Source organism: Dermochelys coriacea, chromosome 2, assembly GCF_009764565.3.
Source record: "Dermochelys coriacea isolate rDerCor1 chromosome 2, rDerCor1.pri.v4, whole genome shotgun sequence".
NCBI lineage: Eukaryota > Metazoa > Chordata > Testudines > Dermochelyidae > Dermochelys > Dermochelys coriacea.
The window spans coordinates 238,028,732-238,100,820 of NC_050069.1; the positions used below are offsets into that span (position 1 = coordinate 238,028,732).

The following is a 72,089-nucleotide window of genomic DNA, read 5'->3' on the forward strand; positions in this document are numbered from 1 at the left end:
ATGAAGGGGTAGCCATAGCATTTATGCAGGCAGCTGGAGCAGCCACCACAAGTCACACACCCTTATTTCCACCACCTAGACATTCCCTACACAGGGAAACTGAGGCACACACAGCATTCATGCAAAACAGTAAGGCTCACGTACAACATAATGAGGGAAAATCCGCACTACGTCATGCTTGCGCAGGGAGCAAAGGAGGGGAGCAGCTCCATTCTATCCCACAAAACTAGAGAAATGTTTTCAAGACTTGGGCAAAGTAGCCTTCTGCTTGATGGTCTAGAGTTACAATGCCTGCACGTTACCCTGGAAACTTGGCAGATGCTTCAGCAATGCCTGTTGGCCAGGCCAGTGGGATCCAGAAGGGAAACAGTATATAGTTGGCTCTGCAGTCTCCAGGACCATATTAGCTATGTGGTCAGCTGTAATCTCCTAAATTTAAGGTAAAGGAGGCAGTGGTGCTACTAGGTTTGCCACCTCTTTTTCCAGACCTTCTTGGGGATCTGCACAGAGTCCCATTTAACTTTAGGGGACTTTTAAACTTCTGAGCACCTTTAACTTTAGGATCATGAGTAGTCCCACTGATTTCGATTAAACTACTGATGAGAGTAAAGTACATGCATAAGTATTTGCAGGATCAGGGCCCAGAGTGGCAGGATGTTTGCTGACCCTGAGAGCACCTGCTGGGGCCCTAGTGCGATGGATCAGTAGAGTGATGTGGTGACTGGAGATAGGTGGGTGGGGGCTGCACTTTGATTTTCCTATTCCATATTAGTTAGAAGAAAAGCAGTACTTGGTGGCACCTTAGAGACTAACAAATTTATTAGAGCATAAGCTTTCGTGAGCTACAGCTCACGAAAGCTTATGCTCTAATAAATTTGTTAGTCTCTAAGGTGCCACAGGTACTCCTTTTTCTTTTTGCGAATACAGACTAACACGGCTGCTACTCTGAAACCTGTCATATTAGTTAGGTTCTGCAAAAAGCAGGGGCTGCTCAAAAGGAGGCCCGTTTTATCTGCACCCCGGCTCTCTGTTTCCGAAATGACGACCTCGGCCTGCGACCAGCTGGACACAGCAGCTGATGCACGCAACTCACACAGCTGCACCCCCGCCCCGGAAATGGTTCGGCCCTATGCCCTCCCCCGTCAGGCGGAAGGAATGGTTTGCTCCCGTGCGGAAGAGCGTAGTAGGAAGCGGCTGGCGTGCGCGCATGACACACATTGGTTGCTAAGGTGTCCGGTTGTCGAGGGGGCGGAAGGGGAGGTGGCCGGACAGGCAGGGAGTATGACCCGGAAGCGGTATGCTGCCCCCTCCGTTTCCGGCACAGTTGTAGTTGGCCTAGTCGTTGCCGGCCGGAGGAGGCGGCCATTTTCCATGGGAGTGGAGCAGCTGAACGCTGCTTCTCCCGGCGGCCGTGGACAGAGGGAGTGAGAGGCGAAGACCGCGGGGCGTGTAGATCGCCGCTCCCGGCGCGGGAGAAGGGGGAGTCGCCGCCGCCGCCCTCATAGAGGGGAGGATGTTTTCCTTCTCTACCACCGTGCAGCCCCAGGTGAGAGTGGTGGCGCGCGGGTGAGACTCGGGATACGGGGGAGTAGGGGGGCGGCCCCCTCTCCTCCCCTCCCCTCCCCTCCTCTCCCGCGGTACTACTGAGAGGGAATGGGTCGGCTGGACAGCTCCCGCCCGTTGTGTCGGAGCCGTCGCGCTGAGACTCCGCCCCAGAAAGTCGCCGGGGGTCGGGTTGCAACTTGCCAGAGAGGCCAGTCTGGGGTAGGGGGCGGGCGAGAGGGCGATTGCTGCTGCTTCAGGGAGGGATTCTGAGAAGCTGGCGGGTTGGCTCCCAAAGGTGAGATCTGGCCACTGACGTTGTCTCCTGACAGACACCTGCACGGGGGAAGTTAGCAGGAAATACTCCGATACCCCGACCCGGTCCTGAGTGGAGAGCGGGTTCCCCATCTTCTTTTCCGAGTCCCCCCTTCCCCTCCCGTGCCTCGGCTAGGGAGTTTCTCGCTCTCCTTTCTGAGCTGACAAAGGAGATTGTGACACTTCCTGGGCTTTGTCACTTCATGTGTCAACGGTGGGAGGAAGGAGGTGTGTAATACAATAGACTAGCACAGTGGTTAGAGTGCTAGCCTGGGAAACTTCGGGTCAAATCCCTGCTTGGTCACAGACTTTTGAGCAACCTTGAAAAGTCAGGTTTCAGAGTAGCAGCTGTGTTAGTCTGTATTCGCAAAAAGAAAAGGAGTACTTGTGGCACCTTAGAGACTAACGAATTTATTAGAGCATAAGCTTTCGTGAGCTACAGCTCACTTCATCGGATGCATTTGGTGGAAAAAACAGAGGGGATATTGATATACACACACAGAGAACATGAAACAATGGGTTTATCATACACACTGTAAGGAGAGTGATCACTTAAGATAAGCCATCACCAGCAGCGGGGCAGGAAAGGAGGAAAACCTTTCATGGTGACAAGCAAGGTAGGCTATTTCCAGCAGTTAACAAGAATATCTGAGGAACAGTGGGGGGTGGGGTGGGGGAGAGAAATAACATGGGGAAATAGGTTTCAGAGTAGCAGCCGTGTTAGTCTGTATTCGCAAAAAGAAAAAGAGTACTTGTGGCACCTTACAGACTAACAAATTTATTAGAGCATAAGCTTTCATCGGATGCATCCGATGAAATGAGCTGTAGCTCACGAAAGCTTATGCTCTAATAAATTTGTTAGTCTCTAAGGTGCCACAAGTACTCCTTTTCTTTTTATGGGGAAATAGTTTTACTTTGTGTAATGACTCATCCATTCCCAGTCTCTATTCAAGCCTCAGTTAATTGTATACAGTTTGCAAATTAATTCCAATTCAGCAGTCTCTCGTTGGAGTCTGTTTTTGAAGCTTTTTTGTTGAAGGATAGCCACTCTTAGGTCTGTAATCGAGTGACCAGAGAAATTGAAGTGTCCTCCAACTGGTTTTTGAATATCCAAAATTGAATTTGAAATGTGAAGATCCATTAGTGATCTTCCTAAAAACACCATCCTAGCCACTATGGATGTAGAAGCCCTCTACACCAACATTCCACACAAAGATGGACTACAAGCCGTCAGGAACAGTATCCCCGATAATGTCACGGCTAACCTGGTGGCTGAACTTTCTGATTTTGTCCTCACCCATAACTATTTCACATTTGGGGACAATGTATACCTTCAAATAAGCGGCACTGCGATGGGTATCCGCATGGCCCCACAGTATGCCAACATTTTTATGGCTGACTTAGAACAACGCTTCCTCAGCTCTCGTCCCCTAATGCCCCTACTCTACTTGCGCTACATTGATGACATCTTTATCATCTGGACCCATGGAAAAGAAGCCCTTGAGGAATTCCACCATGATTTCAACAATTTCCATCCCACCATCAACCTCAGCCTGGACCAGTCCACACAAGAGATCCACTTCCTGGACACTACGGTGCTAATAAGCGATGGTCACATAAACACCACCCTATATCAGAAACCTACTGAGTGTTATTCCTACCTACATGCCTCTAGCTTTCATCCAGATCATACCACATGATCCATTGTCTACAGCCAAGCTCTACGATATAACCGCATTTGCTCCAACCCCTCAGACAAACACCTACAAGATCTCTATCATGCATTCCTACAATACCCACTTGCTGAAGTGAAGAAACAGATTGACAGAGCCAGAAGAGTACCCAGAAGTCACCTATTACAGGACAGGCCCAACAAAGAAAATAACAGAACGCCACTAGCCATCACCTTCAGCCCCCAACTAAAACCTCTCCAACGTATCATCAAGGATCTACAACCTATCCTGAAGGACGACCCATCACTCTCACAGATCTTGGGAGACAGGCCAGTCCTTGCTTACAGACAGCCCCCCAATCTGAAGCAAATACTCACCAGCAACCACACAACAGAACCAGTAACCCAGGAACCTATCCTTGCAACAAAGCCCGTTGCCAACTCTGTCCACATATCTATTCAGGGGATACCATCATAGGGCCTAATCTCATCAGCCACACTATCAGAGGCTCGTTCACCTGTGCATCTACCAATGTGATATATGCCATCATGTGCCAGCAATGCCCCTCTGCCATGTACATTGGCCAAACTGGACAGTCTCTACGTAAAAGAATGAATGGACACAAATCAGACGTCAAGAATTGTAACATTCAAAAACCATTTGGAGGACACTTCAATCTCTCTGGTCACTCGATTACAGACCTAAGAGTGGCTATCCTTCAACAAAAAAGCTTCAAAAACAGACTCCAACGAGAGACTGCTGAATTGGAATTAATTTGCAAACTGTATACAATTAACTGAGGCTTGAATAGAGACTGGGAATGGATAAGTCATTACACAAAGTAAAACTATTTCCCCATGTTATTTCTCCCCCCACCCCACCCCACCCCCCACTGTTCCTCAGATATTCTTGTTAACTGCTGGAAATAGCCTACCTTGCTTGTCACCATGAAAGGTTTTCCTCCTTTTCCCCCCCCCCTGCTGCTGGTGATTGCTTATCTTAAGTGATCACTCTCCTTACAAAAAGAAAAAGCAGTACTTGTGGCACCTTAGAGACTAACAAATTTATTAGAGCATAAGCTTTCGTGAGCTACAGCTCACTTCATCGGATGCATCCGATGAAGTGAGCTGTAGCTCACGAAAGCTTATGCTCTAATAAATTTGTTAGTCTCTAAGGTGCCATAAGTACTGCTTTTCTTTTTGCGAATACAGACTAACACGGCTGCTACTCTGAAACACTCTCCTTACAATGTGTGTGATAAACCCATTGTTTCATGTTCTCTGTGTGTGTATATAAATCTCCCCTCTGTTTTTTCCACCAAATGCATCCGATGAAGTGAGCTGTAGCTCACGAAAGCTTATGCTCTAATAAATTTGTTAGTCTCTAAGGTGCCACAAGTACTCCTTTTCTTCTTGAAAAGTCAGTTTCTCTGTGCCTGATTTTGGCATTTGCAAAATGGGGACATTAGCACAGCCTTGCCTACATGGGTGTTGTGTTGTATATTAAAAATTGTGGGGTGCTTGTATGCCACAGAAATCGGAGGCCATATAAATACACAGTCATCCTTGATTGGATCTCAGCTTCTGACAACGCCTAAGCTTCTGATAAATGTGCAGCTTACTGCCTTTTACATTCTAGACTCTGATACAGTATAATAGAGTCTACACATGTCTTGTCCCTTAGCATTCCTTATTCCCTTCCCAGTTAGGCCCAGTTCCCTGCCCTGGTTAAATGCATGGGTGTTGCACTATTAATTTTTTCTTGCTTGGGCTACAATATGGCTTACTAACGTAGTTATAACACTTTCCCAGTTTACGTAGAGAAGAAGTACTTTTGTAACAAATGTTTGTAGCCAATAATACTGACATGATTATTTGTCCTATTCACACAGAATGTAAGAGTAGAGATTTTAAGATTAAACCAAACAGAAAATGTCAGTTGTGTTGGAAGTACAATGTGTAAGGCTCTCTAAAAACTCTCAGGCTTGGGTCTGCCCTCAGCTTTTGTTTGTGTGACTTTTTAAATATCCCATCCCTGGTTCAGTTGAGCTAGTACTAGATTGTACATCATACTGGCACTTCTCTAGTGGCCTCTTTGGTTTCTTCAGGATTAAAACTTTTTCTCCCCAAGGGTGTTGTTTAGCTGGCCTCAGCTTTTCCCGGGATCCTCTCCCTCATCCTTTACTTTGCTGATTTTAGGTATACTCGTTCCCAGTTTTAGCAAGCCTGGGAGCTACCAAAGCATCACTTGGCTGGTCTCAGCTCGGTGGGAAAACAATTGACTAATAAGACTAGCGCAGTGCATTATAAAGAAATAAAAATTTACGTTTAAAATATGTCAACTACATCTGTAAAACGTTGAACATGCAGCATTCTGGCCAAATTTCTGGTCCAGCAAGAGAAGCAAATAGGGAGAGAATCATTATTATATAGATTACCAGTTTACAAATTAATACTTTTGTTTAAACCAGTCAGTTGATGCACATATACTTTGTATTGCTCAGACTTAGCCCACTTATAAGCAAGCTACCTAAGCAGGATCTCCTGGACAATTAAGTTCTGAAAGAGAAAATGGAAGGTAGAACACCAGTGAAATCTAAAACTGTAGCGAAATTTCAGATAAATGCACATATTTATTAGGCAAAGTTGAACTCTTTCTCTAAGCAAATAAAGTATCTAGATTATCCTTTTGTGGCACTCTAGTCTCCTCACTATTTGTGTCCTCCATACATTCCATTAGACAAGCATTACACTTTTACCATATAATACATAGTTGGAAACTGGTTGTGCTGTGGGATTCTGTTTGAGAAATCAGCTTCTTCCAAATCCTGGTTTAGCGGACACCTGCTCTAGCGTGATAGAAACCACACTGATCCTGTTTACAAGATGAACCAATGCATTGTGGAGCCTGGACAACCGCAGCTAAATGAATAAATCTCTTAAATATTTAAATGGACACTTAACTTGAAATCTAGTCCTTTTTAAAATAGGTTCATTTATTTCTCTTGTCTCTAGGTTCCTTTGCTTTTTTTTTATGGTTCTGTAATCACATTTACTTTTCAAATGTCTTTGCTCTGCTGCATGTGAAAGACTCTCTCAAACAGGAGAATGTATAAAGTAAATTTCATTCTGTCCTCAGTCAAAGTGCTGTTTAATGAAACCAAAGAATATTTTTTCTCTGATTTTTTTCAATTACACTAATCTTTGAAGATATAATAATACTGGGGAAAAAATCGGAAGTATAATTTTTTTTAACCTGGCAGTTGCTTTCTCTTCTGACAACTTACTGTGAACTACTTATTTCCTGGGGCACTGCCACCTAGATATGGCAGTACTTGTCATATTCTCTCCCAGCTCTCTTGCCTATCCTCTTCCATCATGCTTACCTATACTTTTGTGAAGGCACAGCATGGATCCTCAGGCAAGGCAGGACCAATTAATGGCTTAGGCCACTGGGACTAGTATAGCTTAGCAGCAGGTGTACCTACATGCATATTAGTCCCAGTGATATATGCCATTAATTGGTCACGTCCTGCCTAGGTATCTGTGTATGTATGCTGGTGGGCTATGCACTGATACAGTTATAAGAAACCACATAACAATTTTGAACAGCGAAGTTGGTAGTATGGATACTTCAAACATTGAATAAACAAACTATCAAACTTGGCTGAACTCTGTGACCATAACGTGGTGTGGTGTGATCGTGTAGATTGGTCCAAAGGGTTAGGGAAGTTAAGTAACTTAACAACATAGCTTAAACTACAATAGGACTTCAGAGAAACTGATTTGTGCAGTTGGAAACCACAGAAGCATTGCAATTGCTCTCACTTAATTTTGGGCAGAATTAGGGAGAATCCTGCAGAAATGGATGTTTAGGAGAGGGCATTGTGTTCTTTACTAGGAGACCATTTCACTTTCCTATATCATCTTTGTGGTGTTGTCTAAATCCAAGACTTCTAAATATATAAGTAGATTTAAAGTGGGTTTAGAAAACAAACACTTGTAAATTATCTAAAAAAGTATTAATAGTAGCAAAAGTTACACCAGCATGTTTTAACAAATATTTCTTCTAAAGAGAGACCCACACTAATTGTAGAAACTTTTCAGAAAGGATAAACTCCAAGATATAAGTAGAGTTGCAAAAATGCATCAGAGGTCAACATTTTTCTTAAAAAGGCCTCTTTAATGTCTTCTAAGTGCGCTTCAATAATACCTAGGCAATTCTCTCCCAGGTGAGGTTGCAATGGCATCTCACGCTATATATTGATCACTAACACAACAAACAAATGACAGGATCATAATGAAAGTGGCAAAACATGATTCATTTTGCAATAGTTAGTTTCTTTATCTGCTATTGTTAAGAAATTTATAAAAAGATAAATTTTGTGAGAATTGAATTTTTAGTTAACAGAAGGCTAATGGGTAGCTTAAGTGCAAATTGAGGCTGTCCATTCTTTGCTTAAAAGTTGACTTTTTCCCCCCATCTCTTGTGTTTGAGTATCTAACATGTTGTTTTGTACGTCAGTGCGACCTGGGTTCTGTTTTCTACTTTGGTAGACTACCTGTGTGACTTAATCTGTCTTGTTTGCTTACTGTCTGATGATCGTTAACTCTTTGTGTCTCCATCTGTAAAATGGAGATATCTACCCTTTGTACCTTAGAGGCAAAGTTCAAAAAGCATGTTGAGAACTTCACTTAGAAGGCACTGTATAATATCATCATTTGATACAGTATCTGAGATGGGGATGTATTTAGGTATTTAAATACTGAAAAGAAAATTCATGTATGTCATTATATTCTGTTAGTGTGATTGATTACATTAATCTTTATTTTCTACCAGGTTACAGTTCCTCTGAGTCACCTCATCAATGCCTTCCATTCACCAAAAACCTCAGTTACTTCTGTTAGCACAGCATCTATTCAATCTCTACAGAGGGATACAGCCCCAGAACATGATGCTCAAAGCAGTGAGGTAATAAGAATTTCAGAGAGACGGGATTATATTTACATTTAAATGAGGTCTGAAGATTTTTCACTTTTTTTTTAAATTGTCAAATTTACATACAATTTGCTATCTTACAGCTAGTGTAGTATGTTTGATATAACGGGGGAGATGGATGGGTCGGGGGTTTTGAAGGGGCCAGTCGGGGTAGGGGCCAGGCTGTTTGCAGAGGCACAGCCTTCCCTACCCAGCCCACCATACCGTTTCGCAACCCCGATGTTGCCCTCAGGCCAAAAAGTTTGCCCACCACTGCTGTAGAGTATGGAAGTTTTGTGTGAGCTACATGAGTTCATCATATAGGATGTATGTTTGACAGCCTTGATCAAGAATCCAGCTTTGCCAAGTAGAACATCATGGGTTTTGAGCTGATGCTAGTGTAAGATCTGTTATGCAATTCCAGTTTTGTCATATTAACTGGCTTATGCATAATTAATAAGAAAACAAGTGAAACATTTTACTCATACAAAAGGGTAAATATTTTGATTGATAGGATAAGGTTTCTCTCCTCCCCCCTCCCAAATAGGCACAAATGAGGCAAAGAGCCAAATTCTAGTTTGTAATATGTACGTTGACTGCCAACACTGGCATGACTCCTTGTGGTTGAGCCATGAATACAAAATCCCTTTCCCTTCGGTGTGATTATACAAAACTGGGATCAGAGCTTGTTTATCTGGGTTTCTACAATTTTACAGTTGCTGTAATTTTTTAAAACCACTGTGAAATATCCAATATCCACATTTCCTCAATTTCTCACCCACCACTCCCCCCCTTCCCCCCCAAAAAAGAAGACTGGCAAAAAAGCCAGAAATGGCAGAAGATTCTGCGCCTCAGTCATTTTAACTAGTGGATAGCTGCTGTTGCACATTCTTGGGGGATTTTTCTTCTCTCTGACAGAATAGCAACATCTCAAAGATGAGAAAGATGCTGGATGATGAGAGGGGCAGGAAAATAATGCATCTGTCTACTCAAACCAGAACAATAGTACAAAACATGAATAAAAATAGATATTTTTGTAAAAATCATAAAAATCAGATTTTTTAATTTATATTGAATCTTTGTTTTTAAATGTAAAGTTATTTAACATTAAATTTGAAATTATGACAATCTACGTTAGCTGAATTTACTATAATATATTAAAAAATTTTTAGATTAAAAAAAAAGCAAGCAGTACATGTGGTTACCAAAGTTTTAAAGTCAGACTACTGAACTGATGGGAAATCACTGGTAAGCACCTGGAGCCAGAGTTTGAAGTGCTAAACCAGCTTTTGACAGCAATAGCCTCTTTTGTGATTGCAGAGAAAATATTTTCGTGCACGTTTTATTCAAGAAGTTCAGTTCAATGACTAATTCATTGAAAGTTAAGAAAATAATTGGGAGTTGAAAAAGCAGGAAAGCTTGTTTTACTCTTCCAATCTATAAATAAAAACTATGCATGAGAGGATGAGATCTACTAATTATAAAATCTTGAAGGACATGGTGACCAGAAACAATCAGTTCACTAATTACAGCTAATACTTTGTTTAATAAACCAGTCAATTTTAAATGCAAAACATGTTTTGATAAACTTTGTTCCTATATATTCAGCATATCTAAGGTAGTTGTTTTTAACTAATAAAACAACTTTGAAATATTATTTGTGTGCATTTAATTGAATACCGGTTTCCATCCAAATAAAGCTTGAAACAAATCGCAAGATAACAATCATCCAATAAATTAGAAATGCGGCATTCACCATTTTTTTAACATAACATTAACATTATTCACATTCTTAATTTTTATGTTAAGCTATATAATTGCTTACCTAAAGGTGTACAGATGTGTATCGTCCTGGTAGCAAAAAGTATCACCCAATTTAGTGTTAAGGCTGTAGCTGGTTGCCGTTTAACATGTTTTAATGATTACCGACTAATAAGAATTAACTTTTCTTTATGAAAATGAGAAGTACAAATACAAAACAAGATTTAAAATTGACAATTTAAATCAAGGTTTCTTGACTGCTGACTTAAATCATGACTAAAATTGATGATTTAATTCACTTTGACTTAAATCAATCTATTCTGCTTTCAAATATGAAGAGAATATTCTTAACATGGACTAAGCAGACAAATGGCTATATATTAGCAAACAAGCACACTCTATGATTAATACACACAGGATGGCATATTACAGAAGCTTATTTTATATCAATAACTGGTTTAATTTTTCTCTTAGTTTAATTAAGTCTTCCTATTTTTCTCCATCTAAAATGTTTTTCATTTTAAAATTCTTTCTTTAAAAATCTGATAGCTGAAGCTGTATCAATAATTCTGTGAAAATATCCCTTCTTAGCACTTTTTTTTTTAATGAGGTGACCTGATGTTATTAAATATTTGAATACTACTCTTATTGCTTTACAGCCTATTCTGAATCTGAGAGACCTGGGACTGTCCGACTTGAAAGTTAGCCAGCTCGATGAACTAGTGAACAGGTTGCTTCCTGGCCATTGTACAGAAAACAAAATCTCTTCCCAGTGGAATACATCCTATATCTCTGCACAGTCCTTCTTTGAAAATAAACATGGTATGTTCAACAGAAATAAAAATGGGACCAGTGAAAGCTGTCACACTTAAATTTTTCAAGCTGAAACCATTGTAAATCAAGCCATAGGTCATTATTTTATACAATTACTTGGTTTGTTTTAAACCACAATCTACTGGAGCTGTCCATAGGAAAAAACAGAATACCAGTGTCATTTGCTATACAGATAATTTGTAGAGTTTTCCTCTGAGTTTTTGAATACCTTGTAGTGTGTTTCCAGTCATGCTCAGTGTTTTAGTCAGATTGTGAGACTTAGTTATTTTAGAGTTCAGTTTTTTCTTCAGTCTGATATTCAGCTCAGCTGTAGTAGCTAATTTTATCAACTTATCATTGATGCAAATGCAACCCTCTTATCTCATGGCAGGACTGAGCTGCTAGTTTCAGTTACCAGTTAGGGCTTGTCTACACTACAGCCTGGCATCAGGGCTGCGGCGATTGATTCAATTTAGCAGGTTTAGTGAAGACCCACTAAATTGACCGCCAATCGCTCGGATGTCGGCTCCGATACTCCACCAGATCGAGAAGAGTAAGGGAAGTCGGTGAGAGAGCATCTCATAGTGACTCAGCATAGTGTGCATCCTGTGGTAAGTGGATCTAAGCTATGTCAATTTGAGTTACGCTATTCAAGTAACTCAAACTGCGTGGCTTAGATTGACTTTCCCTTTTAGCGCAGACAAAGCCTTAAACTCAGTGAATGGAAGGAGAAACTGAGTGTATCTGCATATGATGTGTCAGTCAAGATAAAATCCTTCCCCTTTTCTCTGAAGGATTTTTATAGCTTTTAAAATATAGAAATGTTGATGTGAGTTGAAAAGGAATTCAGATTGGCTTCACTGTTAGTATGTGTTGCTAACTGTTTCAATACAGAAAATAATATAAGAACTTGGGAATTTTTATGGTCAGTTTTATGCAGGAGTTCACACTAGATGATCTTAGTGGTACCTTCTGGCTCTAGAATCTGTCTTTTAAACCCCCCCACCCCCATTTTTTTTTTTGATGATGGCCTTATCATTTGACTCTTCTGCCAAATTCAAAAGAAATGTTGCTGCAGAAGCAAGGTCTTGGTAGAAGTGCCCTGATTGCACTAGCAGAGGAAGCAATTAACTGGTCTCTAAATTGCTGCCTCCACAGCATAGCAGTTGGGAGAATAGGAAGAGGGAAATCAGCTTGAGGCTAGCCTCAGAACAGAAGTACTAAAGGAACTGCATCCTGAGTGGGTATAAATATGAGAAATAACTTGCAGAGACAAGTCCCCGGTTGAAAGGGGAGAATTACAAAAGTTTTTGGGAGTCTTCAGAGCTGTGAAAGTCCAGTTCATAAGATTGATCTTTTAACTTAGGGTGACAGAGGCCTAGTCTTGCACTACAGCATTAGGTCGATGTAAGGCAGCTTACATCAACCTAATTATGTCAGTGTACATACTACAGCCTTGCTCCTGCCGATGTAAGTGCTCTAGTATGCTGACATGGTACCTCCACCTCCACAAGAGGCGTAGAGCTTACGTTGGTGTAGTTAGGGTGATGCAGTGTCCCTATAGACGCTGTATTACTTACATCTATTGGCAGTCATTGTCAGTTTCAAGGCTCTGCTTGAGCTGTGAAATTGACAAGAAAGCCGGCTCCCAGCTCCCCAGCTGGGCTGCTGCCCAGTCTGCTCCAACCCAGGGTGCCACCCAGGCTTCCAGCTTAGGCTGCTGCCCAGGCTCCCCACAGGGAGCCCTGCGGTCCTGGCTCCCCACACCCTGCTGGGCTACTGCCCAGGTGCATAGCTCCATGCTCACATCTGGGCTGCCCCCTGGGCTTTTGACTCCCTGCTGCCCACTGGGAGCGTGGCTGCAGCGCAGTGCAGCTGCCTGGCTCCCAGCAGGAAGCTGAGAAGCCCAGTGTGGCTTCCCCATTTCCAGCAGGGGTAGGGAGGAGCTGGGCTCCTGGCAGGGAGCTGTGTGCGGAGGTGAGAGCCCTGGCTCTCACCTCCTCACATTGCTCCTCTTAAGTTGGTGGAAGTGCTCCAGGACATGCACCACTGACAGAAGGGCAGTGTGGACATGAACCACTGCAGTTGCGGTGGCTGTAAGTTTATTTAACAAAGGTCAACTTAAGTTTATAGTGTAGACGTGCCCTGGGTAGAGCTATTGGTGGGAGAGGAGCCCTGCCACAGGTTGAAGAGCTGCTAAAACTCCAGTGTAGGGGAAAGAAATCTTAGAATGGTAGAAACTGCTTCAGTCCTGAACCAAGCTCATTGTAACAGCTAAAAGCAGAATATATTTTTTTTATTTTATTTTCTTGTAGAAGTTCTGTTTAACAGCATGTTCTTATGTCATTGAAATAAACCACCAATATTCAAGATGAAATATTTTACTATCTTATGTAGAAGTTTAGTTAGCTTTTTAGTGATTTATCCTTACTTATTTCTTAAACTTTAAGGCTAAGATTTGTAAAGTTGCCTAAGGGTTTTGGATACCAAAATTGAGAATTAGATGGAATCAGCATAAGTATTACAAAACTTTTCCTGAGTTTTAGATGTAATTTCTTTACCAGAGTGTGTGTTTAATTTAGCTGTGTTAATGAAGCACTGCTGACAACGAGCTTTGAAAGTTCCACAATTGTAAACACTTATGCAGGATGCCAGTTACTTTTTGCCGTTACTCTTACATCTTATTACAACTTCATTTATACTTTTTGGTATAACTTATACTGTTGGATATTATGGAGGAACATTAGGCTGATACTCCAAAAAGATCTAGCAATACATCTGTATATAAAGATGTGGGAAATGGTTTATTATTTGAAGAATATGTGCTCATAATTAAAGATTGTATAGTAATACATGCATACATACAAGGGTGCACAATTAAGGTTGTACATTTAACTCTAACTTTTGCGTTTCCAGGCTTTTGAGCATTTAAAATGTTACCTTAATGTTTCATTAATGTAAGTGTTTTTTGAATTTAATATACCCTTTAGTTACATTTAAGAAGATGGCCCAGAATAAGCCTTAGATTTAACCAATTTATATAAATATCTTCTTTGAACATGTGCTTACAAATTATATATGGTCCCCTGAATCATCATTTTGTGGCCCATATCTGTGCCACCTTTGAAGCCTGCCTAATGGAGATGTTGAAATCAGTTTCTTAGCAGTACAATGCATTTCAATGACACTAAACCCACGATACTCAGATCTCAGTGGTTCAGAAGCAATTAGTGTTCAGCGCTACCGCAAAGAGCCACAGTAGTGTGAATTCATTGTTTTATTTACTATATATTTTTATATATATGTAAAATTCTCACAGCAAAATGACTGACCAAGTATTATTTTATTGGTTAATAATATAGTAAAAACATCCTGATTGGTTAATAATTAAATCACACATTGTTTTAAAGTCATGTGTTGAAAAGAGTGGCAGAAAACACATTAGTCACTTGTGGCTCGTGAACCTCAATCTGAGTAGCGCTATTTTGAACAATGGATATATGGCATACTTGTGGTATGCTATCTATTCACAATAGCTAACATTTTTGAAATGGTATTTGCTGACGCGTTTCCTGCTGTGTTGTCCCTTTTCCTCTTCTTGTTGCCTCTGTGCTATATTGCAACTATTAAACAAATCAAATGTACCTTAATGTCATCTTAAAATCTCTTAGTGCTTTGTACATACCTTATTTTTAAATCCGTTCATGAAATGAGTCTCAATACAGAAATCCTGTGAGAGTCCAGTTAACTGGGATTTTCATATGCAGTTTCAGGATCCCAAGTCTTAGCTGGAATATTTGTTTTCACCTGGAAATTCTAATTAAAAGGATTCTAGCGTAGTGAGAGTGTGTCCAAAATGAGGAAATTCAATAATTCCCACTATATGTTGTTAGTAATGGTTTCTTTATTATTCTGTGCTGGAACTTCAAGTGACCAGATATAAATAAAGTAGATATTTGGATTCAACATAATTAAGAATAACTTAGTCTAAGTAAAATGTCTAGTGTAAAATATCATGTACCTAAAATGGAAATCATGCTTATGTTGTTGAATCTTTTTTTTCTAGGTTTCATGGATGTCTTTAGAACTTTACGCACATCTTACTTATACGGACAGCATCCTAGTCCCCTCCAGAGTGTGTGTTCAGACCTTCAGCACTGGCCAGGTATGAAGCAAGAAACTACCTCATGTGATCAGTTAATTTGTTTTTAACTTGCATCATGGTTTTTTTTTTTTTTTTCCCCCCCCTGGGAAATTCTACTTAGTTTGAGTAACAAGGGGCATTCAGCAAATATTGGCAAACTTACTTGATTTTGGTACTTTACTTTTTTAAAAAGTCATGTTAAGGGCCTTCTATTCTTACGAGTTTTTGGGCTGTTAAATCAGAAGAGATCTTTAGAAACATGGTTTCTTGGTAAAGTCAATAAATATGGCATAATTAATAGACCTTGCTTTAAGGTGTGAAATTCTTAAGACATAGAATCATAGAATATCAGGGTTGGAAGGGACCTCAGGAGATCATCTAGTCCAACCCCCTGCTCAAAGCAGGGCCAATCCCCAATTTTTGCCCAGATCCCTAAATGGCCCCCTTGAGGATTGAACTTACAACCCTCGGTTTAACAGGCCAATGCTCAAACCATTGAGCTATCCCTCCCCCCCATGTTAGAAGAGGACCTATACCTCCTCATCTTTTAAGTCAAATAAGTAAATTCAATCTGACATTAGTGCGAGTGAACTTTCTTAAGATTTAACTTGTCGCTCTCCTTTGGTTTTGTATTAGGATTGCAGTTCATTTCATTAAGTATGCTGAGGGATTCAGAACGATTTTAGTATTAATTGGGGAACTTGTGTTGCAAGAAGCTTTTTGGAGTGACTGAAGCCATTCCAAGGCTCAGATAAAACTTTAAGACGAATTGAAATGACTAGTGATTTATTCTTTTTATTATTTATGCAATAAATATATAAGCGACTATACTAAAGGTGCTAGGTCACAAGGAGTATCATTTGTAAGAGGCTTTGGAGAAATAAGACAGAGGAAGAACCTACAAATATAGTATAACCTTGATTTGTTTGACAAACCTTATTCCTCCTCTGCTTAAAGAGGAAGTATGATGTTAAAGGAAAGTGTTTTTGTTTAAGTTTTCATACAGTCTCGGGGTTTTAAGACTTTGAAATCAAGAGCAAGACGTCTGCAGTCGACATCTGAACGATTTGCAGAAACAGAAAATGTATCCCCTTCATTTGTAAAGGCAAGTACAAAGAACTACATTTTTGAGATCATGACTACTGTGAAGAAATTGAAGACTTAAGTCATGACATTTCATTACTGATTGATTGAAAGGAAAATCTTCCTAGATCTTATAACTTGAATGAATTGGAAGGATTCCATTTCCACCTCCTTAATCCTGCACCCAGGACTTGCTTTACTATTGCTGATATAAGGATCCCCAAATCCATTAATTCTTGTAATGACAGCAGGTTGAAAACCTAGAAGAGTACATTTTTAATTCCAAAATAAAATATTTTGCTTCTGACTTTATTTTTAAAATAAATTACAAAATATTCTTGGAGACCAGTGAAGCACTCCTAACTGTAGAAGTTCAGTGAGTGGTTTCACTTATAAATGGTGCTTTTTTTGTACTATAGCAGTTGTAACTTGGCTACTGCTTTAAGAATAGCTACTTTGGTGGCTGATGTCTTTTTCTCGTTATAGCGTGCTTACCTGAACAGGAGGTGTCTTCCTGAGTTAAAGCTAACTTGCAGAAATCTAATGCGGTAAACCCAGTGACACAGATCTTGGAGTAGCCAGTAAATTTTGTTGTTGGAATAGCTGCTCTGTCATGGATGCCCAGTATAGTAGAACCTCAGATTTACAAACACCAGAGTTATGAACTGACCAGTCAACTGCACACCTCATTTGGAACCAGAAGTATGCAAGCAGGCAGCAGAGACACAAAAACGAAAACAAAAACAAAACCTCCCAAATACAGTATTGTGTTAAATGCAAACTACTAAAAAAAAGAGGGGGGGGGGGAAGATTTAAAAAAAAAAAATTTGACAAGGTAAGGAACCTGTTTCTGTGCTTGTTTCAAGATGGTTAAAAGCAGTATTTTTCTTCTGCATAGTAAAGTTTCAAAGCTGTATTAAGTCAATGTTCAGTTGTAAACTTTTGAAAGAAGAACCATAACATTTTTATTCCAAGTTACAAACGTTTCAGAGTTACAAACAACCTCCATTCCTAAGGTGTTTGTAACTCTGAGGTTCTACTGTATAACATTTGTTAACTGAAAACAAATGAATATTGCTAATGTCTCAGTTCCTCATTGAAAAACGTACACGTCAAGAAGCCAGTTCATTATCGTTTTTGCTCTGCATGAAAACTGGCTCTCTATCAAAATGAATACAAAGTAATATTAGTATGCAATGTATGTTTAGGGACTCCTTTTGAGAGACCGAGGATCTGATGTTGAAAGCTTAGACAAGTTAGTGAAAACAAAAAATGTACCTGAAGCTCATCAAGATGCATTTAAAACTGGTTTTGCTGAGGGCTTTTTGAAAGCACAGGCACTGACGCAAAGAACAAATGGTAAGCTAATTTAACGTAATACCATCACATTCTGTTTTTTGGAAAGTAGTTTATTTCATCCTATTTAAAAAAAAATTTTTTTTTCTTTTACAGATTCCTTAAGACGAACACGTCTTTTTCTCCTTGTTTTGTTACTGCTTGGTATTTATGGCTTGTCAAAAACCCCATTTTTATCTGGTAAAGGCTCCTTTTCTGATACTGGTTTGTTAACTTTTCATTCCTTTAACCTTTCACTTTACTCAGTTTCTTTGTGTTCAGGTTGAACACTAAGTAAAATGTGTATTGTACTTTGTATTGTGATTATTTATTGTGATTGGTTTCAAAATACCAAAGGAATTTAAGCAATATTTATTGCTTTTGCATTCAGCACTTCAAAAGATAACTACAAATGTGTAAAGTAATTTTTTTTTACTCTGATACTCTGTCAATTCTTGACTTTCTTGATAAAACTCTTGTAAATGAGGGTGGAGGGAGTTGAATAAGTAATGCGACCCAGAATTTAGGTCGATCTGTTCTCATTCAGGTCTGTAGTGAGAAAAAGACTTCTTGCCATTTGGTGGCTCTCATGTGATCTCGCCTAGCTTCTAGTGAACAGGTGCTTATATTGCCAAAAGCACCATCATAAATTTATGCTTGTTCACTATCTCATCTGAATGGCCAAAGGCTGAATGTGTCAATATTGGACTACAGTTCCATACTTAGGGGTGATCGCTTTGGAACAGAGGTGAGATTCATTGTTGAGGCGTTGTGGGGGAAGCTTGTACAACTACCCATGTATATTTTTTTTGTGGAGACAGGACTTCTTCCTGAGCTATGGAGGAATGATCTCTAAAATGAACCAAAAAGCAGTTGGTTAATCTCTCTCATAACCACTGAATTCAGTTCATATAACTATTAAATATATGTGGAAAAAATTTAAACCTTAATTGTTCTGCAAAATGAAGCAATTAAAATATTTATTCTAGCTGGATACTTGTAAATGGAAACATTACTCTCAAAAAAAGATATGGATGGCATAACGCAGGCAGATTAACTGTGCATATCCATTAAAAATATAATATATATATGTAGTCTTGGAATTAAATGGCATCTTGTATACTGAAACATCCCCCCTTCTGGTTTGCCTGCAGTACGCTTTCGGACAACATCTGGGCTTGATGCAGCAGTTGATCCCATTCAGATGAAAAATGTCACCTTTGAACATGTTAAAGGGGTAAGTTAAAAAATTAGCTTTGCGTGGATCACTTGTTGCCAAACCGGGAACCTGATAAATTATGGGTTCTTGCAGGTAGTTCTAAAAGTGGTGGCCCATGGCTAAAAGTCTTGTTTTTATAGGACTGGTTATAGAATGATAGAATTAGGTTTGCACTGTGGATGAATCATAAACCTAGACAAGCAAGGAAGTGAAGACCAGCATGGCATTTCCAAATTGTTCTATAGTTGGTAGAGAGGCAACAAGGTTTTAGAGTCCAGGTAAGTAGCTGCCAACTGATTTTTGTTTTCTGTAGGCAGTATGGGTGAGGGGATTAGAGAAAACTTTGGCATTAACTTCAGTAATACTCCACTTTGTCATAGAATTTGGTTGTTTTTATTTTTTGTATCGTGAGGACAATATAAAATATTATTCTTTCTTTTTGAAGCATTAAGGACTACACTGCATTAATGCATTTTCCCAGTCCATTGTTTTGCTTCATTTTTGTGTGAGCAATTGCTACAATCTGAACATATCTGCTCATGTTCCTAGCATGAACTACTTCCACAACTTTTGTCCACAATTATTTGTAACTATATCAAAATAGCTGCAATCTTTTATAACTACTTTGTCACATTTCCTGGCATATTTTAATGTTTAGGTGGAAGAAGCAAAGCAGGAATTACAGGAAGTTGTAGAATTCTTGAAAAATCCACAGAAATTTACTGTCCTGGGAGGTAAACTTCCAAAAGGTAAGAATGTTGTCTAATTTATATAATAAGATTCCTGAAATGTCACGTTGAAACCTTGAATGTCTGAGTCAGTGTGAAGCAATGGATACAACTACCAGAATGGTTGCAAACTTTGTTTAGAATATTACTAGATTCAATCATCACTGGGCTTTGCTGTCTATCATCATCCAGATATTAAGTTCTCAGCCATTTTGACTTTTCAAACTACACCACTGTGTTGTACAGCTACAGTGCAGCATGGATCATTTATACCATGCCAAGAGTGATATGAGAGGTAACTTAGTTTTTTTTTAAGTAGTAAAAATTGGTATTGTGTATGGTAGATGTGTTTTGTCTTTGTCACTTGTAACTCTGCGTGAACAAAATTTTGATCGTATCAAAAGCATGTGCGCTCATTGAGCGTTAAATCTGCGGTATGTTTATACCTTAAAATCACCTGAGTTAACACTAGAATCTTAATATGTTTAAAAAAGAAGCAATATTTATGCTCTAACTTTAAAAGAGCTCAGACACTTTTGCTGAAACTGCCCCAGAACTCTTGTGTTGTCTCAGCCCAAATGTGAGAAACGAGAATCTTGAGCAAAAAAATGGAAGGCTGAGTTTAAAAAAAAAAAAAAAAAATTAAGAAATTAGTGGGCTAGAATGGAATGGTTCTTTTCATCCTAAAAGTTAGTCTTGTTAGGAAATTGAACAGTCGTTGACAATGGCTTGCTGCTCCTCATTGCCATGAACTGGTATAGAAAATGGTGTAGACTGGACACAATGGTTACCACCATTTCAGCAAGTATAACCTAATACTTGCTGGAACTTGTCTTGAGTTTGACCACCACCAAATCTCAGAGGTGTGAAATGGGCTTGCCACATCTGTGCTGCCACTTGAACTGTTTTCAGTAACAGTTTAGAAGCACTCATAATTGAAACCCATTTTCAGCAATGTCTCAATTGTCTAATATACACTGGCTTTAAGTTTATGGCATTTATGGCAGTTGATTGCTCACTTACACAGGGGAAAAGGGAATTTGTACTCTGTTTAGGTCAAATTATTTTCATCTACATTTGAAATAAGGTTATAATTATGTTTGAAATGGTTGTCTGTTTTTTTCCTCTTTAACTCATATAGACAGGCTTTGAATCTTCTATAAAGTTTAAATGAGTCTCATTGACCCACCCTACTTTATAGAGATCATACTGTTGATCATATTTGAAATTTAACAAGTCTGAGGACCATGACTCAACATACATAGTAGATTGCGTTTTTAAATGGGGAAAATTCTCAAGTGTAAGAAAGGGCAACACTGTTGAGGAAGTCTAACAGAACTCCAATTTTTCCTAAATATAGTTATCAAAAAGTTGACGTGGTAGAATTTCAGTAATGATAGTATTGTATACTATTGTAGCTAGATTTCTGATTTTATTTGGCAGTATGCTTCTTTTTAAATTCACAGATCAGCTGTTTCCATGTTTCAAATGTGGATCAAAGTATAAATAGATCAACTGTAAATCTTAAGTCCTGCTGTGCTGCAACCATGTTGAAATCTTGGTACAGCAATATTTGAAATTAAATATTAAGATATAATTGAAGCCAGTTGTAAGGTTTTTTTAAAGGCTTGGAAGGTATGAGAGCGCTACTGTATAACAGTTTGTTTTTGATGGTATAAATTTTTCTTCAGGGATTTTGTTAGTTGGACCACCAGGTACAGGCAAAACCCTTCTTGCACGAGCTGTGGCTGGTGAAGCTGATGTTCCATTCTACTACGCATCTGGGTCAGAGTTTGATGAGATGTTCGTTGGTGTTGGAGCCAGTCGTATCCGAAATCTGTTTAGTAAGTTCATTTTTCAGTTCAGTTGTTTTTTATTCCTTTAACACTTGAAGTTGGGTGTTTGCTGATGCTATTTAAACATGTCAGGAGTACATATGTTAATTGCAGAAAGTCTTTGCTACTTTTCAGCAGCCATGTCTCATGGCAAAACATACACTTCCACTCTGGGCCATTTTCCATTGAAATGAATGAGACTAACTGGACTCATGAGTGGTCATTAACTGCAGAAACCTACTATTTTTAACTATCAACATTAATTTAAACTATTTCCAACACATGTAGAAATATGTCTTGGTAAGTTATTTAATACGTCAGTCTTTCATAGACAAAGGGACACTATTCACTTAAAATAATAATTCTGTCTGAAATATTATTTAGCTGCTGTTGTCACAAGTAGGTCCCAACATTACTAAATGTAATGAGTAGGGCTTCGTGTCTGTCAAGCAAGTTAAGAATTCTGTGAGTTTCTGCAACCTCTGTGACTTGTGTGGTGGCCAGTGTGAGTCACCCCAGGGCCGCCGAATCAGTTGGCCCCCGGGGCTCCCTTCCCCCAGCAGCAACCCCCTGGCTAATCCCCCACAGCGGTGGTTCTCTCCCCCCCCCCCCCCCCCCCCCAGGATTTAGTCAAGTATTTATAGTACAAGCCAAGGGCAATAAACAAAAATTCATGGCCTGTGACTTGTACTATAAATACCCGTGAGTAAATCGTATCCTTAGTAATGAGTAAGGAAGAACTTTTTTTTGTTTTAATATAAATAAAACAAAATATAAACAAAATGTAACAAACAAGATGTCAGTCTTCACCTTGACACTTTTCTTGTGTTGCCTGCCTTTATCCTTTGTTTTTTTTCTTTCTAAAATGGAAGTGCATGTTGTAGGATATGTCTTTCTCAATGTGTGTACAGTGCTAAGCACATTGTGGATGCTACTGTGCTATAATAAACAATATTTTGACAAGACTTAGTGTGTAGCCAATTTCATTTGTTTCCACAGTATAGTAATTTTTTCCTTTTTGTAACTTTCACACAGCAAGAGGAAAAAAAACATTTTTTAAGTGGGGGGAAATGGTAAAACTACAAACTACTAGGTGACTTAGGCACAGGGATAGTACCTGAAACTCACTTTTTACTTTAAGCTTTGTCTCCTTAAAAAAGTAAGTAAAATGTGCCTAGTGGAGGGAGCGCTAGACTGGGGCTCAGGGGCTCTGAAAAGCTGGTTTCTTTTCCTGACTCTGTCACTGACTTGCTGAGTGACCTTGGGTGAGTCACTTCACCTCTGTAACCCAGTTTCCAAGTCTGTACAACTGGGAGAATACCTCCCTCCCTTGTAAAGTGCATTGAAATTTTTTGATGAAAAGTGCTGTGTAAATTAGGTTTTGTTTATTTACATTGAGTAGATATCCAGTTGACTCTGTCCCTCTCAGTTCAAAATAGAATTGGGTTTAACTTTTATTTTTTTAAACCATTTAATATCGGATTAATCAGTTTAATTAGTCTTGTTTAGAATATTTTTGTCTATTGTGAGAGTGGGCTAATTTTGGGCCAAAACTGAAGTTGTGATAACACAAGGTTTTATAAAATCTAAGTTTAATAGAATTGTTCCTCTGTGATGCTTGCCTCAAAGATACTGAAAAGCAAGAATTGACTTAAGGTGTGCCCGTTTTTTTCATCTCCATATGTCTGAAGAATTGGAGAAAATATTTTGTGATAGGAAATATATTAAGGGATTATTCACTTCTCCCTCTCCTCATCAAATTAAGGCCAATACAGTTGCTAACATCTCAATATCCCTTTCTTATTCCAATCAACAGCCTCTGAGTGTGAGCTTTAAAGAGGCACTATGAAAACTGGTATGGCCAAATACTGACTTTTTGCCTTGACACTTGTCATTTTGCTCAAGTCACCTTCCCATATATGTAGATGCAAGTTTTCCTGAACAGATGGTATTTAGAAGGAAAATAAAGCTAACCTGTGATGCTTAGTATGTATACATACATTTGTGGTCTGAATGTTAGATTATTGGGGAGTTTTCTAAGGCCACCACTATCACTTTTGAGCGTTAATTAATACCTGTAATTCTGAAGATGAAACCTTTGCTGTGAGATAGCTGATAAGGTACAATACAATGGATCAACTTAAAGTTCCTCAAACTTAGCAATGTCTTCTGTTTTAATGAGTCACAATTTTACATCTACTTACACTAAAAAACAGTTTTTGTGAGCATATGATCTAAAATATGAATTTCTTAATCTTTGGTGACTTTTTCCCAAATACGTTAGGTCATTGACTGAAATAAGTGCAATTCTGGTGACAGTTGGCAAAAAGAAAAAAAAAATGGAGTCCTAAAATAATAGACTAGAAATAATAGAATCCTAAAATAATAGGGAAAATTGGATTTAGTTTCAATATGTGAAATACTTTGATTTCAAATGTTCTTAAACTATTTTCTTTGTTAGGGGAAGCAAAAGCAAATGCTCCTTGTGTTATATTTATTGATGAGTTGGATTCTGTGGGCGGGAAGAGAATTGAGTCTCCAATGCATCCTTACTCGAGACAGACCATCAATCAGCTTCTTGCCGAAATGGATGGGTACATATTTTTTTGTTCTTTTGTAGTGAGCCAACCTTTGTCTATATTGATATTTTTAAAACACCTGAATGAGATTTTCCCTCTCAAAGTTAAGGTTAAGAATCTCTTCAAAATTGAGATTTGATTAAAGGTTATACAATTTAAATAATACCATAACCAACTTCATCACCACTTTATGCCAGCAAGACCAGTAGAGCCAGGGATTCTGGTGACGGAAAGTATATGAGAGGGCCAGGTTGAAGTGGCAAAGCAGATGAATTGGCGGGGAGGGGAGTGGGCTTGATGGAGGTGCAAGGTTTTTAAAAAAAAAAAAAAAGAGAGAAAAAGACGGGAAAGATGAAGTGGGGGAATGAGAAATCTGAGTTGGAGCATTAGCTGGTTTAGTGCTTATAGAGCCCCAGCAGGAATTATAGCTACCAGTGAAAGGGGAAGTAGTGATGGAAATGTTGCTTTCCCTTTGCAGGATTGAATAATCCTTTCCCCTCTAGCCCCGGGGCAATGGCTTAGTAAGAGCCAGAAGGGCTATGTGCACCAGCTTTGCTTAACTTTGTCTTTTTCCTCTGATTCAAATAGATGCATTTGGCAGGTGTTCTCACTCACAAACCTTGAGAACTAGGAACAGTGTTTCAAGAGTTTAAACCAAATAAAATCTAAATTCACCCCCCCCCCCCCATAGAAGTATTAAGCTGAAAAGTGCTTACTACCTGCATGTTGTCCTGAAGGATAAGCTAAAAAAACTGTGTCCCTACTTGGCCTAGGGAGCTTGGCTGCATCTTGCCACTTTGACAAGCAGTACAGGTTTGGAATGTTCCTTCATCTATCTTTATGCAATAGTGCTTAACTCAGGGTCTTGGACAAAAACGCACCTGATGTTTCACATCAACTCATTCAAGCCAGAAGCCTAACAAAGCTATTTTTGTTACTGATTAAGCCTAAAATACTTTAATTTTCAAAACAGAGGTTTGATTTTGGGGGGTGAAAAATACCCCTTTTTCTATTATTTAGACCAAACTTTAAGCTCCATTTTAGGAAATAGACACTTTGTCCCTATTAATGATAATCTATCAATTGATTGCCTCCAAAGCTGTGTCTTCTGGAATGGATGGGCAGGTAGAGGGGACAATCATGGGTTGATATGGCTATGTTTGTATGCCAGAAGCTGGGAATGAGCAACTGGGGATGGAACGCTTTATGATTTCCTGTTCTGTTCATTCCCTCTGGGGCACCTGGCACTGGCCACTGTCAGAAGACAGGATACTGGGCTAGATGTACCTTTGGCCTGACCCAGTAGGGACATTCTTTATGTTGTTTGTGGCTCATACCTCGTTGGACTCCACACTTGACAGGCCAATTGACTGCAGCTGGCCCAGAGAAGAGCCAAGAGTAGTAAACTAGCTAAAAAGTGGGCAGTCCTTGGTTTTTTTGGTTTTTGTTTTTTTAAATAAAATTTCATAATGCTTAGGAATCTAACTTTGTAAACTAATATCCTTTAAAATCTTTTTCTGAAGCTTTAAGCCTAATGAAGGAGTTATTATTATTGGTGCAACAAACTTCCCTGAAGCATTAGATAAGTAAGTATGAAGTTTATGTACCAGTTTCACAAATGTGTATTAAATCTCCAATTGTATAGTGATGGGGGCTGTTTAAGTAACTAGATGCAGTTGTGATAATCAGATTTTACAAATGATGTTGAGGTTACTTTTCTCTGGAAAGCTGTAGGGACTGGCCAATTTGTAACGTTTAAGAGCCACTGATTTAGAGGAAATGGGTAATATTACCATGTTTTCTAGTAAGAATTGTAAAAATTTACAAAGTGGTGGCTGGGTGCCCCGTCTGCCATGATGCATTAACAACTTAGTAAAGAATCACCCCCTTAGCTGCATATACATTTTTGGCAGTAATGCTATACAATAAAAATATTACTGTACCTCCTGATAGATTAATAGAAATTGCTTTCTGCTAATGTTAACCAGCAACAAACACCTACATCCGCTTTTTTCAGTGTACAGATAAGTGGAGAGAGAGAGATGTGTTCCTGGGAGAAAATCTTCTCAAAATGTCTGTTTTATTAAGAAAATTAGATGTGTTGCTGTAACACTGTAAGTAACATTGATATTCAAATGTTAAAGCACATCTTATTTACTAAGTTTCTTTTTCCTTTCTCTTAGTGCTCTAATACGTCCTGGCCGCTTTGACATGCAAGTTACAGTTCCAAGGCCAGATGTGAAAGGTCGAACAGAAATTTTGAAATGGTACCTTAATAAAATAAAGTATGATCAATGTAAGTATAAATATTTAGTTGCATGGGATGACATCTTTTGCCATCAGACTCTTGGTCCATGTAGCTCAGCAGTTCTCACCTCAAAGTGGGTTGTGACCCTGTTTTAATGGGGTCGCCAGGGCTAGCTTAGACTTGCTGGGGCCCAGTGCCAAAGGCTTCAGCCCTGGGTGACAGGGCTCAGGTTACAGGCCCCCTGCCTGGGGCTGAAGCCCTGGGGCTTCGGCTTTGGCTCCCCAGCCTGGGGAGGTGGAGCTTTGGTTTTCCCCTGCCCTCCCCCGGGGTGGCAGGGCTTGGGAGGGCTCAGGCTTTGGTCCCTCCCCCTTCTGGGATCATGAAGGAATTTTTGTTGTCAAAGGGTCGTGATGCAATGAAGTTTGAGAACCCCTGATCTGGTTCATTGTCATGTCAGCAATAGTGACCTGAACCAGATGCCTCAGATGAAGGTGCAGAAACCCTGCAATAGGCAGTTATGGGACAACCTGCCCCAAGCAAAGCTTCCTTCTAATCTGCAATGGTTAGAGGTGTGTCTAAATCTAGAGACATGAGAGTTCATATCCCTTCTAAAACTTGTTTATTTTAATATTTACTATTGTAACTAAGCATTCTCATTCATATAAATGTCGAATCCCTTTTTGACATTGTTAGATAAACAGAAATAAAAAAATCTTTGCAAGGAAATAATAGGTGGTATCAATATCTATTCTTTTTTGAACACAGCTCTTGATCCAGAAATAATTGCCCGAGGTACAGTAGGATTTTCTGGAGCAGAGCTAGAAAATCTTGTGAACCAAGCTGCATTAAAGGCAGCTGTTGATGGGAAAGATATGGTAACCATGAAGGAACTGGAATTCTCAAAGGACAAAATTCTCATGGGTAGGCTTTTACATATGCAAGACTAACAATTTTTAAGATAGTGTGGTGATTTTGTATTTGTGTTTATTGCATTTCATTGTTTGTTTTAACTACCTTCTCAATTAGACTGATATTTTTAGGTTAGTGCCTACCAATTACAATGGTGGTATATTAGAAAGTCTTGAGATAGATGCTTTCAAATGCAAACCTAAATGATATTCTAATAATGTAATAGCCTCAAGTACAGTAATGTTATCTAGTTAGGTCAAAGCTTATAATAGCTGCCATGGCAGGTTCAGATACTGACAGCAAACGCTCTGTATGGTAGTGTGCTACATTGGGAAACTTACTCTGGCCATAAAGGCTAATGGCTTTTAGAGGCAATTAATTGAATCATTGTATCCAACATGCTTGGGTGTTCAGAAGTGCTGAAGTTAGGAAGAAATTAACATGTTTCCAACCTACTGCAGTAATCTTTCACAAATTCAAATAGTGAACAAAAAATAAACAATGGCACTGTCTGTAACGTACTCAGCCAGACTATACCATAGATACAGTTACGAGAATATTTGGATTGAAGTAAAGCATGCTGTTGTGACATGACTGAGGCTTTGGGGGAGGATGAGTGTTAAGGGGATGACGTATATCTGTACAAGAGCCGTCTGCTGTTCACTTCAATTTTGGATAGGACCTATCTGGATCAGAGGGTTAACAGTATGATAACTGCAGTTTAAAATAGATAGTCTGAGATTTGCTAATATTGCAAGCTTCTTGTAGCAAGGACTGTCTCAGTAATGAGTGTGCAGTCAGCATTTAAAAATAAATGGGAGGCAAAGGATCAATTAAAGGAGATATGCTTCTTCCTTGTAAAGAAGGGAGGTAGATTATCAGAACCCTGGAGCAAGATTTGGTTTGAGTTGCATGTGGTGAGGTAAAACTTAGATGCCTGAGGTATATACTATTCCAAAAACATCTTCTGATCCTTTTATACTTGATAGACTGAAATTTTCAAATGCACTTGGAATTAGCCTCACATTACTCCCATTAAAGTCAAATTGACTTCAGTGAGAGTGGGGTTAGACCAATACTGAGCCTTTTTGAAAATTCCTCTCAGTAACAAATCTAATGACAATAGTTTGATTCTTATTTCACTTTAGTCCTCAAATGTCGGTAATGTGTGTGTAAACATGTTTGAATGAAAGTTAATGTCATGTGCTTGTTATGCAGCTTTATTAATCTCTTCCTTTTCATATGTTTTTAAGGACCTGAACGTAGAAGTGTAGAAATTGATGATAAAAACAAAACAATCACAGCATATCATGAATCTGGACATGCTATAATTGCATATTATACCAAAGATGCAATGCCGATCAACAAAGCTACAATCATGCCCCGAGGGCCAACACTTGGACATGTGAGGTTTTTTTAAAAATAAGCCTAATATTTATCCTAGTTACCTTTTTGCACTTTCAAGGAATTTTCCAGCAACATTGTGACATAAAAGGCATGTCATAATATTGCAAAACTACTGTAATAAACTAATGTATATATGATATAAAAATAAGCTTTTTAAAGAGAAAAATCTTCTGAATCTTTTTTCCACTTCGTTCCTTTTTCCTATAGCTGGGTTAGAGAGAGAGACTTCTCTTTCGCTTCAAACCAGCTAGCCATCAATAATGGTTCAAACAGGCAAGAAGGGAATATCAAGTCTTGATGTGATTCTGAATTAGTACTGGTCCTTTTCTCTTCTAGAACAGCCAGAAAATCCCAGAAAGCTTAAAAGCAGAGCTGCCTGTTATAGAAACTTCCTTGTATCAAGCCAATACTTCTCCAAAGATATTTTATCTAAAATATATTGCTAACTTCAATAATTTGCTCGCTTTTCTTTTAGGACAGACCTTGCCTCTTCAGCATTTCTATCCTGTCCTTTGAAATCTGATCTGGGTGATATTTGAACAAAATGGGAGGTGTTCCCTATTGTGTGTATTTGTCTTTTAATATCCAACCAAACTAGCGTAATACATTGATCCAGAAGCATGTGGAGCGGTGTCCAAACAGGTACAGAACAAGATGGGATATTAGTTGGTGTGTGCTATAGATCACCAAATTAGCTTTAGGGAACAAGATGACCACTGCCGTATGCACCTATTTACAACATGTAAGGAAAAAAAAGTTGAGACGGGGGACTTCAGTTTGAGTGACATATACTGGAGGTCTCATGCTGCCAGTACTAAAACTTATCTCAAGTGTTGCAGTCAACACTGAGGAATTCTGTATTAAAGCCAGGTCTAACAGAGCAACTGACCACAGAACTAAAAATTAATGGGTGCTAAGGTATAAGTGATCATGACTTGGATCATGTTTATAATGTGCAAGCAGAATAAAGTCCAGACCAGTAATACATGTGCTTTAATATGGCTAATTTGGGTTAAGAAATAATTTAAGCGCACCTTACTAAATGTCCAAGAAGCCCCAATTGAAAAAGAAGGCTGCATTAGTTAAAAGATCAACTTGGTTTAGAGGGGAAGTGGAGAGAGCTGTAAAATCAAACAAATTAAAGAAAGAGGAAGTTGACAGTAATGAATATAAATCAGAAGTTAGGAATTGTAGAAATTGATAAGGGACATAAGGAAAAATCTATGGCCAGCACAGTAAAGGACAATTAGGAGTTTTTAAATGTAATAGAAACAAAAAGAATCCTGACAATGGTATTGGTCCATTACTAGAGAGAAATGGTATTATCTATAATTAGAGTCCTACCAAATTCACGGTCCATTTTGGTCAATTTCATGGTGTTGATTTCTTGATCTTAGATATTTAAATCTGAAATTTCACAGTGTTGTAATTGTAGGGGTCTGGACCCAACTCTTAAGGCAGCAGCGCAGAAGTAAGGGTGGCATGGTATGGTATTGCTACCCTTACTTCTGTGCTACTGCTGGCGGGGCACTGCCTTCAGAGTTGGACGCCTGGCTAGCAGTCACCGCTCTCCAGCCACCCAGATGTGAAGGTAGCGCAGCAGTAAAGCTGGCAATACTGTGAAAACTCTTCCCCCCCACACACAATAACCTTGCGAACCTCCCCCTGACCCTCTTTTGGGTCAGTACCCCCAGTTTGAGGAAACACTGGTTTCTCCTGTGAAATCTGTATAGAATAGGGCAGTGGTTCTCAAACTTCATTGGACCATGACCCCCTTCTGACAACATAAATCACTACGTAACCCCAGGAGGGGGACCAAAACCTAAGCCCACCCAAGCCCTGCTGCGCCAGGTAGTGGGGACACAAAGCTGAAGCCAGAGCCCTGCCGCTCCATGTTCAAGGGCCAAAGCCGAAGTCCCAGGGCTGAAGCCCCAGGCAGTGGCTTGGGCTTCTGCCCCAGGCCCCAGCAAGTCTAACGCCAGCCCTTGCAACCCCATTAAAATGGGGTCTCAACCCACAGTTTGAGAACCGCTGGTATAGGGTAAAAGTACACACAAGACCAGTTTTCATGGGGGAGACCAGATTTCACGGTCTGTGGTGCTTTTTTCATAGCTGGAATTTGGTAGGGCCCCTAATAATAATGCAGAAAAAGGCAAAACTGTTCAACAAAAGTTTCTGTTCTGTGTTTGGGGGAGATACAGATGTAGTCTCATCATATGTTGATAACACTCTTTCCATTCCAGTAGTATCCTTGGAGGATGTTAGACACAAGTTACGGAAGTTGGATACTTTTAAATCAGCAAGTACAGATAACCTTGTGTCCCAGAGTTTTAAGAGTTGGCCTAAGGAGGTTGTTGGACTATTAATGTTGTTTTTTCAGTAAGTCTTAGAACACTGGGATGGTTCCAGAAGATGGAAAGAAAGTTTGTTGTGACAATTTTGAAAAAGGGTAAACAGGATGAGGGGGGTAATTATAGGCTTGTCAGCTTGACATTGATCCTGGGCAAGATTATGGAGTGACTGATACAGGATTAGATTAATATAGAATTAAGGGAGGGAAATTAATGCAAATCAATGTGGATTTATGGAAAATAGATCCTGTCAAACTAATTTGATATCTTTTTTTGATGAGATTACAAGTTCTGTTGATATAGGTAGTAGTGTTGATGTAATAGCCTTAGACATCTTTAAGGTGTTTGACTTGGTACCCTCATGACATCTTAATTTAAAAAAAACTAGAAAGATATAAAATCAACATGGCACACATTAATTGATAGGTCTCAAAATGTAATTGTAAACAGGGAATAGTTATTGAGCAGGTGTTTCCATTGGGATCCTGCGGGTTCTTGCCCCTATGTTGTTCTAACGTTTATCAACGACGTGGAAAAAAACATAACTGTCACTGATAAAGCTTTCAGATGACTCAGCCTGGGGGAATGATAAACAATGAAATTAAGAGGTCGCTGATTCAGAATGATCTGGATCATTTGGTAAACTGGGCATAAGCAAACGGTATGAGTTTTAATATAGCTAATATATACATTTGGAAACAAAGAATGTAGGCCATACTTACAGAATGAAAGATTCTATGTTGGGAAGCAGAGAATCTGAAAAATTTGGGGGTCATGGTGGATAATTAGCCAAACATGAGCTCCCAGTGTGATGCTGTAGTTAAAAGAACTAATGTGATCCTGGGATACATAAATGTGTGGAATCTTGAGTAGAAGTAGAGAGGTTTATTTTATCTCTGTATTTGGCACTGATGCAACTGCTGCTGGAATCTGTGTCCTTTGCTGGTGCTCACAATTCAAGAAGGATGTTGGTAAATTGGAGAGGGTTTAGAGACTAGCCAGGAGAGTTAAAGTATTAGAAGACATGCCTTACGGTGATAGGCTCAAAGAGCTCAGTCAAAATAACTTAAAGAAGATTAATGGGTAACTTGATTAGTCTATAAGGGGAACAAATATTTAATAATGGGCTCTTCAGTCTAGCGGCAAAAAGTATAACAATCCAGTGGCTGGAAGTCGAAGGCATACATTTTGAACAGCGAGAGTAACTGTTGGAACAGTTCACAAGGATTGTGGTTGATTATCCATCACTGACCATTTTTAAATCAAGATTGAGTGTTTTTTAAAAAGGGATGTTGTAGGAATACAAGAATTATTTTGGAAGTTTTATGGCCTGTGTTATACAGGAGGTCAGACTAGATGATAACAATGGTTCCTTCTGGCCTTGGAATCTATGAATCTATATCCCTCAGACAAGTTGACCTGTGCTCAGCACACATTCAGGAAACAGTGGGGATACTAGTCATTTTTTAGTTCCCTGATCTTGGTTCTTAGGTATATCAACCTGTAGGTTGCTTAGGGCTTCTGGTTTTACATTTTATCAATAAAACACCTCTGATTTTAAAAAAAAAAAAAAAAAAATTGGTATTTATCCAATAAACACTGAACATAGTTACTTGTATCTTAGGCCTTGTCTACATAGAACAATAACATGGACTACGGGGGTGTGATTTCTAAAGCACACTAATGTGTTGATCTTTAATAGGTCCGTGGAGACCCTGCTGGTGTGCACTAAAAGTTCCCTAGTGTGCTTTAACATAGTTCAGTTTGAAACAGGACTACATTAAAGTGTACTGAGGACAAAAAGATTGCTCATTACAGTATATACTAATGAGCCCTGAAAACCCCTGATTTTTAGACATCTATATAAAACTCAAATTGCTTAAAAAAACCCCCCTGAAAAATGAAATTAATAAATCCAGAAAAAAACAGAAGCCCTAACACTGCTCTGTTTTATGCTCTATTTTATTTTAGTCTGACCAGTTCTACATTTTATAGGTATCTTTGCTACCAGAAAATGACAGGTGGAGTGAAACTAGATCCCAGCTGCTTTTTGCACTTTCAAGGAATTTTCCAGCAACATTGTGACATAAAAGGCATGTCATAATATTGCAAAACTACTGTAATAAACTAATGTATATATGATATAAAAATAAGCTTTTTAAAGAGAAAAATCTTCTGAATCTTTTTTCCACTTTGTTCCTTTTTCCTATAGCTGGGTTAGAGAGAGAGACTTCTCTTTCGCTTCAAACCAGCTAGCCATCAATAATGGTTCAAACAGGCAAGAAGGGAATATCAAGTCTTGATGTGATTCTGAATTAGTACTGGTCCTTTTCTCTTCTAGAACAGCCAGAAAATCCCAGAAAGCTTAAAAGCAGAGCTGCCTGTTATAGAAACTTCCTTGTATCAAGCCAATACTTCTCCAAAGATATTTTATCTAAAATATATTGCTAACTTCAATAATTTGCTCGCTTTTCTTTTAGGACAGACCTTGCCTCTTCAGCATTTCTATCCTGTCCTTTGAAATCTGATCTGGGTGATATTTGAACAAAATGGGAGGTGTTCCCTATTGTGTGTATTTGTCTTTTAATATCCAACCAAACTAGCGTAATACATTGATCCAGAAGCATGTGGAGCGGTGTCCAAACAGGTACAGAACAAGATGGGATATTAGTTGGTGTGTGCTATAGATCACCAAATTAGCTTTAGGGAACAAGATGACCACTGCCGTATGCACCTATTTACAACATGTAAGGAAAAAAAAGTTGAGACGGGGGACTTCAGTTTGAGTGACATATACTGGAGGTCTCATGCTGCCAGTACTAAAACTTATCTCAAGTGTTGCAGTCAACACTGAGGAATTCTGTATTAAAGCCAGGTCTAACAGAGCAACTGACCACAGAACTAAAAATTAATGGGTGCTAAGGTATAAGTGATCATGACTTGGATCATGTTTATAATGTGCAAGCAGAATAAAGTCCAGACCAGTAATACATGTGCTTTAATATGGCTAATTTGGGTTAAGAAATAATTTAAGCGCACCTTACTAAATGTCCAAGAAGCCCCAATTGAAAAAGAAGGCTGCATTAGTTAAAAGATCAACTTGGTTTAGAGGGGAAGTGGAGGGAGCTGTAAAATCAAACAAATTAAAGAAAGAGGAAGTTGACAGTAATGAATATAAATCAGAAGTTAGGAATTGTAGAAATTGATAAGGGACATAAGGAAAAATCTATGGCCAGCACAGTAAAGGACAATTAGGAGTTTTTAAATGTAATAGAAACAAAAAGAATCCTGACAATGGTATTGGTCCATTACTAGAGAGAAATGGTATTATCTATAATTAGAGTCCTACCAAATTCACGGTCCATTTTGGTCAATTTCATGGTGTTGATTTCTTGATCTTAGATATTTAAATCTGAAATTTCACAGTGTTGTAATTGTAGGGGTCTGGACCCAACTCTTAAGGCAGCAGCGCAGAAGTAAGGGTGGCATGGTATGGTATTGCTACCCTTACTTCTGTGCTACTGCTGGCGGGGCACTGCCTTCAGAGTTGGACGCCTGGCTAGCAGTCACCGCTCTCCAGCCACCCAGATGTGAAGGTAGCGCAGCAGTAAAGCTGGCAATACTGTGAAAACTCTTCCCCCCCACACACAATAACCTTGCGAACCTCCCCCTGACCCTCTTTTGGGTCAGTACCCCCAGTTTGAGGAAACACTGGTTTCTCCTGTGAAATCTGTATAGAATAGGGCAGTGGTTCTCAAACTTCATTGGACCATGACCCCCTTCTGACAACATAAATCACTACGTAACCCCAGGAGGGGGACCAAAACCTAAGCCCACCCAAGCCCTGCTGCGCCAGGTAGTGGGGACACAAAGCTGAAGCCAGAGCCCTGCCGCTCCATGTTCAAGGGCCAAAGCCGAAGTCCCAGGGCTGAAGCCCCAGGCAGTGGCTTGGGCTTCTGCCCCAGGCCCCAGCAAGTCTAACGCCAGCCCTTGCAACCCCATTAAAATGGGGTCTCAACCCACAGTTTGAGAACCGCTGGTATAGGGTAAAAGTACACACAAGACCAGTTTTCATGGGGGAGACCAGATTTCACGGTCTGTGGTGCTTTTTTCATAGCTGGAATTTGGTAGGGCCCCTAATAATAATGCAGAAAAAGGCAAAACTGTTCAACAAAAGTTTCTGTTCTGTGTTTGGGGGAGATACAGATGTAGTCTCATCATATGTTGATAACACTCTTTCCATTCCAGTAGTATCCTTGGAGGATGTTAGACACAAGTTACGGAAGTTGGATACTTTTAAATCAGCAAGTACAGATAACCTTGTGTCCCAGAGTTTTAAGAGTTGGCCTAAGGAGGTTGTTGGACTATTAATGTTGTTTTTTCAGTAAGTCTTAGAACACTGGGATGGTTCCAGAAGATGGAAAGAAAGTTTGTTGTGACAATTTTGAAAAAGGGTAAACAGGATGAGGGGGGTAATTATAGGCTTGTCAGCTTGACATTGATCCTGGGCAAGATTATGGAGTGACTGATACAGGATTAGATTAATATAGAATTAAGGGAGGGAAATTAATGCAAATCAATGTGGATTTATGGAAAATAGATCCTGTCAAACTAATTTGATATCTTTTTTTGATGAGATTACAAGTTCTGTTGATATAGGTAGTAGTGTTGATGTAATAGCCTTAGACATCTTTAAGGTGTTTGACTTGGTACCCTCATGACATCTTAATTTAAAAAAAACTAGAAAGATATAAAATCAACATGGCACACATTAATTGATAGGTCTCAAAATGTAATTGTAAACAGGGAATAGTTATTGAGCAGGTGTTTCCATTGGGATCCTGCGGGTTCTTGCCCCTATGTTGTTCTAACGTTTATCAACGACGTGGAAAAAAACATAACTGTCACTGATAAAGCTTTCAGATGACTCAGCCTGGGGGAATGATAAACAATGAAATTAAGAGGTCGCTGATTCAGAATGATCTGGATCATTTGGTAAACTGGGCATAAGCAAACGGTATGAGTTTTAATATAGCTAATATATACATTTGGAAACAAAGAATGTAGGCCATACTTACAGAATGAAAGATTCTATGTTGGGAAGCAGAGAATCTGAAAAATTTGGGGGTCATGGTGGATAATTAGCCAAACATGAGCTCCCAGTGTGATGCTGTAGTTAAAAGAACTAATGTGATCCTGGGATACATAAATGTGTGGAATCTTGAGTAGAAGTAGAGAGGTTTATTTTATCTCTGTATTTGGCACTGATGCAACTGCTGCTGGAATCTGTGTCCTTTGCTGGTGCTCACAATTCAAGAAGGATGTTGGTAAATTGGAGAGGGTTTAGAGACTAGCCAGGAGAGTTAAAGTATTAGAAGACATGCCTTACGGTGATAGGCTCAAAGAGCTCAGTCAAAATAACTTAAAGAAGATTAATGGGTAACTTGATTAGTCTATAAGGGGAACAAATATTTAATAATGGGCTCTTCAGTCTAGCGGCAAAAAGTATAACAATCCAGTGGCTGGAAGTCGAAGGCATACATTTTGAACAGCGAGAGTAACTGTTGGAACAGTTCACAAGGATTGTGGTTGATTATCCATCACTGACCATTTTTAAATCAAGATTGAGTGTTTTTTAAAAAGGGATGTTGTAGGAATACAAGAATTATTTTGGAAGTTTTATGGCCTGTGTTATACAGGAGGTCAGACTAGATGATAACAATGGTTCCTTCTGGCCTTGGAATCTATGAATCTATATCCCTCAGACAAGTTGACCTGTGCTCAGCACACATTCAGGAAACAGTGGGGATACTAGTCATTTTTTAGTTCCCTGATCTTGGTTCTTAGGTATATCAACCTGTAGGTTGCTTAGGGCTTCTGGTTTTACATTTTATCAATAAAACACCTCTGATTTTAAAAAAAAAAAAAAAAAATTGGTATTTATCCAATAAACACTGAACATAGTTACTTGTATCTTAGGCCTTGTCTACATAGAACAATAACATGGACTACGGGGGTGTGATTTCTAAAGCACACTAATGTGTTGATCTTTAATAGGTCCGTGGAGACCCTGCTGGTGTGCACTAAAAGTTCCCTAGTGTGCTTTAACATAGTTCAGTTTGAAACAGGACTACATTAAAGTGTACTGAGGACAAAAAGATTGCTCATTACAGTATATACTAATGAGCCCTGAAAACCCCTGATTTTTAGACATCTATATAAAACTCAAATTGCTTAAAAAAACCCCCCTGAAAAATGAAATTAATAAATCCAGAAAAAAACAGAAGCCCTAACACTGCTCTGTTTTATGCTCTATTTTATTTTAGTCTGACCAGTTCTACATTTTATAGGTATCTTTGCTACCAGAAAATGACAGGTGGAGTGAAACTAGATCCCAGCTGCTTGCACAAATGGATGTTAGTATGGGAGGGAGAGTAGCAGAAGAACTCATATTTGGAAGTGATCACATCACAACAGGTCAGTTGATATCTGTGGCTAAAGAATCTTCTGTCAATGGATATTAAGTTTATGTAATTTTGGTTTAGCTGACTAACTTAAATTTTGTTTTTAATATCTAGGTGCTTCCAGTGACTTCGACAATGCTACTAAAATAGCAAAGCTGATGGTGACTAGGTTTGGAATGAGTGAGAAGGTAAAATCATGTTAATTTAATCTTAGTTACCGAGTCATAGCTATTGCTCTGATTCTGCACCTTTTATGTGCACACAGCTATGAAAGATCAAGCTATATAGAGATCAAGAAATTCTGTTGACATAGTAACTAGTGATTTGGCTAATTTGAAATGCAGGCTGTGTCTTTTTACCTTTATGCAATGGGTTTTCTTTTTGAGTTCTGTACACTTGACCTATCAACTTATATGCTTGCATTAAACAAACAAATTTCTGCTTGTGCATGCTCAAGATTTTTTTTTTGTAGCAAAATGTTCTAAAACATAATATAATAAGGATTCATTCCTTGGAAGAAAATCTCAGCTGACATTTGGAAAGGGGGTGGAGAGAACTGAGAGTTTTTTGCAGACTTTTAAAGAGACAGCATTATATAGGCTAGCTTGAAAATAAAAATTTCACAGATAAGATGTAATCTTAAAGGGAGCTTTGTTTTAACCACGTGGAAATATAATCCTGAAGTGAGGTTATAGCTCATTTTGGATTGTGACTTTTTGCGGGATTTATTAATTATGGATGTATATATTATCGTACCTAGCAATTTTGTGTGCTTATCTATATGATAGGCGGGTGGGTGATGCAACTCTTATACAAAAATAGCAATAGCATTAGTGTTTTATTGAAATGGAGGCTTTTTCTTGTCTTGCTATTCTCTTTCTTTAGCTTGGTGTCATGACGTACACAGATACAGGGAAACTCAGTCCTGAAACCCAGTCTGCAATTGAACAGGAAATAAGAACACTTTTAAGGGTAAGATTTGTTTCCTGCGATTACTTCTCATTTAAGAGATGGGCTGAACAAAGATAATGAATGATTGATTATATTGGTTTCTTTGCAATATACAATATAGTGCCTGACCTTGTGGATGGAAATATTCTTAAAGGTGCAGCTAAGTCAAATTTGAATAAAAACGCAGTGTCTCTTCATATTGAATTCCTTTTGAGGAGTTGTTAGTAGCTTTGCATTTGGTTTATGTTTAAGCAGTATGTCATAGGCTGGGTTGGTTTTGTTATCTAGGCACACCTGATGCATTCCATGTTAACACATGGTGCTGTGCTTTAACTGTGTAATTTCCAATGAATTAATGTGGGAGTTTCACTAAATACCTTCGTTACCTATTTTAGAATAGGGTGTGATTTTGTGTTCCTTTCACACTGTTTTATAACTTTCCCTCAAGTAATTGAACATAATTCTTTGTCGTTCTGCGACTTCCAGATCAGAGTTCCAATTTAGGGGATCTACTACCATTTTTTCAAATCTTTACTTCCTGGTTAGCATTTTGAGGGATGGTTGGTGGTTAAATTATATTGTATATAAATAGATAATTTAACAGTGCTGATATATTTGAGATTCAGATTTGTTTAAAATGGCATATTGGGATTTTCAGATTACATATTTATAGCATTGTGATAAGTGTTGCTATATTTTTCTAATCCTCTATTTTCAATGGCTCATAACTTAAATTTTTTGGGGGGTAATTAAAAAAAATTGTCTAAAAGTGAATTGGTACTAAAAGGTACTTTTAAACTTAAATAACCAAAAAAAAACACTTTAGATTGTACGCTCTTTGGAGCCTGGGCACATTTTGAGAGACAGCAAAATTTGAAGCTGTGTAATGAGTATTTTTAAATGTTAAGCCCTTTTATTGTGTTCTGATAACTCTCAGGGTTTGATTTTAAAACTGACATGTTAAATAGTAATCCTTTGAGGAATCTTGTACTGATTTGTCAGTCATTTGGTTTCCAAATTTACAAAAAAAAAAAAAAAATTAAGTAGCACAAAGCAGGTCTGCAGGATTGCTTCCTCAACCCACACATAGACCCTGATCCTGCAAAGACTTATTAAACATGGGTGTAAAGTTACACCCATGAGGAGAGCCATTGAAGTCTGTGGGACTCTAATCATAAGCATAAAATGCTTCAAGTGCTTAAGTCTTTGAAACATCAAAGCTATACTTAAGAGTGAACTGAAAGGACATCTCTCACGGGTGCTGAGTACCATTTCTTAGTGGTTCATTTTGAATCAAATGAGGAAAACCATTTTGAAAAATGCACTTGTATCATTTTCTTAAATTTTCTGTTCTGAATTTTAAAAATTTTTATATTAGGACTCATATGAGCGAGCAAAGAACATCTTGAAGACCCATGCAAAAGAACACAAGAATTTAGCAGAAGCTTTATTGACGTATGAGACTTTGGATGCCAAAGAAATCCAGATAGTTCTAGAGGGGAAAAAACTAGAAGTGAGATAACTTTCTTTATGGAGTCTGATAATTTGAAGAATGTACATCTAGCAATGCAGTTGTCTCCAAATGCAACATAGCTTTTTTCTTCCTGATGTTTGCATTGTATTAACATTTCTTAGAGTTATGCATTGTCTTGAGCTTTTGTTACAATTATCTAATTTTTGTCTTTGTTCAGAATGAGAAACAAGGTATAAAGTAAGTTCTGCAGGAAAGAAATCAAATATAAAATCTCAGGGTTGAATCCACCTTGTATGGAGACCTCAGTCAAATGTTGAAATGGGAAGAAAAGTGAATGCTCTAGTATGTTCAAGCATATTTTCCTTGGTTATGCTGCTATATGTGGGCTTGAAGTGGTACCATCTTAATATGTACAGTATAAAGTTTTTTGTAGAAAGTGAGCCCTTAAGTGCTAGTTACAGAACAGTAATGATTTTATGTTTACCAATAAAGTACAGTTTTAAAAAACACTGTTCCTGCTCCAGAAATGCAACAAACATAGCTGTTAAGTGAGTGGATACACAGTGCATCCCCAATACAGGGCTCCCAAAACAGATGAACTGTTGCTAATTGCACTTTCATTGCTCTTAAGATAAAATGTACACATATGATTCAAAATTTTCAACAAGATGTGGGCAGTGATGGGATACACCTGTTTAAAACTCTTTGGACCATGCTGTAAAAAGTAGTGTTTATGCTGACAAAACTGCCAGGGATGGGAAATGGTGCACTGTCATGCCTAAAGTGCTCCTGACAAGGTTATCTTACAAACTTTATAAAGGCAATATATGGATGTAATTTGATAACCATGCTTTTATACTGCTGGACATACTATTGAATTGGTTTTTACTAATAGTGTATGGGCTTTTTGATAAACCTGTGAAAGATTTCTTCCAAGAGGAGACAAGTATTACTCAACAAAAAAAGGGTACTTCAGAAGTAAGTGGCTTGTTTTTAAAAAAACATTCCCTGTTACCTGTTCCATAAGTCTTTTTTTGCTTGAAATTCTACAACTTTTAATCCATATAAATACTCAGACATTCTAGAGCCAGAAGAAAGTCTAAAAGAAAGTTAGCAACTAGGTTATAGTCAAGCAAAAACTATTACTAGTAGCATTATATATGCATCTTGCTGCTGCCAGGTCCAAGGAATAATTAAGAAAATTAAACACTTGCCGATTAGAAGCATCTCTCCCTACAATTATAGAAATTAGACACTATACATTTTTTCTAGCCTAGAGAGAAGGCTTTTATTAGAACAACATTTAAGGTTAAATAGTGAAAAAATGCCAGTAAATGTGGAAAAAATTGAAATGTTTAATTAAATTTAGAATTAGCATTAACACAGGATTTTGTTGTAAGTATAATACTGGGCTAGCTCAACTTTTTTTTATTAGTAGAGAATGCATTTTCCTTTCCTTTCAAAACCATTGCTGCAATACCACTTTTCCTATTTACTATGTTTTCATTCAGTCAACTTAGTACCATGACATCCCTAGTACAGTATGGAAGAACCTCAAGACACTTGCTCTAAAACAGTATACCAAGCTGATTGGTTACAGATGTATTTGTATTTTAGGAATATGCATTCAGAAACATGCAAATATGACATGCTTGGCATCTGTTTTTGGAATAAAGGTTCATTTTAGTATGCACTTTGCTTTTTCATTTTTCTTTCACTGTATATTGATAAAGTGTAATACTAGTTTCCCTCTTATGTAAATTTGAGGTGTATAAAACATGCTTAAATTTGTAAATAAATTCAACCATTATGGCAAACGTGTAGTTTCTTTAGTTTGGCCACTAGGAAGTTTTCTTCTGAAACAAACTTTATTTCCTTAAATTGTTACTTTTAGTAATTAGTTGACTTAGAGGGACAATTCTTTTGTCTGGTAAATAAGTTTATTTAAACAAAAAGAAAAGCTTGCCACTCTTGAAGTCAAATCTATTTTGTTGGTTTATATAACCAAAAGTGACTTAATTGTCCCTATTTTAAATTCCTCTTTCAAAAGCCCATATAGTATTCAGCTGTACTAGTGAAGAATAGCTGAACATGGTTTCCTCTGGAGTCTCAAATGCTACTCCATGTGCTCACAAGAGGAAATCACTAGAGGAAAGAGTGGTCATTTTAAAATTGAGGGTCACTTTTCTTTTAATGCTGTAAACAGTCACTCAATGGTTTCCTGTTTTGTTTCATTTGTAACAGCTGGATCTCTATGTATGTATGTGATATTTGTAAGCTTTGTCTCAGTAACTTAGTTCCTGTGGGGAAAAAATTGGTCTGTCCATATACTGCTGGATCTTGGAGAAACCTGGGTAAAGCTGTGTTACACTGTATTTGTGATAGTTAGAGGTGGGATGGAAAAATCAGAATATTGGAAGCGCTTAATAGCTTGAATTACAACTGATGTTTGAATGACTTTTTCCACTATGCCTCAGTCACATTCAAGCATCATTTGTAATTAGTGATATCAAAGGCTTTTCAGTACTGTGGTACCAGGTTCTATGGAAATACCTGAGACAGCTTTACAACTCAGTTGATTTTTTTTTTAATCACTGGGTTGAAATTTGGAAAGGTGTGAGAAATTTTAAAAACCTATTTAAGAAATCCATTTCACATGATGCAACATCTTTGCCAGTTTTGCAGACATGCAATGGTCTGAGGTTCATAACCAATAACAATTTTGCTGTTAGTTTTTTAAAATAGCAAAATTACTGAGATTTTTATAAGTAGCTTGTGCACTTGGCATAAGTGTGACGTTTGCTGCTCTGGATCTGAGATTATAAAGCAATGATTAACTCTATCAGATGAATACATTTCACTGACTTGGGAGGAGATTTGGGTAGTAAACTGGAGCTATAAGCCATGAAATCTCTCCCTTTCACTTTTACTCTTCTTAAAGACTTGTGATGGTTATCAAACCTCCAGCCAAGGAATGTTGGACAGTACTTCAGTGGAATTACTACTGCTCCAAGAATGACTGTATTGTTGTTTCATTATTTCACTAAACAGACATCACTCCTCTTCCTTTGCTAGAAGCTAGGTGTATTACTGTAACAGCATTGTCCTCTGGCTCTGTTGGCTTGAAAGTGGTCAGATTTTTCACTTTATTCCCAAATGGCTGTTGGTGACAAGGTCTAGGACTGAAAGTGACCTTGGAAAAGAGGTAGTGACTGTGTCCCACCCCTCCTGTAGTTTCTTGAACAGCCACTCAGAGGTTTTGCTGCCCCTAATATTTAGTTGTGCTTGGCATGTCTCTCCTGTTTTATAGTTACACCTCCCCTATGCATTTTGTTCTTTATAGCCTGTTGAGTAGTGATTTAAGAATGGTATATAAATCATACAGGTCTCACCCCTCACAGCATGTCAGTGTAACAATATCACAATATTTCCCTTTGTATTGTATGTTCCAATTGCTGCTCTGGTGCCTGTTTTGCTCTTCTACCATCTTGATGAAGAGAGCTTACAAGGCTAAAGTAGATCAGTACTGTGACTGGTGTTATCAAGTAAAGTTTCAATGATACAGCATGAGCAGCTTGCCCTACTATACAGGTTAGTATGGGCACTGACTTGCATCAAGGAGCAGATTTTAAAATTCTGCAACTTATCTTCAAAGCCCATCTTGGGGCTGTACTATTCCATAGGTTATGTCTCAATGAGCAATCTGTGTCATGGAGCTGTGTTCTTCAGGAGCAAGTGAGCTAACAGCTGCAGGGTGAGACTTGTAGGTGAAGGAGATTCAATGTTCACAACATTCCATTGCAATGGAAGTCCAAGACCCATCTTTCCACCAACTTTCTCAACTTCCTAGACAGCTGCAGTGGCACATGAGCTAGCAAACAGTGCTGTAAACAGGGGAGTTTCAGTGGGAGTTTGTATTGTGGTGCTTGTTTGGGGTTTGTTTTTACTGTGGGTGGTGGTGGTTTGTTTCCCAATTAACAGGATTTAGGTGGGAAGGCTATGACAGATACTGAGGCAGTGGGAGTGACACATGTAGTGGAAGACACAATGAAGATGACTGGATGTGGATCCTGGAGGGGGGGGCCTGGTAAGAGTTTTGTCTGCATGAAATGCCATCTGATAGAGGAAAAGATCTGAGGTTTGGAGATGCAGATGGAAAGTGAGTTTAGAAAGGTTTGAGCAGATTATGGTGCAAAGACATGAGGTATCTGAATGGAAAAGCTCAGACTTCAGATGGAAGTAGGGCTGGGGAATTTTGAGGGGAGGCTGGGTGAGGAAAGTGGTCAGTGGAAGCATGTGACTAAAAATCAGGCAGAGGGAAAAAAAGACAGGCTAGCGAAGGAGAAACAGCTCATGAACAGGTTTGCAGAGTTGGAAAATGAAGGGGCTCAGCAGGTGGTCACTGAAGGTGGAAGGGCAAGGAAGAAGAAGAGTGGCTAGTCTTACAGGAAAAGGGGAAGAGTCAATGGAGACTACACCAAATGTGAGCCCCAGGAAGATGCAGGATGGGCTGAAGAGGATTACAAGGGAGAAGAATGGGAAGAACTTGCAGCCAGAGGCAATAGACTGGAGACTAGCACCATCACCAGGAAAAAGGCAGGTCTATGTGATCAGGGACTCTTTACAGGGTCTCTTCTCAGTAACCAGAGCTGATCCAGAGAATAGAAGGGTGTGCTGTCTTCCAGGTGCAAAGATATGGGATGTAGACCTGAGATTGAAAAGGATCCTAAAGGGAGCAGGAAAGAATCCCCTAATTATCCTTCATGTGGGAACAAATGATACACCTAGATTCTTGCTGGAAAGTATTAAGGGAGACTATGCTAGGCTGGGGAAGATGCTTAAGGAAATTGAGGCTCAGGTGATCTTTAGTGGGATTCTGCCTCTTCCTAGAGGAGGGCAACAAAGGTGTGACAAGATTATGACCATCAACAGATGGTCTAGGCAGTGGTGCTATAAGGAGGGCTTTGGGATGTATGGCCACTGGGAGGCATTCATGGACAGAAGACAGTTCTCTTGGGATGGACTTCATCTGAGTAGGGAAGGAAATAGATGTCTAGGATGGAGGCTGGCACAACTGAGAGAGCTTTAAACTAGGAATTTGGGGGAGATGTCCAGGTAATCTCCATGCTGGATTTTAGTATTGAGAGGGAAGAAAGGATACAGCCATGGGTAGGAGAATGTATGTCAAGGTTCCTTCCCCACTCTGAACTCTAGGGTACAGATGTGGGGAACCTGCATAAAACCCCCTAAGTTTCTCCCCCACACACACAGCTTAGGTTAAAACTTCCACCTTTTGCCCTTGGACTTATTGCTGCCACCACCAAGCATCTCACAAATAGATAGCTGGGAAAGAGCCTGCTTGGAAACATCTTTCCCTCCAAAATCCTCCCAGACCCTACATCCCCTTTGCTGGGGAAGGCTTGATAAAAATCTTCACCAATTTGCATAGGTGAACACAGACCCAGACCCAAACCCTTGGATCTTAATGAAAAAGCAAATCAGGTTCTTAAAAGAATTTTAATTGAAGAAAAAAAACCACCTCTAAAATCAGGATGGTAAATACCTTACAGGGTAATTAGATTCAAAACAGAATCCCTCTTTGTAACTTAAGGTTTTGGCTAAAGACACAAAAACAGGAATAATCAGCCATTTAAACAAATCTAGCTAGATATGCATTAGATTGTTACTTAAAGTTCTAAGACTCCATTCCTGTTCTGTCCTGGCAAAAGCACCACAGAAGCTTTGTTTGTTCCCCCGCCCCAGCTTTGAAAGTATCTTGTCTCCTCATTGGTCATTTGTCAAGGTGCCAGCAAGGTTATCCTAGCTTCTTAACCCTTTACAGGTGAAAGGGTTTTTCCTCTGGCTAGGAGGGATTTAAAGGAGTTTACCCTTCCCTTTATATTTATGGCAGTATATAAAAAGGGCAGTGTGGATATCAGTCCAATAGGTTATACTGGCTGTAGAATGACTGTGCCTTATAGGGTACAGAATGTGAGCAAGGCCAAACAGCAAAAATTAAGATGTTTGTACACCCCTGTGAGGAGCCTAGGTACCAAAATGGAGGAACTAGAGCTACTGGTGCAGGAAGTGAAACCAGATATTATAGGGATAACAAACATGGTGGAATAGTCGTCATGACTGGACTACAGGTATTGAAGGGTATGTGCTGTTTAGGAAAGACAGAAACAAAGGTAAAGGTGGTGGAGTAGCATTGTATATCAATGATGAGGTAGAAAGTAAAGAAATAAGAAACGATGGAATGGATAAGACAGTCCATCTGGGCAAAAATTACATTGGGTAAGAAAACTATTAGAGCCTCCCCTGGGATAGTGCTTGGGGTGTGCTATAGACTGCCAGGATCTAATTTGGCTATTGATAGAGCCCTCTGTTTTTAATGAGGTAAATACTAATGGAAACTGCGTGATCATGGGAGACTTTAGCTTCCCAGATATAGACTGGAGGACCAGTGCTAGTAATAATAGGGCTCAGATTTAACTAGATGTGATAGCCGATTGATTCCTTCATCAAGTAGTAGCTGAAGGAACTAGAGGGGATGCCATTTTAGATTTGGTTTTGAGGAGTAGTGAGGACCTCAAGAAATGATTGTAGGGGACAATCTTGGTTTAAGTGATCATGAGCTAATTCAGCTCAAACTGAACAAAAGGATTCACAAAAATAAATCTGCAACTAGGGTTTTTGATTTTAAAATGGCTGAATTTCAAAAATTAAGGAAATTAGTTAGGGAAGAATTTAATGGATCTAAAGGCAGAGGAGGCCTGGGGATTACTTTAAATCAAAGCTGCAGAAGCTATTGGAAGCCTGCATCCCAAGAAAGGGGAAAAAAATTCATAGGCAGGAGTTGTAAACCAAGCATCTCAGAAAGGTGATTAAGAAAAAGCAGAAAGCATACAGGGAGTGGAAGATGGGAGGAATCAGCAAGGAAAGCTACCTAATTGAGGTCAGAACATGTAGGGATAAAGTGAGACGGGCTAAAAGTCGAGTAGAGTTGGACCTTGCAAAGGGAATTAAAACCAATAGTAAAAGGTTCTACAGCCATATAAATAAGGAGAGACTGCTAAATGTTGAGGATAGAGTGGGGGTCAAGGATAACCTAGGCATGGCCCAATATCTAAAATACTTTGCCTCAGTCTTTAAGGCTAAAGATGATCTTGGGGATAATGGTAGCATGACAAATGGGAATGAGGATAGAGGTAGAAGCGAAACTTGAACAGCTTAATGGGACTAAATTGGGGGGCCCAGATAATCTTCATCCAGGAATATTAAAGGAATTGGCACATGAAATTGCAAGCCCATTAGCAAGAATTTTTAATGCATCTGTAAACTCAGGGGTTGTACTGTATGATTGGAGAATTGCTAACAGTTCCTATTTTTAAGAAAGGAAAAAAGTGATCTGGATAATTACAGGCCTGTTAGTTTGACATCTGTAGCATGCAAGGTCTTGGAAAAAATTTTGAAGGAGAAAGTAAAGGACATTTAGGTAAATGGTAAACAAAATACAACATGGTTTTACAAAAGGTAAATTGTGCCAAACCAACCTGTTCTTTGAGAAAGGAAGATTTTTTAGACAAAGGAAACAGTGGATCTAATTTACCTAGATTTCAGTAAGGTGTTTGATACTGTGCCACTGGGAAATTAGTTAAATTGGAAAAGATGGGGATCAATATGAAAATTGAAAGGTGGATAAGGAATTGGTTAACAGGGGGACTACAGCGGGTTCTACTGAAAGGTGACCTGTCAGGCTGGAGGGAGGTTACCAGTGGAGTTCCTCAGGGATCAGTTTTGAGACCAATCTTTTTATTACTGATCTCGGCACAAAGTGGGAGTGTGCTAATAAAGTTTCAGAGTAGCAGCCGTGTTAGTCTGTATTCGCAAAAAGAAAAGGAGTACTTGTGGCACCTTAGAGACTAACAAATTTATTAGAGCATAAGCTTTTGTGAGCTACAGCTCACTTCATCGGATGCATTTGGTGGAAAAAAAACAGAGGAGAGATTTATATACACACAGAGAGAACATGAAACAATGGGTTTATCATACACACTGTAAGGAGAGTGATCACTTAAGATAAGTGATCACCAACAGCAGGGGGGGAAAGGAGGAAAACCTTTCATGGTGACAAGCAGGTAGGCTAATTCCAGCAGTTAACAAGAATATCAGAGGAACAGTGGGGGGTGGGGTGGGAGGGAGAAATACCATGGGGAAATAGTTTTACTTTGTGTAATGACTCATCCATTCCCAGTCTCTATTCAAGCCTAAGTTAATTGTATCCAGTTTGCAAATTAATTCCAATTCAGCTGTCTCTCGTTGGAGTCTGTTTTTGAAGCTTTTTTGTTGAAGTATAGCCACTCTTAGGTCTGTGATCGAGTGACCAGAGAGATTGAAGTGTTCTCCAACTGGTTTTTGAATGTTATAATTCTTGACGTCTGATTTGTGTCCATTCATTCTTTTACGTAGAGACTGTCCAGTTTGGCCAATGTACATGGCAGAGGGGCATTGCTGGCACATGATGGCATATATCACATTGGTAGATGCGCAGGTGAACGAGCCTCTGATAGTGTGGCTGATGTGCCTTCCACACAAACTTCCTCGTGGCTGGACTTTACAAAAACTAGACAAGCCATTTACAAAACACACTTTGATTCTCTACAAAAGAAAAAGGACACTAAGCTATCTAAACTACTACATGCCACAAGGGGCCACAACAATGGTTCCCGTAACCCACCCAGCAATATTGTTAATCTATCCAACTATACTCTTAGCCCAGCGGAAGAATCTGTCCTATCTCGGGGCCTCTCCTTTTGCCCCTCCACCCCCACGAACATGATACAGTTCTGTGGTGACCTAGAATCCTATTTTCGACGTCTCAGACTCAAGGAATATTTCCAACACACCTCTGACCAATATATTAACCCACAGAGACCTTCCTGCCAACACTACAAAAAGAAGGATTCTGGGTGGACTCCTCCTGAAGGTCGAAACAGCAGCCTGGATTTCTACATCGACTGCTTCCGCTGACGTGCACGAGCTGAAATTGTGGAAAAGCAGCATCGCTTACCCCATAACCTCAGCCATGCAGAACACAGTGCCATCCACAGCCTCAGAAACAACTCTGACATCATAATCAAAAAGGCTGACAAAGGAGGTGCTGTCGTCATCATGAATAGGTCGGAGTATGAACAAGAGGCTACTAGGCAGCTCTCCAACACCACTTTCTACAAGCCATTACCCTCTGATCCCACTGAGAGTTACCAAAAGAAACTACAGCATTTGCTCAAGAAACTCCCTGAAAAAGCACAAGAACAAATCCGCACAGACACACACCTGGAGCCAGGACCTGGGGTATTCTATCTGCTACCCAAGATCCATAAACCTGGAAATCCTGGACGCCCCATCATCTCAGGCATTGGCACCCTGACAGCAGGATTGTCTGGCTATGTAGACTCCCTCCTCAGGCCTTTCGTTACCAGCACTCCCAGCTATCTTCGAGACACCACCGATTTCCTGAGGAAACTACAGTCCATTGGTGATCTTCCTAAAAACACCATCCTAGCCACTATGGATGTAGAAGCCCTTTACACCAACATTCCACACAAAGATGGACTACGAGCCGTCAGGAACAGTATCCCCGATACTGTCATGGCTAACCTGGTGGCAGAACTTTGTGACTTTGTCCTGACCCATAACTATTTCACATTTGGTGACAATGTATACCTTCAAATCAGCGGCACTGCGATGGGTACCTGCATGGCCCCACAGTATGCCAACATTTTTATGGCTGACTTAGAACAACGCTTCCTCAGCTCTCGTCCCCTAATGCCCCTACTCTACTTGCGCTACATTGATGACATCTTCATCATCTGGACCCATGGAAAAGAAGCTCTTGAGGAATTCCACCATGATTTCAACAATTTCCATCCCACCATCAACCTCAGCCTGGACCAGTCCACACAAGAGATCCACTTCCTGGACACTATGGTGCTAATAAGCGATGGTCACATAAACACCACCCTATATCGGAAACCTACTGACCGCTATTCCTACCTACATGCCTCTAGCTTTCATCCAGATCATACCACTCAATCCATTGTCTACAGCCAAGCGCTACGATATAACCGCATTTGCTCCAACCCCTCAGACAGAGACAAACACCTACAAGATCTCTATCATGCATTCCTACAACTACAGTACCCACCTGCTGAAGTGAAGAACCAGATTGACAGAGCCAGAAGAGTACCCAGAAGTCACCTACTACAGGACAGGCCCAACAAAGAAAACAACAGAACGCCACTAGCCATCACCTTCAGCCCCCAACTAAAACCTCTCCAACGCATCATCAAGGATCTACAACCTATCCTGAAGGACGAGCCATCGCTCTCTCAGATCTTGGGAGACAGACCAGTCCTTGCTTACAGACAGCCCCCCAATCTGAAGCAAATACTCACCAGCAACCACACACCACACAACAGAACCACTAACCCAGGAACCTATCCTTGCAACAAAGCCCGTTGCCAACTCTGTCCACATATCTATTCAGGGGATACCATCATAGGGCCTAATCACATCAGCCACACTATCAGAGGCTCGTTCACCTGCGCATCTACCAATGTGATATATGCCATCATGTGCCAGCAATGCCCCTCTGCCATGTACATTGGCCAAACTGGACAGTCTCTACGTAAAAGAATGAATGGACACAAATCAGACGTCAAGAATTATAACATTCAGAAACCAGTTGGAGAACACTTCAATCTCTCTGGTCACTCGATCACAGACCTAAGAGTGGCTATCCTTCAACAAAAAAGCTTCAAAAACAGACTCTAACGAGAGACTGCTGAATTGGAATTAATTTGCAAACTGGATACAATTAACTTAGGCTTGAATAGAGACTGGGAATGGATGAGTCATTACACAAAGTAAAACTATTTCCCCATGGTATTTCTCCCTCCCAGCCCTCCCCCCCCCCCCCACTGTTCCTCTGATATTCTTGTTAACTGCTGGAATTAGCCTACCTGCTTGTCACCATGGAAGGTTTTCCTCCTTTCCCCCCCTGCTGTGGGTGATGGCTTATCTTAAGTGATCACTCTCCTTACAGTGTGTATGATAAACCCATTGTTTCATGTTGTGTGTGTGTGTGTGTGTGTGTGTGTGTATATAAATCTCTCCTCTGTTTTTTTCACCAAATGCATCCGATGAAGTGAGCTGTAGCTCACGAAAGCTTATGCTCTAATAAATTTGTTAGTCTCTAAGGTGCCACAAGTACTCTTTTTCTTCTAATAAAGTTTGCGGATGATACAAAGCTGGGAGGTATTGCCAATTTAGAGAAGGACTGGGAAATCATACAGGAAGATTTGGATGACTTTGTAAACTGGAGTAATACTAATAGGATGAAATTTAATAGTGAGAAGTGTAAAGTTATGCATTTAGGGATTAAGAATTAGCTAGGGATGCATCAATTAGAAGTAATGGAGGAGGAGAAGGACCTTGGAGTATTGGTTGATCATAGGATGACTGAGCTGCCAATGTGATATGGCTGTGAAAAAAAGCTAATGCAGTCTTGGGATGCATCAGGTGAGGTATTTCCAGTGGAGATAAGGAGGTGTTAGTACCATTTATACAAGGCACTGGTGAGACCTCTCCTGGATTATGTGCAGTTCTGGTCTCCCATGTTTAAAAAGAATGAATTCAAACTGGAGCAGGTACAGAGAAGGGCTACTAGGTGATCTGAGGAATGGAAAACTTGTCTTATGAAAGGAGACTTAAGGAGCTTGGCTTGTTTAGCCTAACTAAAAGAAGGTTGAGGGGAAATAAGATTGCTCTCTATAAATAGAGGGATAAATACTGGAGAGGGAGAGGAATTAAAGTGCAGTACCAATGTGGACACAAGAACAAATGGATATAAACTGGTCATTGGGAAGTTTAGACTTGAAGTTATACGAAGGTTTCTAACCATCAGAGGAGTGAAGTTCTGGAATAGCCTTCCAAGGGAAGCAGTGGGGGCAAGAGACCTATCTGGCTTTAAGATTAAACTTGATAAGTTTATGGAGGAGATGGTATGATGGGATAACATGATTTTGATAATTAATTCATGTTTAAATATTCATGGTAAATAGGCCCAATGGCCTGTGATGGGATGGGATCTGAGTTACCCAGGAAAGAATTTTCTGTAGTATGTGGCTGGTGAATCTTGCCCATATGCTCAGGGTTTAGCTGATTGCCATATTTGGGGTTGGGAAGGAATTTTCCTCCAGGGCAGATTGGAGGTGGCCCTGGAGGTTTTTCACCTTCCTGTGTAGGATGGGGCACAGGTCACTTGCTGGAGGATTCTCTGCTCCTTGAAATCTTTAAACCAAAATTTGAGGACTTCAATAGCTCAGACATAGGTGAGCTTTTTTGCAGGAGTGGATGGGTGAGATTCTGTGGCCTGCATTGTGCAGGATGTTGGACTAGATGATAATGGTCCCTTCTGACCTTAGTATCTATGAATAAAAATATTGTGGCCAAAGGAAAAAAGCATGAGGGAGAGAACTGGGTCCTGTCAGATATATGTAATCTGCAGTGCCCAGATGTTTGTGTCTATAAATACCTAGATAGACCAGTGAATATTTGTCTGACTTAAACTCAAAAAAAAAAGTTGCCCTGAACTGCAGTCCATAAGTCACAGGATTCTCAAAACAGTGGGTGATTGAGCCTGACAGAGCCTGTTAATGTTTCCCTGAGTTTTGCTGCTGTGATTTCATGGTACAGTAAAAGCTGTGTTATCCATCCCTGTTCCAACTGGAAAGCTCTATAAACTGGCATTTCTAATCTTCATAGAAAGTCTGGTTTATAATGTGGTTGGTGCAGGGTTGGCAGGCTCCCTAGAAATGGCAATGTGTCCCTGCTGCTCTTAGGCAGAGGAATGGCCACAAGGGGTTTGGAGTGCAAGAATAGGTGTACTCTGGGAGAGAGTTGGGGTGTGGGAAGGGGCTCAAGGTGCCAGATCTGGGGGTGCTCATCTCAGGTGTCACTGCAGCTCCTTGGTGGAGGTGCAACTAGGCAGCTCTCATGGGCTGGGAACTGCAGCCAATGGGAGCTGCAACGGTGGTGCCTGGGGGTGGAGCCAGTGCACAGAAACTCTTGTGATCTCTGCCTAGGGCCAGCAGGGACAAGCTGCAGCTTGCGGAGAGCCACCTGTGGTGAGCACTCCCAGATCTGGCACCCCAAAACCCCTCCTGCCCCAAGCTGCTTCCCAGAGCCTGCACCCCCTCCTGCATCTAAACTCCCTCCCTCTTAGTTAACCTGAATTTTTCATTTACCTGAATGCCCCCCATTCTCCCAACATCCTGGATAAAGCAGCTTTTACTGTATTTGAACTTGAGTTCAGTGTGTGTGGATAACCCTGTGCTGTAGAAGTGAAGGTTTTCTTCATTTTTCCAGTCCTTGGCTCTGACTTGACTCTTGTCAACTGCAGCCTCAATTATGTACATACATTCTTAGATTGCAAGTCACCCATCACATCACAATGATTAGCAAACAGCACACAAGTCATTGCCCAGAAATCTTCCTCCATGTTTTGTGGATTTCACACACCTGGAGAAATGCACCACACTGCATCTCATCTAGTCAGTCACATCATTGACCTACACTTGCTGCTGATGCCCTTGGCACCATTCCCTGCAATTCTTGCTTCAGCAACTGTCCTTTGCTTATCCAACTTGCATGTCCTGCAAATTGCAGTTTCTCATCTGTTCTTGATCAGAGGCATCACTCTAGTTATGCTGTAAATTCAGGCAAGTACCTCCTTGTTAGTTGTGTACTAACCATAGCTAACAGAGCAATTGCCTGTAGCATTTCTATTCAAAAGTGAAGAGCCTCTTAATGCTTTTTCTTAACTTCCATGTATATAAGATGCTTAGGACAAGACACTGCACAAGATTTCTAAGTCATTCCAGAGCCTAAGGTTGTCCACTCATTAAAAGTGGTGGTAGAGGATATTTTGTGAGGAATCTAATCAATGCCCTTACAGTGGCCCATTGAAAGAGAGGGGGCTGTCCCTCTGGAAAGGCTTCCTCCCAAAATAGAAAATCCTAGGAATCTTACAAGAGGGTAGGTCTATCCATGCTGAGATACTGATCAACAGTGGCACCTTCCCCCAGCTCATCTCATCCTGGCACCACAGCTGTTTGGAGATAGGAAATTGCACTTTAAGGACACTCCTTCCCCTTCATGAATTCCCAGGAAAAGGATCAGGTCCTATTAATAAATGCATTAAAGCACTGCCTAGGAGCCCTAGTCATAGGCCAAGAACTCATAGGTGCTGTCCAACCCATAATTTGGAACTGGAATTGCATGTAAATATCAGCAATATAAATTTAGCTGTTTAGGAAAACTGAGGTATAGCATGGGCTACTGAGAAGCCTTTGTAATGCGCCTCTAACTCATTAAGTGTTTATATCAAAAGTGATAACAAACCTTGGCCCAGACACATTTTAGAATACCACCATGTAGTCTATGGGGTTTATTAGACTTACCCTCTAATCAAACAGTCCTATGCTTTGTATCAGTACATAGTGTGACTGAAGGCTCCCTAACAGCAGTGTCTATCACAATCACCACTCACTGATGTTTTAGCCTTTTACATAGGGATCATGACTCTTTCAGTCTCTGCACAGGAACTGCTTTTATCTTCTGCCATTTATACATCACATTCATAGGAGCTGTTCTTGCTTTAAATAGTAAGAGGGAAGGTGGCAACAGACACTAGTTAATTTACACAAAAAGTAAAGGACATTAAGCCTAATGGCTCCTGTTTATACATGTTCTGTGTAGGACGATCTTCTGACAAGTCATCTGGGGCAGAAGATGATCCAATGAACAAATTCTTTAGGAAATATTATAGTCCTTTCCTTACAAATATCTGGACCAAAGTATTTGTGGAGTTGCTACATGGATGGTTCCTGGCTAGTAGTATTTATGGGGGTATTGTTTGCAGCAGAAGCTTAGATCTTCAGGACATTATCTAAGATTATGTTCCTTGTTATAGGCTATTCATGGCTTAATTTGTGTTTTTAATCATTTTTTGTTACATATCAACTTGCACTGCAGAATATAGATAATTCAGAAGGCAAAAATCAATTAGTAAATACCAGATAGTAGCAAATATAAAACCCAGGCTGTCAGTAAATTGGATAATACTCTACCAGAGTATGATAATAGAATGTCAAAGATATATATAACTGCTTCACAAATCTAGGTATTCTATGAGTGGGCAAAATTAGGATAACATGAATAGTTATAATGGATATCTTTCAGAAATTCAGCTGAAATACCTTATGCTCCCTTTAAAATAAATCCAGATTGCTTTTAATTTACCACTGCAAACTCAGCATGAAAAAACTGATACATGGATTTCCTTGGGTACTATGCCATTAGGTGAGATTTCTCACCACATCTCTGAAAAAGGGGCATGGCTAGACTGCAAGGTGGCAAAGCTACAGGCCTGGAGAGCTCTTCCTTGGTACTAAAGAAGCCCACTCAGGCTCTGACTGCGCCTTCCTCAGAGTGCACAAGATCTTCAGCAGCGGCGCTTCCCTCCAAGTACCTAAAGCCTGCAACATGGTCTGTCATGACTACTTCAGCACAGATATCAACCTCAGTACTGATCACCCTTGCAGCACCACAGGAGTTGTGTTTTCCCCAGCACCTGGCTGTACCTCAGACTCCTGACATTGCTCCTTAGCTCTGATGTGTTGTCAGTACTTAGACCATCCAGACGACCTGAACTTTACCCAGTACCCATTGTTTCACTTCAGATCTCTCCAGGTGCTCCACTGTTCCTTGGCAAAACTGAGCAAGAGGATTCTGATAAGGATTCTACCTTTGTCTCTTCCTCACTCATATATAGGCCCCTTCCCAGAGGCCTTTGCTGAAACTGCAACTGCTCATGGCCCATGATTACCACTAACTCCTCACTGTTATGAGCACCCTTGGGTGTGTCCTCCAGTGCTGTATGCACTACCACTCTGACCAGCTTATCACCAGCAATTTTCCCAAAGTGTCAAGTACCCACCATAGAGAGGAGCAACCAGCATCACCTACTCCCTCCAGGAGACCTGATCCTCCAGAGAAATAATTCAAGGAACAGGAGCCTAGAGCCAATGAAGGAATCTCCCCCACACCAACATTTTCTTTGGTGGTGGGGCAGGGGCAGTGGTGTGGCTGCAGACAGTGAGTGGGGGAGGAGGGGCAGCATCTTCCCTCCTGCTGCAAACTTCACCTAAATATGGTACAAAACTTGGCACTCCCCCTGCCCTAGCCCCCCCAAATGGTGCCCCCAAAGTAGCGTCTGAAAGAGGAAAAGATAGGAGAAATGTGACAATTGACAATCAAAATTAGTACAAAATGTGCCTTTACACCAATTTTAAGGTCATGCTGAAGCAAAACCAATAATACCTCCCTTGTATGTCCAACAGTAAAACAATGCTATTTGCCAACAACAATGTTGTTAAAATGGCTGCTACAGCCAATGTAGCATGAGCTGCCCCGGCCCCATATCTGAAAACCTTGATTAAGTCATGCTCTAAGACTGGGTTTCATGATAAAAGCATGAAATTTGCCAATTTAATTTTTTTGCACAAATCTGATCTGCTATCTGAGAGAGAGAGAGAGAGAGAGAGAGAGAGAGAGAGAGAGAGAGAGAGAGAGAGAGAGAGAGCGCGCGCGCGTGCGTGTGCGGGGTTGAGCTATCCATAGTGGCCAAGGGAAGAAGCCTGGTGAAACCTGTGGAAGACCAACAGTTTGACAGAAGATTTGATGGGATGAGGCTGGGGAGAGGCCTAGAGACTAGCAAGGTAGCGAGTGGCTGTAGGAAGAATGAACAGGGAGTGGAGTTTGAGTTTTGTTCAGTATCTTCATTCATGATCTGGAGAATGAAGTAGATTGCACCCTTGGCAAGTTTGTAGAGGACACTAAACTGGGAGGAGTGTTAGATATGCTGGAGGGTAGGGATAGGATACAGAGGGACCTAGACAAATTAGAGAATTGGGCAAAAAGAAGTCTGATGAGGTTCAACAAGGACACATGCAGCATCCTGCGCTTAGGACGGAAGAATTGCATGCACTGCTACAGACTAGGGACCAAGTGGCTAGGCAGCAGTTCTGCAGAAAAGGACCTGGGGATTACAGTGGACAAGAAGCTGGATATGAATCAACAATGTGTCCTTGCTACCAGGAAGGCTAAAGGCATTTTGGGCTGCATAAGTAGGAGCATTGCCAGCAGATTGAGGGACGTGATCATTCCCCTCTATTTGACATTGAGGAGGCCTCATCTGTAGTACTATGCCAAGTTTTGGGCCTCACACTACAAGGATGTGGAAAAGTTAGAAAGAGTCCAGTGGAGGGCAACAAAAATGATTAAGGGGCTGGAGCAGATGACTTATGAGGAGATGCTGAGGGAACTGGGATTATTCAGTCTGGAGAAAAGAATGAGGGGGGATTGGATAGCTGCTTTCAACTACATGAAAGGGGGTTCCAGAGAGGATGGAGCTAGGCTGTTCAGTGGTGGCAGATGACAGAATGAGGAGCAATGATCTCAAGTTGCAGTTGGGGAGGTTTAGGTTGGAAATTAGGGGGGAAAAAAAAAAAAAAAAAGCTTTCACTAGGAGGGTGGTGAAGCACTAGAATGGGTTACCTAGGGAGGTTGTGGAATCTCCTTCCTTAGGAGTTTAAGGCCTGGCTTGACAAAGCCCTGGCTGAGATGATTTAGTTGGGGATTGGTCCCGCTTTGAGTAGGGGTTGGACTAGATGACCTCAGGAGGTCGCTTCCAACCCTGATATTCTATGGAGGACAGCTGCTACATGATACAGGGTCCCTGGGCTGAAGTTCAAACTAGACAGAGGGCTCAGACTTCTCCATCTTGCCACCTGGGTATGGTATGAAAACCCCTATGGGCCAAGAAAAGGCCTGGGGAAAAAATCTGGGAAAGGCAAATTGCTGTTATACCCTGGAGAGGAGACAAAGTGGACAGGACTCAATGGAGGCCTGTGACCCAGGGGAAGAGATGTCTATTACATTTGGGTATTTGGATTTTGTTCATCCTGGAAGGGTAAGATCCTTGCCTTTGGTCTTCCAGTCAAAGCACCCAGACATTTGAGGGGAAACTGAGGCACATGACTTTACATCAGACTAGGTAAGCCACTGTTACATTAATTATTAACACAGCCTAGGAGCCCCAAGGACCAGGACCCCATTGTGTTAGGTGCTGTACAAAGACAGAACAAAGCAGTGGTCCCTACCCCCCAAGAACTTACAATCCATGTATAAAACGAGACAGATGGGGAGCAAAAGGAAATTAAGAAACAATGATCAACATGACAGGCAATGGTCTCAGCACACCAAAAGCTTAGCCATTGTAAGTTTCTTTTTTGTAGACATCTTGGCAGAGGAGAGTTTTAAGGTGGGGTTTGGAGGATAATGAGTTAGGTTTGCAGATAATAAGCACCTCCCAAGTGCAAGAGGCAGCCTGGGAGACAGCAGAAAGATGCTTGTTTGAAGATTTAATAAGTGGGTGACAGAAGCAGACATCCTAGGCTGATCAGGAATGGGAATAGACATTTTAATAGTGAATGAGAGATGATGGGCTGGGTTGAGATAGTTTATATTTGATGCAATTGAAAAGTAGAGGTGAGTGGAGGGATTTGAAGAGGGGGTGATGGTCAAAGCAACAAGGAAGGAAGTGATCTTTGCAGCAACATCCTGAATGAGAATGATCAGGACAAGGTTGCCTGTGTCAAAGCCAGAGAGAAGTAGTTGAGACATAGAATCCTAGAAACGTAGGGCTGGAAGAGACCTAGAGAAGTCATCAAATCCAGCCCCCTGTGCTATGGACCAAGTAAACCATCCCTGACAGCATGGGTGGTTAACATGCTCTGTCCCCAGGGCCCCTCCTCCTGCTTCTGCTAGGCATGGCTGCTCCAGTCTCCTTGTCACGTGGCCCCAGCTCAGGCCATGCTGCCCCATGCTCTGGGGCTGGGTGCACTGTCTGCCCTCCTAGTGCTCTGTGGTTTGGGAGGGAGGCTGCAGCTGAATCACCCACCCTCCTCTGGGGTTGGGGAGAGGCTTGGGGTACTAGCCTGGGGCAGGGGCCAGGCTCCCCCAGCTGGTGATTCACACACTGCCCATGCCTGACAGATGTTTGTCCAACTTTTTAAAAAAAAAAAAAACAAAAAAAAAAAAAACAAACCTCTGACGGGGACTCCACACCATCCTTGGAAGCCTATTCCAGTACTTAACTATCCTTATAGTTGAAAGGATTTTCCAATATCTCTCCCAAATCTCCACTGCTGCAGATTTAGCCCTTTACTTCTTGTCCTACCTTCTGCATACAAGGAGAACAATTGAACATGGTCTTCTTTATAAGAGCCCCTAACATATTGGAAGGCTGTTATTAGGTCCCCTCAGGCGTCTCAAGACTAAAGTCAAGGTTTTGTTTTTTTTTTTTAAACCTTTCCTCATAGGTCAGAGGCTTACAAGTTGTTTAATAATCTGCTCCAGTGTCTTTCCAGGTCTGACAAAAATGAGAGCCTGGATGAGAGTTTTAGCTGCATGATAGATAGGAAAGGTTTTATGCAGAAAAAATTGCGACTTCATGTTCTAACCAACCTCTACCAGCCTCTCCACACACTTTCAATCAGATCTCTGCCTCCAATCAATTTTTTTCCCCCCTTTAGCCTCTGGAAAGGACTTAGTTTCCAATCCATTCTTTGCTCCAGTAGATCCATCAGTGTATCCTCTGGTCACCAGTCACTTCATTCTCTAATCCCTTTAACCTCCCTACTTTCAATGGATCCTCTGCAATCTGCATGGAGCAGCTGCTAGTGGTATGCAAGAGTGTGGGGTATGCAGCAGAAAATAAGGGTTAACCTCTGTCTTACAAGGTGGGTTACTGCACTGAGAGAGCAACCAGTTGCAGTCATTAGTATTTTAAGAATAGTTTAATTGTTAAATACAGACTGTCAGTGTCTGAGGGCATGTCTACACTGCATCATGGGGAGTGATTGCAGCTCCTATAGATCTACCCGAGCTAGCTTTTCCCTAGCTAGCTTGGGTACTGCAGCAATTGAGCTGTGACAGCCCTAGCTTCAGCACAGGCTGTACAAGCCTACTCAGCATCCTGGGGAATTACATTGTTGCTAGCCTGAACTCACACCTTCACTGCTCAAGTACCTGAGCTAGCTACATTACAGCTATCTCAGCTAAGTCTACATGAGATGCAATCACATCCCACGATTTGCAGTGTAGACATAACCTGCAAGTTGAACAACGTATGGTAGTAGGAGCAGATTTGAGAGCAAACAGAAGTTTACAGCAATTTCAGATTCCTGAACTGCATGTACAGTCCTCAAGGAGGGATGGCCACAAACCACTACCAGAATTAATGTTTGGGGGAATAATAGTAAGCATCAGGCAACCTTAACTATAGGTGTTGCTACCTGTACCACCTATCAACTTTAAGCTATGAGGAGCAGGAGTTTGCCTCTACTCAGTAGATTTACTCAGAATCTAAAAGGAACTGCCTAGATTCCTGCTGTAACTGAGTCTGGACAGTGCATTCTTGTTAGCCTAACAAAAAACAAAAATAAAAAAATAATCAAAGCAATCTGGTGTACTGCTATATCACAGCATTGGAGCTATTGGGTGTCAGTGGAAAAGAAGAAACTGACTCAGAGCATATATAGGCAAGGTACTATGAAAGACCTCAGAATTCCCATATGGAGAAATGAATCCACAGCTTCTCTCTTTTTATAAAAAAATCTGGACAAGACCTGGTGAATCCAGAGGGTATAGGATTTCTGTTTGTATGCAGAATGTACCTTACATAATCTCAATGATATAGTAAAAAAAAAAAAAAAAGTGTTTGTACATCTATTTTCACCATAAGTGTTGTAAAATGATGTGCTCCAAGATTTTACTCCAGTCAGAAAGTTTATAATGAAGGTAAGTAGGCAGTTAGAGATACAATAATTCAACATCATGGAAAGTCATTGTTATTTAGCATTTTGTAATTTCAAAGTGTTGAACAATTTGATTTGTTTTTGGTGGTATTGTTTGAGCCAACTGAAAGGGTAAAATGAAAGAGTTAATGATAAGTAATGCCATTATGTGGAATGCCTAACAAAAAACCTTAGAATTTAGCAAACTTACATGTGCATCTGATTTCTGGTAAAAAGGAGAGCATGTGTAGGAGAACAAAGTGATCACAGATCTCTGAAACTGCAAAATAGATAGGGATTTTCAATAATTTGAGTTTGAAAGTAAACCTTATGTAATAAAAAAATAAAATAGTACCTACAAGCTCCAGTCATGTATCAGGATGTCATTATGCTAGCTGTTGCACGAACACAGAACCAAATCAAGTTCCTGCCCCCCAAAGAGCTTACAATCAAAATACTTGACTCTGGAGAATGCCAGGGGCCTTAATTGGTCACTTAGCTGTAAATTCACAGCCAAACACATGGCAAAGGCCACCCCTCCCCCCCAAGCCAGAAATATTTGACCATGTGTATGTTGCCAGTGTGAACTGAGATAATGCTAAGTAGTCCTCTCAAAACAGGACTACTTAGCATTCTCATTTTGCACTGGCAGCATGCACAAGATCAAATACTTCCGGCTGGGGGTGAGAGGATGGACTCTGGGGGTCAATGAACACCCCTGGCTTTCCTTGGGGTCCCTGTTGCTCTCAGGAGTAGACCCACCCTGGACAGTTGGGATCTTTAGTTCTGTCCTACTCCTCCCCTCCTGTGAGAATGGTTGCTGGAGGGAAGGAGAGAGCAAAAAAGGGGAGAGAAGTCTGCTTGCAGCAACTCTGATTGGTTATTCTGCCTCAGGAGGCAGGGAAGTGGAGCAGGCAGACAATCATAGTAGAAGGACTGCTAAACAGATGGGTTCACCTATTGAGAAAGAGGAAGACCATATTTGGCTAACCTAGCAGGGAGGGCTTTAAACTAGGTTCAATGGGGGCAGGTGACCAAAGCCCACAGGTTAGTCAAAAACATGGAGACCTGGGAGAAGGGTCAGAATCTGCAAGGAGCATGGGCTGTTATAGCAGAAATAAGGAGGAGACAAGACAGAACAGGGGGAATCAAATCAGTATCTTAGGTGTCTGTATACTAATGCAAAAAGTATGGGGAATAAGCAGGAAGAACTCAAAATGCTAGTAAATAAACAATTATGAGATAGTTGGCATCAGAGACTTGGTGGGATAATACACATGACTGGAATATTGATATAGAAGGGCACAGCTTGCTCAGGGAGGACAGGCAGGGGAAAAAGGAGAAGGTGTTGCCTTATATATTAAAAATGTATACACTTGAACTGAGGTTGAGATAGAAATGAGACAGACTTGTTGAAAGTCTCTGGGCAAGGATAAAAGGGGTAAAAACCAAGGGTTATGTCATGGTAGGGGGTCTACTACAGACCACCTAACCAGGAAGAGGTGGATGAGGCTTTTTTTTAAACTACTAAAAAAATCCAAAGCACAGGACTTGGTGGTGATGCGAGACTTCAACTACCCAGACATCTGTTGGGAAAACACAGCAGTGCACCGATTATCCAATGAGTCCTTGGAATGTATTGGAGACAATTTTTTATTTCAGAAGGTGGAGAAAGCTACTAGGAGAGAGGCTGTTCTAGATTTGATTTTGACAAATAGGGAGGAACTGGTTGAGAATTTGAAAGTGGAAGGCAACTTGGTGAATGATCATGAAATGATAGAGTTCATGATTCTAAGGAATGGTAGGAGGGAGAACAGCACAAGATAATGGATTTCAAGAAGGCAGACTTTAGCAAACTCAGGGAGTTGGTAGGTAAAATCCCATGGAAAGCAAGTCTAAGGAGAAAAACAATTGAAGACAGCTAGTAGTTTTTCAGAGATACATTATTAAGGGCACAAGAGCAAACTATCCCACTGCGTAAGAAAGATAGGAAGTGTGGCAAGAGACCACCCTGGCTTAACCCAGGAGATCTTCAAGGATCTAAAATTCAAAAAAAATCCTACAAAATGTGGAAATTCAGTCAAATTACAAAGGATGAATATAAACCACCACAAGTATGTAGGGACAAAATTAGAAAAGCCAAGACAAGACCAGATCAAACTAGATAGGGACATAAAAGGTAACAAGAAAACATTCTACAAATACATAAGAAAGAGGAAGACCAAGCACAGAGTAGGCTTGTTACTCAATGAGGGGGGAAGAATAACAGAAAATGTGGAAATGGCAGAGGTGCTTAATGACTTTGGTTTTCACCAGGAAGGTTGGTGGCAATTGCATGTTTAACATAGCGAATGCCAGTGAAAGTGAGGTAGGATCAGAGTCTAAAATAGGGAAAGAACAAGTCAAAAATTACTTTGAGAAGTTAGATGTCTTCAAGTCACCAGGGCATAATTAAATGCCTCCTAGACTCCTCAAGGAGCTGACTGAGGAGATATAATTGATATAGATGATCAATTATCTTTGTAAAGTCATGGAAGATGGGAGACATTCCAAGACTGGAAAAGGACAAATATAGTGCCCATCTATAAAAAGGGAAAACAACCTGGGGAATTACAGACCAGTCAGCTTAACTTCTGTACCCAGAAAGATAATGGAGCAAATAATTAAGCAATACATCTGCAAACACCTAGAAGGTAAGGTGATAAGTCAGCATGGATTTGTCAAGAACAAATTATGTCAAACCAACCTGATAGCGTTCTTTGACAGAGTAAGAAGCCTTGCAGATGGGGAGAAGCAGGAGAGATGGTCTATCTTGACTTTAGTAAGGCTTTTGATACTGTCTCACATGACCCTCTCATAAATGAACTAAGGAAATACTACCTAGATGGAGCTACTATAAGGTGGATGCATAACTGGTTGGAAAATTTCCAAGAGAATGGTCAGTGGTTCAAGGTCATGCTGGAAGGGCATAACAAATGGGGTCCTGCAGGGATCAGTTCTGGGTCCAGTTCTTTTCCATATCTTCATTAATGATTTAGATAATGGCATAGAGAGAGTACACTTAAAGTTTGCGGATGATACCAGTGTGGGAGGGGTTGCAAGTGCTTTGAAGGATAGGATTAAAATTCAGAATGATCTGGACAAACTGGAGAAATGGTCTGAAGTAAATAGGATGAAATTCAACAAGGACAAATGCAAAGTACTCCACTTAAGGAACAGTCAGTTGCACATACAAAATGGGAAGTGACTGCTTATACTGTGTCCAGGCCCATGTGTATGGTAGCAGGGAGATATTTCCATAAGTGGTTTTGCAGTCCCAAATTTATTCCCTACTAATGGAGCTGCACCCAAATGTGCCCCTCCTGGCTTCTGCCAAGAAGCCTATGCTGCTTTAGAAACTGTGGGTCATGGTAGAACAGTAGCCTCAGAGGATGCAAGAACACTCACTGATGTCAATAGGACAATGACATGCCCAAGTACAAACTGTAGACTTGGAAAATAAGAGAACAACAAGTGGCCCAAAGATATACAAATAGTTTGCTGCAGCACTCCACAGCCCAGCTGGCCTGCACACCTTCCTTGTAAAACAGACTACAAGTGATGAAAAATTGGGGTGGCTCAGCAAAAAAAACAAAAAAAAAAAAACAAACAAACCACAAACCACCAACATACACAACCACTAAAAGGAAGCCTGATCTGTCTTTGCTGGCATCTAGAGTGCAACAGCATGGTGCTACATGACCTTCTATTCTGCATGTAAAAGACCATGTATAGTCCCCCTCCCTTACCAAGGGCTTTCTAAGCCAAGAGAAGAGACCCCTTTTGGGCTCTGTAGGCACATCCGGTCAGGGCCATCACTCTCCAGGGCAGCAGGGAACCAGACTGCCTCGCTACTTCTGTCTGGTGTGTCAGGGAACTAGCCTGCCTGAGCTAAGAATTCAATAGCAAAGCCCAGGCTCCTAGCAGCTTAGGAGAGGGAAAGACTGCCACCCTCAAGATAGGTGGCAGGGCAAGACACAGGCCCTTCCACTCCACTGCTTCCCAGCCCAGGGCCCTAGCAGCAGCAGAAGACCCACTGGGTCAGTGGGGTTCCTGGCTGCAACACACTGACAGTGGCTCTGGCAGTGTTGCAGCCTGACTAGGGTCAGCTGCCCCTGGGCTACTTCCAACCTCCCTCTCTAGAGGTACCTGGGTCCAGCCAGCATCCTTCAAGGGGGTCACACACCATGGGCTCCTCAGGGTAACTGGTGCTCAGTTGGCTTGGCAGCTCCTCAGGGTAACTGGCAAACAGCAAACTCAATAACATCTCTGGCTAGCATCAGCATTGGCTGGTCTGGCCAGTCCTCAGATCTCCTACCTGGAAGCTCTACCACATGCATCTAGCTTCTCCAGTAGCTATGTTTCAACTGAGCTCTGGGGTTGGGCTTTTATACTTCTGGTCCTGTGCCTTGACCTCTGAGGGGCGAGTGCAGGGTTCACTGGCTCCTCCCACTTTGGCCTCCAGGAGGCTTGTCCCTCTCCATGGTGGCGGGGAACCAGACCGCCTTGCTACAGGCTCCCATGGGGTCTATGGCAGAGTCCTGCATTGTTGTCTTCTCTGTCAGTGGTGTGGAGGGGTAGGGGGGGAAAGTGGAGGAGAACATGAACTCCCAGTCACCCTGGCAACTCACCTCCCTCAACAATTGGGAGGAGGGGAGCAGTCCCCAGTAGCCAATTAGGGTATGTCTATGCTACAATTAAAGACCCCTGGCTGGTCCAGCTCGGGCTCGGGCTAATGGGCTGTTTAATTGTGGTGTAGACATTGGGGTTCAGGAGAAAGTCTCCCTACATCCTGTTAGCACAGTGTAGCACTACCAGGCCCAGCAAATGGTCTGTCTGTAACCCCAGCCTGCAGGAAAGCCTCAGGAGGAGACAATCTGTTCTTCCTGCTACCAGCCTGCCAGTAACTGGAGGAGAGAACCTGTCTGTCCTACCACCTCCTACAGCCTGCTTGCCAGACCACCCTGGATCTGGGATTTCAGATCCAGACACCCAACCTGCTTACAGCTGAACCCATCAGTACTGTTCTAGAAGGGACCAGGCGGTTAGTCCTTCTCCAGCGATTCCCAGGGAGGACCTACTTGCCTGACTGCTCTGCCAGAAAAGAAACCTGAGTGAGTACGCTGTGTTATAGTTAGATAGATAGTTAGGATTTAATTTTGAACCACTAAGGCACATTGCATCTGAGACAGAACTTTGATCTAGCTGGATACTCAAGACCTACACTGCCAATTCCCAGTGTAATGAAGCGTGTTTCTAACAGCATCTCTTTACAGGCCGGCAGTGCATCTGCACATGCAACACCTGGATACCTGTGACATGGGGGACAGACAGAACTGAGGAGGGAGAGGCTTTTGGGTAAGAACATTGGGAAGAGTATGTGGTCATGTGACCTAGTATGCTTGCTAGTACAGTCGTTAGTAATTAAAAATAAATTAAATATCTCCAATCTTTTTATACCAATGGTAGATTTCTCTTTAAGCAAATCCTTACATAAGGTTTGTTGTTACTGTTTTTAATTTGTTTGCTTGTGTGAGCTTCAATTATTTTTGAGTTCAAGTGTTGTAGCCACTGCTCTAATGTGATTAACCCTTTGTCTCCCAGGAGGTGCCGCCCAATAGCTTTACTCTTCAGCGCACCAGTAGGAGACAGGCATCTAGGAGCCAGCAGCACTGTGAACCCATCCTAGCTGATAGAAACTTTGGAACTGCCCAAAGACTGTGAGTATCCCTCTCCTGTTTGCACTTCATACAGGTACGAAGCCAGTGCCAAAAGGGGGATTGATTACACATGGCTTGGAACAAACCATCTAGCAAGTGTCCTGTGGGTGCTGTGTGCAGCTCCTTTGTATTTTAGCTGGCATTCTGTAGTTGCCTTGGGTCACTAGTACCTCTAAGACTGGCCTATGACCCTGTCTGGAGGCCTCTTTTGAAGTTCAGTTGGCCACGCTTGGTTCTGCTCTGTCAGTGTGTAACAGGGTGGCTTGCCCCTGGGCTGGAGAGCCTGGGGTTAAGACAGCCTGATTAGATGATAAGCCCCATCTAAGTCAGGAAATTCCCTATAAAGGGCAGCAAGTGGTTGCAGTAAGGGGAGACTTGATAAACTACAAAGAGTGAGAACAGCTCCTGCAGGGAAGACTTTCATACCAGAGGGTTTGGAAGCCAGAGCTGGAAAGCCAAGACTCCACCCAGGTAGAGTCTTGGAGCAGTTACCAAAGCAGGAAAGACCCAGGCAAAAAGGCTGGGAGTAGAGTGAATTAGAGACTGCTAGACGTGAGCAGGCTCCAGCAGAAAGAATTGGGGTGTGGAATTTCCCGGCAGATGCTACAGGAAGGAATCAGCCAACAATAGGGTAAAATTGATAGACTGTGTTTTGAGATGTTAGTTTTATTTTGGAACTTAATTTATATGAATAAACTCAGGCCCTTGGGAAGGGGGGTGGAGGGACAGGCAAAGCCCGTGCAGAGTTTGTGTAGGGAGCCCTTTGAGGGACAAGTTATTAGCAGGGCACAGCAGAGTGACCTCTAGTCACAAAGGGGTGCTCAGGAGACAGTTGCCAGGCTACACACTGGATCTATGCCAGGGGCTCTCAAACTTGGAGTCGGGACCCCTCATGGGATCGTGAGGTTATTACATGGGGGGGGTCACGCATTGTCAGCCTCCACCCCAAACCCCACTTTGCATCCAGCATTTAAAATGGTGTTAAATATATAAAATAGTGTTTTTGATTTATAAAGGGGGTTGCACTCAGAGGCTTGCTATGTGAAAGGGGTCACCAGTACAAAAGTTTGAGAACTACTGATCTATACATACATGGTGAACTGCTATGCCTTCACATCAGGGAGTAGAGTTCTGTGACTGGGCCTGTAACTGTGTATTTATTTTTCTCTGTCTTTACTTGCTGATAAATATTTTTGATTCTTTTACTTGCAAGTTGTATAATTCTTCTTTTCTTGTCTCCCCCTCTCCCCAAGGAATTGCAGATGACAATCCCACACCCCAGTCACTCTTTTGCATGCTATTTGGTAGGAATTTTTCATGTTTTTCTACTTTATTTCACTAAGGTGGTGTGGTGGTGCATGTTATGTAACGGCAGGTTGTTTTTTTTTGCTTCTCCCCCACTCCCTGTATCCTGAGTATTTGTCCAGAGTCTCCTGGCAGCATAACTACATGAACTGCTGTTGGATCTGATGAGGTGTCATAGTCTAGTGGGATACTGTATGTGACTTCAGGGAATTATTGACTAGTTGGCCTGTCTGAAGCAATTTGACATGTGTTTCTCGCAGGGGAGACTCTTTCAGCACCCACCAGGTTTGCCCCCTGTCACCAGCACAATGATGGGTAGCTGCCAGTCCTTTTTTTTTTTTTTTTTTGCTTCCCAGTGTGACCCATATACATCACTTATGTAAGAACATGTCCATACTGGAGGTATAAATTCCAGCTTGAGGAGACATACCTGTGCTAGGTCTGATTGAGCTAGCAGCTAAAAATAGAGTGTAGATATGGTGGCATGAGCAGTGGGTGGGGCTAGCTATCCCAAGAATATACCATCTAAGTGAATAGACAGTGCATCTGAAGAAGTGGTGTTTTACCCACGAAAGCTTATGCCCAAATAAATCTGTTAATCTTTAAGGTGCCACCAGACTCCTTGTTGTTTTTGTGGATACACATTAACATGGCTACCCCCGATACAAGGATATACCTAGTGTTTCAAACTGGTACGTACTCAGGGTGACTACCTCCTCCTGCCACTCTTGCTGCTATGACTACACTTTATTTTTAGTGAGCTAACTTGATCAGAGCTAGCCAGGGATGCATCTTCTTGAGCTGGAAGTGGAGATATACTCTAAAGGGGAACTCTTCTTTCCTGATATTGATGCCTGTTAGTAGTTCCATGCACAAGGCCATTGTGTCCAGAAGTTGCTCCCAGATTTCTGAACAGATAGATTTCAGAGTAGCAGCCGTGTTAGTCTGTATTCGCAAAAAGAAAAGGAGTACTTGTGGCACCTTAGACTAACAAATTTATTAGAGCATAAGCTTTCGTGAGCTACAGCTCACTTCATCGGATGCATTTGGTGGAAAAAACAGAGGAGAGATTTATATACACACACACAGAGAACATGAAACAATGGGTTTATCATACACACTGTAAGGAGAGTGATCACTTAAGATAAGCCATCACCAACAGCAGGGGGGGAAGGAGGAAAACCTTCCACCCCCCACTGTTCCTCTGACATTCTTGTTAACTGCTGGAATTAGCCTACCTGCTTGTCACCATGGAAGGTTTTCCTCCTTTCCCCCCCCTGCTGTGGGTGATGGCTTATCTTAAGTGATCACTCTCCTTACAGTGTGTATGATAAACCCATTGTTTCATGTTCTCTGTGTGTGTGTATATAAATCTCTCCTCTGTTTTTTCCACCAAATGCATCCGATGAAGTGAGCTGTAGCTCACGAAAGCTTATGCTCTAATAAATTTGTTAGTCTCTAAGGTGCCACAAGTACTCCTTTTCTTTGAACAGATAGAGATTCTCTTCCATATTCTTTCTGATTTGGGGACATTTGTTTTGCCTCAGCTTCTGTTTCCTGAGGTGTCTAAAAATGGAATTAGTGTGCCCACTTGTACAGAACAGCAACTACTGTATAGGCTTATTTATGCCTTTTCTTTTGTTGCTTGTATTTGCTACGATCACAAATTCTTGCATGCACAATCCCTGATTTTGAAACAATTTAACTCTTCCTATTTGTATTTGAAACATGATAGTGCATCAGTGGCCCCCCTATAGTTTGCCCGGGAAAAAATTAGTGAGCTTGCAAATTTCAATTTTGGAAAATTTTGCCAGTGATTCTCTTTTTTTTTTTTTTTTTTTTTTTTTTTTTGTGTCTTTGGCTATTTGTTTTTCACATTTCTTCTAGCCTTTCAAATTTAAGTCTTCCATTTTACTTGCTGTTGTTTTTCTTTATATTGGCTTCACTTGCTCTGGATTTTCACTTTTTGAAGGATATCCTTTTCACTTGAATGTCAGGTACTTGCCCTTAGTCATACTACTTTTTATTCCCACTTCCTATTTTGCTAAGGGATATACATGCATACCTTTTGGTACTCTAGTTATGGAATGCTTAAGTAGCCTCCATACTAGACTGAAAATTTTTAACATCTTAACTTTTCTCTTTAGTTTCTTTCTGGATTCCATATTTTAAAAATCTCCCTTCGTAAAGTTAAGAGTCAGTTCTATTATGGTACAATCCCTCCCCAGAGGATGTAGAACATAATTATATGGTGAACATTATAACTTAGTAGTTCAATTATGGTTCTTCTTAAACCACCTCCCATATTATATTTTTATTAGGACTAAATCAAAACTAGATTTTTCTGTGTTCTAGACATAGCTGTTCCAAGAAGTATTGCTTATGATATTGAATAAATGCTGATCTAAATTCTACTCTGAGTCGTTTGGCCTGGTAATATAAGATTAGTGACCAATTATTGCTATTGTATTAGTGTTTTTTTTTTATGGCTTCTTTCTTCTCCTTCAAGTGTGTAGTTGTTTTCACTGGCATATTGTTTTCATTCCCCTCACCCCCAACTATATCTGTGCTCAGGATTTTTGAATTTATAAGTGTACGTGTTCTACTGATGACACCATCCTTCCCAATGCTACAGAGATGTTGACCTTTGCCCGTGATTATTACTATCATCTGTGGCCTGTGTTTAGGAAGCAAAATGTGAAGTGATTACAGGGTCCAGAAAATGCATACTACAGTAGCTATCTGAATTGAGCACTTACCTAATTTATGGTATCTCTTTAAATCATTTCTCACTTGAAGTGAAAGTGGGCTACAAAGATGGAGCAGAGCTGGAATAGGGGATACATGTTTCTCACTGTTCAAAGTAATGAGTAGCGGCTGTGTATTTAGATAGGTGGAACACTGGTCAGAGTACACACTGAAGAAGCCATATTGAAGAGATGTGGCATATTTCAGGATATGATCATATAAAATGAAGTTCTCTTTTTGCATTTCTAAATCTGATGCACATTTTTCACTTGCCCAGTATAAGAAATGGTGCATTTGCTACAGTGATGACAAATGGCACCCCACAGACCAATAGCAGTACAAATCTTAGCACAGCTAACCCAGAAGAAATCATTCCAGTCTAACCTGAAAAACTGTCTTAGCGTATGTGGGTTAGAATTTGCAAGCTGTTGCATATTGCAACGTATACCACTCACCTATAGGTAATCAACATAAGTGTTTTGCATAAGCATCTTTGGAATACTGTTTCCCATCAGAACGTTACTAAGAGCAAATGGAATGAGAGTTTAAAACCAGACTGTATGGACAAAATTATTCCTTCAGTTAAAACTGTGACGCCCCCAAAACGTCATTGAAAAATCTGGCCCTATAGCTTAATGAATTACATAGAAATTATAGCACCCAGTCAAATAACTGAATATTGACACAATGTACCAATGCTAGAATTCTCAATACTAAGATGGGTGAACTAGAGTGCCTGGCATTATATGAGGATACTGATATAATAGGTATTGCAGAAACATGGTGAAATGAGGCTAATCAATTAGACACTGTAATGCCAGGGTACAAAATATGTATGAAAGACAGAATAGATCACACCAGTGGGGGATTGGCGCTGTGTGTTTAAAAAAAAAAAGCATAGAGTTGAATAAAAATCCTAAATGAATCAAACTTATCCATAAATTCTCTAAGGATAGAAATTCCATGCTGAACAGTAAGAGAATAGCAATAGGAATATACTACTGACCACACCGCTGATGGTGAAATGCTCAGGGAGATTGGAGAGGCTACAAAGGCAGAAAGCACAATAATAATGGGGGATTTCAACTACCCCTATATTGACTGGACATATGTCACTTCAGGAAGCAATGCAGAGATAACATTTCTAGACACCATAAATGACTGCTTCTTATAGAAACTTATCTTGGGACCCACAAGGGGAAAGGCAATTCTTGATTTAGTCCTAAGTAAAACACAGGATCTGGTCCAAAAGGTGAATATAGCAGAACTGCTTGGTAATAGCAACCATAATGTAATTTAAATATAACATTTGTAGGGGAAAAATTCCAAAAGCCCACCACAGTAGCATTTAACTTCAAAATGGGGAACTACACAAATTGAGGAAGCTGTTAAATAGAAACTAAAAGGAACAGTCCCAAGGGTGAAATCCCTGCAAACTTCATGAAGACTATTTAAAAACGTCAAAAAGAGACTCAAACTAAA

At 40.5% G+C, this 72,089-nt stretch overlaps 1 protein-coding gene and 1 long non-coding RNA gene across 3 annotated transcripts; both read left to right on the top strand.

Annotated features, from left to right (window-relative positions):
- Nucleotides 1-1,144: 1,144 nt before the first annotated feature.
- Nucleotides 1,145-41,625, top strand: YME1L1 (YME1 like 1 ATPase). 2 transcript variants are annotated; one of them, XM_038389707.2, is made up of 19 exons: nucleotides 1,145-1,546; nucleotides 8,370-8,501; nucleotides 10,928-11,090; nucleotides 15,148-15,246; nucleotides 16,221-16,330; nucleotides 17,517-17,667; nucleotides 17,761-17,844; nucleotides 18,798-18,880; nucleotides 19,521-19,611; nucleotides 21,282-21,434; nucleotides 23,887-24,019; nucleotides 25,528-25,590; nucleotides 26,188-26,300; nucleotides 27,018-27,173; nucleotides 28,415-28,566; nucleotides 37,270-37,396; nucleotides 37,498-37,571; nucleotides 38,269-38,355; nucleotides 39,713-41,625. In XM_038389707.2, exons 1-19 carry the CDS (start codon nucleotides 1,514-1,516, stop codon nucleotides 39,854-39,856), a joined length of 2,148 nt encoding a protein of 715 aa, XP_038245635.1. In that variant the 5' UTR covers nucleotides 1,145-1,513; the 3' UTR covers nucleotides 39,857-41,625. The 2 variants fall into 2 exon arrangements, with proteins under 2 accessions (XP_038245635.1, XP_038245634.1); XM_038389706.2 differs by having other exon boundaries at nucleotides 1,151-1,546; nucleotides 17,761-17,868.
- A 6,555-nt stretch (nucleotides 41,626-48,180) lies between these two features.
- LOC122458540 lies at nucleotides 48,181-56,883 on the top strand. The gene is made up of 3 exons (XR_006278583.1): nucleotides 48,181-48,190; nucleotides 50,328-50,330; nucleotides 56,701-56,883. It is a non-coding gene; the product is annotated as an uncharacterized LOC122458540 (long non-coding RNA).
- The last annotated feature ends 15,206 nt before the right edge of the window (nucleotides 56,884-72,089 follow it).

Bases quoted from the DNA above. Each gene is read 5' to 3' on its own strand.
- YME1L1 (XM_038389706.2), top strand. From the start codon at position 1,514: ATGTTTTCCTTCTCTACCACCGTGCAGCCCCAG. The intron at 17,869-18,797 runs GTTTGTTAACTT...GTTTGCCTGCAG, and splicing joins AGGCTCCTTTTCTGATACTG to TACGCTTTCGGACAACATCT. The intron at 21,435-23,886 runs GTAAGTTCATTT...TTTCTTTGTTAG, and splicing joins TCGTATCCGAAATCTGTTTA to GGGAAGCAAAAGCAAATGCT.